The sequence below is a fragment of the Hemiscyllium ocellatum genome, chromosome 3 (assembly GCF_020745735.1).
Source record: "Hemiscyllium ocellatum isolate sHemOce1 chromosome 3, sHemOce1.pat.X.cur, whole genome shotgun sequence".
NCBI classification, from domain to species: domain Eukaryota; kingdom Metazoa; phylum Chordata; class Chondrichthyes; order Orectolobiformes; family Hemiscylliidae; genus Hemiscyllium; species Hemiscyllium ocellatum.
In genome coordinates this window covers 6443930-6501739 of record NC_083403.1, presented here as the reverse complement: position 1 = coordinate 6501739, position 57810 = coordinate 6443930, and the positions used below count along the sequence as shown (strand labels likewise).

The following is a 57810-nucleotide window of genomic DNA, read 5'->3' as shown; positions in this document are numbered from 1 at the left end:
GAATTCAGATTTCTGAACTGAATTAGAACTCCCGTTCTCTGGTGTTGCTGCCAGACCAGTAATTCAGTGTATAATTGTACAATTAGAAACAGTGATATAATGCATACAGACATGCTTAAAGGGAAACTGGATAGATTCATTAGGGAGAACAGAATAGCAGGACACAGATGAAGTAGAGAGGGTGTACAGCTGTTAAACAGTGCCATTGAGCAGAATGGCTGGTTTCTGCCCAAGTAAATAGTGTCTAAACTTAATGTAATTATGAGATGATAGCATTATGGTAAATTTTAAGGACAGAAAATTCAATTTTCCAACAGATGCCTCCTCATAGAAGCTTTGGCTTTATGCTCATGACAACAAGGGTCTTGCATGCTGGAATATAGATCAAAAGAAGCCAGTGTGTCATCACCAAGCACCTGTAGGATATTTTTATTGATTCTAAGGAACAGAAGAACTAGGATCAGGAGTAGGCAATTCAGCCCCTTGAGCCTGCTCCATTCAATACTATCACGGCTGATCTCATCTCAGCCTCAACTCCACTTTCCTACACGTTCTCCATAACCTTTCAACCCATTACTAATTAAAAATCTGTCTAACTTCCTGCTTAAATTTATTCAATTTCCCAGCACGCACCACACTCTAGTGTAGTGTAGTGAATTCAACAGAATGATGAAAGTTCGAGAGAAATAATTTCTCCTCCTCTATTCTGTAAACTACTATTCTTATTCTAAAACTATGACATATCGTTCTCAATTGCCTCACAAGAGAAAACATCTCTGAGTGTCTACTTTATCAATCCCCTTCTGCATCTTCAGGGTGACACAGCAGCTAGCACTGATGCCTCACAGCAGCATGGACCTGGGTTTGATTTCAAATTTACTTAACTATCTGTGTGGAGTTTCTCCCTGTGTCTGCATGGGTTTCCACCAGTTGCTCCAGTTTCCTCCCAGTGTCCAAAGATGTGCAGGTTAGGTGGATTGGCCATGGTAAATTGCCCAATAGTGTCCACGGATGTGTATGCTAGGTGGATTAGCCATGGTAAATGTGGGGTTGTGATGATAGGGTAGGGGAGTGAGTAAGTAAGTTTGGGTGGGATGTTCTTTGGAAGGACAAATGGCCTCTTCTCGGCACTGTATGGATTCTATGTTTCTATCTTATATAAGGATTCTGGCTGTAACAGCTGCTCCTTTTTTGAGGTGTTTTAGGTGTTGGAGGTGATTTCCTTGAATTCCAGGAGCAGCAATTACTGTTTTATATGCTGTTATTTTTTTTCCTCCAAAGTTCAAAAACAAAGTCAAAACAACAGCACTTTCAAAAAGGGAGAAGAACAGACAAAGGAAGAACATGGTGAGGTCAGTGCAGGAGAGAGAGAGAAAGAGAGAGAAAGAAACCCACATTGCTAACTGACAGAGTTAGCAGTTACTGCCTTTGCTGTTGAATTCATGTATCGCTGGACATTGGAGTGCGTCTGGCAAAATTAAAAACCAGTGAAATTCTCAACTGATCTTGGAGGAAACTTGGGAGAGGTCACAGCACAGAAACAGATCCGTGGATGTTTTAAGCGTGGCCTTAAAATAAATCTGCAGTAGTGAGCAGAGTGGGATTTTTCTTGATTGTATGTTTTATTGAGCCATGACTCTTGATTAAACTTAAAATATAAGCCATAAGTATTAATTGAACCTGGAGTAGTGTTCTGTAGAGGAATAAGACAGTGCTATTTTCTGGGTCTGTAGATTGAAAGAAGCAAAAATAGGCTTTAGTAGAGCAATATGCACTTCTTGTCGGATATGGGAGTTTAGGGAGAGTTTACGGAGGATTATATCTGCAATAAATGCCGTTGGTTGCAAATCCTATCAGATCGAATGAATCGGTTGGAGAGGCAGTTAGAGGCAATGAGGAATTTACAAGGGGATGTGATGGATGGCAGTTATGGGGGAGGTGGGGGGGGGGGTGGGGTCTCAGTCTCAGATATAGTCAGATGGGTTAACTCCAGGAAAGATAAGTGAGGTAGGCAGGTAGTGCAGGAGTCTTCTGTGGCTATACCCATTTCAAACAAGTATGCTGTTTTGGAAAATGAAAGGAGTGATGGATTCTCAGGGGAACATAGCTCAAACTGCCAAGTTTCTGGTATTCAGACTGACTATAATATAATGAGAGATACGTCGGGTTCCAAGGATCTTAGTCCGAGGTAGAGACGGACGTTTCTGTGGCCAGCAGCGAAAAATCAGAATTGTGTGTTGCTTTCCTGGTGCCAAGATCAAGGATCTCTCAGTGAGGGTGCATAAGATTCTCATGCGGGAGAGGGGCGAGCAGGAGGTCATTGTACACATTGGAACCAACGAAATAGGAAGGGAAAAGGTTGAGATTCTGAAGGGAGATTACAGAGTTAGGCAGGAATTTAAAAAGGAGGTCCTCGAGAGGGTTAAAATCTGGATTACTCCTGGTGCTACAAGGTTGTGAGGTTAGGAATAGGAGGACAGAGCAGATGAATACATGACTGAGGAGATAGTGTATGGGAGAAGGATTCACATTTTTGGATCATTGGAAGCTGTTTTCAGGTAGAAGTGACCTGTACAAGAAGGAACTGATTGCACCTAAATTGGAAGGGGTCTAGTATACTGGCAGGGAGATTTACTCGAGCTTCTCGGGAGGATTTAAACTAGTAAGGTGGGGGGGGGGGGGGGGGGGGGGGGGGGGGGGGGAACCCAGGGAGATAATGAGGAAAGATTTCAATCTGACACTGGTACAGTTGAGAACGAAGCGAGTCAGTCAGGACAGGCAGGGACAAAGCAGATAACAAGGTAGGACTGATAAATTAAACTGCATTTATTTCAATGCAAGAGGCCTAACAGGGAAGGCAGATGAAGTCAGAGCATGGTTAGGAACATGGGACTGGGATATCATTGCAATTATAGAAACATGGCTCAGGGGTGGACAGGACTGGCAGCTTAATGTTTCAGGATACAAATGCTACAGGAAGGATAGAAAGGGAGACAAGACAGGAGGGGCAGTGGCACTTTTGATAAGGGTTAGCATTACAGCTGGACTGAGGGATGATACTCCCAAGGAGACTATTTGAGTGGAACTGAGAAATAAGAAAGGGATGATCACCTTATTGGGATTGTATTATAGACCCTCTAATAGTCAGAGGGAAATGTGCAGTCAGTGTGGAGAAACAAATTTGTAAAGAGATTTCAGTTATCTGTAAGAATAATAGGGTGATTATGGTAGGGGATTTTAACTTTCCAAACATAGACTGGGACTGCCATAATGCTAAGGGTTTAGATAGAGAGGAATTTGTTAAGTGTGTACAAGAAAACTTTCTGATTCAGTACATGGATGAATTCTGATTGTACCTACTACAGAAAGTGCAAAACTTGACCTACTCTTGGGAAATAAGGCAGGGCAGGTGACTGAGGTGTCAGTGGGGGAACACTTTGGGGCCAGCGACCATAATTCTATTAGTTTTAAAATAGTGATGGAAAAGGATAGACCAGATATAAAAGTTGAAGTTCTAAACAGGAGGAAGGCCAATTTTGAAGGTATTAGGCAAGAACTTTCAAAAGTTGACTGGGTGCAGATGTTCGCAGGTAAAAGGATGGCTGGAAAATGGGAAGACTTCAGAAATGAGATACCGAGAGTCCAGAGAAAGTATATTCCTGTCAGGGTGAAAGGAAAGGCTTGTAGGTATGGGGAATGCTGAATGACTAGATAAATTGAGGTTTTGGTTAAGAAAAAGAAGGAAGCATATGTCAGGTATAGAAAGGATAGATCAAGTGAATCCTTAGAAGAGTATAAAGGCAGTAGGAGTTTACTTAAGAGAGAAATCAGGAGGGCAAAAAGGGGACATGAGATAGCTTTGGCAAATAGAGTTAATGTATTTGTAAAAACCCGATGGATTCTCCCTAAGGACAGAAAGGGTAACTAAGGAGAGAATAGGGCCCCTCAAAGATCAGTAAGGCGACCTTTTTTGAGGTGTAGTGAATAGTGAAGAGGGTTACCTCAGATTACAACAGGATCTGGACCAGATAGGCCAATGGGCTAAGAAGTGGCAGATGGAGCTTAATTCAGCAAGGTGCTGCATTTTGGGAAAGTAAATCTTAGCAGGATTTATACAATTAACGGTTGGGTCCTAGGGAGTGTTGCTGAACAAAGAGACCTTGGAGTGCAGGTAGATAGGATAGTGAAGGAGGCATTTGGTATGCTTTCCTTTATTGGTCAGAGTATTGAGTACAGGAGTTGGGATATCATGTTGCGGCGGTACAGGACATTGGTTAGGCCACTGTTGGAATATTGCGTGCAATTCTGGTCTCCTTCCGATCGAAAAAATGTTGTGAAACTTGAAAGGGTTCAGAAAAGATTTACAAGGATGTTGCCAGGGTTGGAGGATTTGAGCTACAGGCAGAGGCTAAACAGGCTGGGACTGTTTCCCCTGGAGCGTTGGAGGCTGAGGGGTGACCTTATAGAGGTTTACAAAATTATGAGAGACATGACAGGATAAATAGACAATGTCTTTTCCCTGGGGTTGGGGAGTCCAGAACTAGAGGGCATAGGCTTAGGGTGAGAGGGGAAAGATATAAAAGAGACCTAAGAGGCAACTTTTTCACGCAGAGGGTGGTACGTGTATGGAATAAGCTGCCAGAGGATGTGGTGGAGGCTGATACAATTGCAACATTTTAAAGCCATTTGGATGGGTATATGAATAGGAAGGGTTTGGAGGGATATGGGCCGGGTGCTGGCAGGTGGGACTAGATTAGGTTGGGATATCTGGTCGGCATGGACAGGTTGGACCAAAGAGTCTGTTTCCATGCTGTACATCTCTATGACTCTTTGTGTGGAGCTACAGGAGATGGTGGAGGTACAAAATGAGTAGTTTGTATCAGTATTTACTGTGGAAAAGGACATGGAAGATATAGAATGTAGGGAAATAGATGGTGACATCTTGAAAAATGTCCATATTACAGAGGAGGAAGTGCTGGATGTCTTGAAATGAATAAAAGTGGATAAATCTCCAGGACCTGATCAGGTTACCCTAGAACTACATGGGAAGCTAGGGAAGTGATTGCTGGGCCTCTTGCTGAGATTTTTATATCATCAATAGACACAGGTGAGGTGCCAGAAGACTGGAGATTGACTAATGTGGTGCTGCTGTTACAAAAGGTGGTAAGTAGAAGCCAGGCAACTATAGACCAGTAAGCCTGACGTCGGTGGTGGGCAAGTTGTTGGAGGGAATCCTGACGGACAGGACATACATGTATTTGGAAAGGCTAGGACTGATTAGGGATGGTCAACATGGTTCTGTGCATGGGGAATCGTGTCTCACAAACTTGACTGAGCTTTTTGAAGGGTAAAGTGGAGGATTAATGAGGGAAGAACGGTGGATGTGATCTATAAAAACTTCAATAAGGCATCCAACAATATTCCCAATGGGAGAGTGGTTAGCAAGGTTAGATCTCACGGAATACAGGGAGAACTAATTATTTGGATGTAAAACTTGCTCAAAGGTAGAAGACAGAGGGTTGTGGTGAAGGGTTGTTTTTCAGACTGGAGGCTTGTCACTAATGGAGTGACACAAGGATCGGTGCTGGGTCCACTAATTTTCATCATTCATATAAATGATTTGGATGTGAGCATAAAAGGTATAGTTAGTAAGTTTGCAGATGAAGGTGTAGTGGACAGCGAAGAAGGTTACCTCAGATTACAACAGGATCTCGATCAGATGGGCCAATGGGCTGAGAAGTGGCAGGTGGAGTTTAATTCAGATAAATGCGAGGTGCTGCATTTTGGGAAATCAAATCTTAGCAGGACGTATACATTTAATGACAAGGTCCTAGGGAGTGTTGATGATGAAGACACCTTGGAGTGCAGGTTCATCACTCCCGGAAAGTGGAGTCATAGGTAGATAGGATAGTGAAGAAGGCGTTTAGTATGTTTTCCTTTATTGGTCAGAGTATGGAGTACAGGAGTTGGGAGGTCATGTTGCGGCTGTACAGTACATTGGTTAGGCCACTGTTGGAATATTGTGTGCAATTCTGGTCTCCTTCCTATCGGAAAGATTTTTTTTTGCTAATTTACTAGATTACTAACAGCGTGGAAACAGGCCCTTCAGCCCAACAAGTCCACACCGATCTGCTGAATCACACCCACCCGGACTCATTCCCCTACATGTACGCCCGCACCTAACACTACGAGCAATTTAGCATGGCCAATTCACCTAACCTGCACATTTTTGGACTGTGGGAGGAAACCGGAGCACCTGGAGGAAACCGACGCAGACACGGGAGAATGTGCAAACTCCACACAGACAGTCGCTTGAGGCAGGAATTGAACCCGGGTCTCTGGTTAGCAGTGCTAACCACTGTGCTACGGTGCCGCACATGTTGTGAAACTTGAAAGGGTTCAGAAAAGATTTACAAGGATGTTGCCAGAGTTGGAGGATTTGAGCAAAGGAAGAGGCTGAACAGGCTGGGGCTGTTTTCCCTGGAGCGTCGGAGGCTGAGGGGTGACCTCATAGAGGTTCACAAAATCTTGAGGGACATGGATAGGATAAGTAGACAAAGTCTTTTCCCTGGGGTCAGGGAGTCCAGAACTATAGGTTTAGGGTGAGAGGGAAAAGATATATATAAAAAAAAAGAGAGCTAAAGGGCAACTTTTTCACGCAGAGGGTGGTACATGTATGGATGGGTTGCCAGACGAAGTGGTGGAGGCTGGTACAATTGCAACATTTAAAAGGCGCCTGGATGGGTATATGAATAGGAAGGGTTTGGAGGGATATGGGCCAGGTGCTGGCAGGTGGGACTAGACTGGGTTGGGATTTCTGGTCGGCATGGACGAGTTGGACCAAAGGGTCTGTTTCTGTGCTGTACATCTCTATTACTCTATGACTCTATAACTCAAATTATATCTTCTGTCTTTTTTTTTAAACTTCAGAGAATATGGGCCTAAACTGCTCAATCTCTTCATAAGACAAACCTCTCATCTCTGGAACCAATCTAGTGAAGCTTCACTGAACTGCCTCCAATGCAAGTGCATCCCTCCTCAAAGGAACCAAACCAATACTCCAGATGCATTTGCACCAATGCCTTCTACAATTGCAACAAGTTTTCCATACTTTTATATTTTATTCCTTTGGCTATAAATGCCAAAATTCCATTTGCATTCTTTATTTCCTGCTGTACCAGCACACGAGCTTTCTGTGGTTCATACAGGAGGACTGTTTGTCAGTTTTATCACAAGATGGTGCTGTTAATTGCCTTGAACTTTGTCTGACTTTCAACTCACTACAACATGGGGAGGAATCATTGATTCACAACAAATATTTGTTTCTTTTTAGTCCACAACAATCACACCTTAGATAAAACATAATCAGCTAGATTAAAATGAAAGAGCCGAACTACAGGGTCTATTTGCATGCAACAGGAAATTATTACTTACTAACCCCAAGAAAAATAATCAAAAGACAATATCACATGCAAGTGCAGTCATAGAGATGTACATTACAGAACCTTCGGTCTAACTCATCCATGCCGACCAGATATCCCAACCCAATCTAGTCCCACTTCCACTCTAGCACCTGGCCCATTTCCCTCCAAACCCCTTCTATTCATATACCCATCCAGATTACTTTTAAATGTTGCAATTGTACCAGCCTCCACCACATCTTCTGGCAGCTCATTCCATACACGTATCACCCTCGGCGTGAAAAAGTTGCCCCTTAGGTCTCTTTTATCTTTCCCCTCTCACCCTAAACCCTATGCCCTCTAGTTCTGGACTCCCCCAACCCAGGGAAAAGACTTTGTCTACTTACCCTTTCAAGTTTCACAACATCCTTCCTATTAGGAAGGAAACCAGAACTGCACACAATATCCCAAAAGTTGCCTAACTAATGTCCTGTACAGCCGCAACATGACCTTCTAATTCCTGTACTCAATTCTCTGACTAATAAAGGAAAGCATACCAAACGTCTTCTTCACTATCCTATCTACCTGTGACTCCACTTTCAGGGAGCGGTGAACCTGCATTCCCAGGTCTCTTCATTCAGCAACACTCCCTTGGACTTTATTATTAAGTGTTTAAATCCTGCTAAGGTTTGCTTTCCCAAAATGCAAAATATCTAAATTAAACTCCATCTGCCATTTCTCAGCCCATCTGGTCAAGATCCTGTTGTAATCAGAGGTAGCCTTCTTTGCTGTCATCCAATTTTAATGTCATCTGCAAACTAACTAAGTAATACATTTTTAAAAAGAAAAGTATCTGGTAAATGCAGAAATAGACTAATTTTGTGACAAAGGTCATTCGAGTCTTTCACGTTTTTTAATATTAAACCTGGGAAAACTCTTTAATTGTTGACACATACCTTGCAGCAATAACTAATTTTGTAGCTCTTGAGTTCTCAAACGAATGTTGCTTGTCCCAAGTTTTCACCAGACATTGACTTAAAGGTTGGGAGAAATAGTGAGGAGGTAATGTCCTTGCAAACATTAGTTTATGTGTCTTTCTCTCTTTGCTAATGAAAAGTTATCTGAAAAACAATTCCTTTGTGGATTCTGGTGTGTGACACCATCAATTTTTTTCAGTGAGATGATCTGCAAGTAACTTTCATTCGAATGTGCACCTTCCAAATGGGAATCAGTCAGGAGTTACAAATCTGAGATTCAGTGCCTTTATAATGATGTTCATTTCAGTTCAGACTCATCCAGGTTTACTGATTGTTTCACAATGGTTAGGTGGTCAAGCAAATAGCTGTTCCAGTACCACTACAATACTGGCATCTACCCAACAAAGTGGAAAATTGCCCTGATGTGTCCTGTGCACAAAAAGCAGGACAAATCCAAAAGTGACAATTACAGCCTCATCAATCTAATCTCAATCACCAGCAAAGGAACGGAAGAGAGCCCATGTTACAAATGGCATTTTTCACTGTCACTGGATCAAAGATCTTAACTTCCTCCCTAATAGTACCAACGTTGAACCTGAATCATAAGGAATGCAGCAGTTCAATAAGACAACTTACTATCACCTTTTCTGGGCAATTAGGGATGGGCAATAATAGCTAGCCTAATTGTGACACCCACATCCCATGAATGAATGTTTTAGGAACCCTATTTTAGGTCAAAGTCTGTCCTCTTTTAAAATGTCTCTTTTGGAAAGCTCTCAAGTATGAATGTTAAATGATAGAAGTTAAATCTCAATCGTCCCATGTTAACCTTGATTGCAACACTTAGCACCATGAAGAATGGATACAAAACAGGGAAGAGAACAAACTCCACAACAGACACTGATGGTGGTGGCCACTTGGGCATACCAGTGAGTTAAACACAGAATTATCCACTGGGAAAACCAAGAATTAGAACCAAGTCACACAACTAAACTGTAAAATCAAGTTTATGTAATTTTAAATAGGAATGACATATAGTATAAAATAACTGTACAAATATTGTACAAAAACACACACACATGCTGCGTTCACTCTCAGTGTCTGAACTTGCGTTTGAAAACTGCCTTTGGACTACAAACTGGACTTGTTTCCAGGGCTGCAGCACATTCCAAGGTCTTAACTCTTTACTGCCCAATTTCAAAATCAATGTTCTGGATGCATACATTTTTCCAAATATAGTTTCAAAGAGTGCGGAGTGTGTGGTAATCCAAAGTTTGCTGCTTTGCATCCTGTACGTCACTCCTATTTAAAACTACATCAACCTGATTTTACAGCTTAGATGTGTGACTAGGTTCTAATCCTGTTTTTCCAGTGAATAATTTTGTGTTTAACTCTTTGGTGTGCCCCAAATGGCCACCACCATCGGTGTCGGCTGTGGAGTTTGTTCTCTCCCCTTTCTCCTTTGTCCTGGGATTGGGTTTTCCCAAGAACAGTTTCACTTCCATGGAACATTATTGCCATTGGGTAGTTGTTCAGCTTCTGCCACATTCATCTTTAGTTGAAGTAGGCCATTCAGCCCATTGAGTTTGATCATTCACTTAAGTAATGCTGATCTGGTAGTTCCTCAACTCCATTTTCCTGCCTTAACCCTGTAATGCTTAGTTCCCTAACTGATTAAATATATTTAAGGTTGAGATATTTTCAATGATCCAATCTTGGCAAGAATTTCACAAATTCACTACCCTCAGAGAACTAACTCCTCCTTACTGTCCTGGGTGACCCCTTAATCTGATATTATACCCTTTAGTTGCAGAGGTCCCCACAGGTAGAAACAACCTTTCTGTATTTACCCTGTCAAATCCCCTTAGTTCTGAAGAAGAGTCATAGAGTCATAGGGATGTACAGCACAGAAACAGACTCTTTGGTCCAACTCATCCATGCTGACCAGATATCCTAACCTAATCTACTCCCATTTTCCAGCACTTGATGCATGTCCCTCTAAACCCTTCCAATTCATATCCCCATCCAGATGTCTTTTAAATGTTGTAATTGTACAAGCCTCCACTAATTCCTCTAGCAGCTCATTCCATACACCATCCCCTAGGTGAAAACATTGCCCCTTAGATCCTTTAAATTTTCTCCTTTAAATTATGCCGTCTAGTTCTGGACTCCCCTACCCCAGAGAAAAGATCTTGTCTATTTACCCTATCCACGTCCCTTAAGATTTTATAAACCACTATAAGTCACCCTCAGCCTCCGATGCTCCAGGGAAAACAGCCCCAGCCTATTCAACCTCTCCCCGTAGCTCAAATCGTCCAACCCTGACAACATCCTTGTAAATCTTTTCTGAACCTTTTCCAGTTTCACAACATTCTTCTGATAGGAGGGAGACTAGAATTGCACACAATATTCCAAAAGAGGCCTAACCAATATCCTGTACAGCCGCAACATGACCTCCCAACTCCTATACTCAATGCTCTGTCCAATAAAGGAAAGCATACCAAACACCTTCTTCACTATTCTATTTACCTGTGACTCTACTTTCAAGGAGCTATGAACCTGCACTCCAAGATCTTTGTTCAGCAACACTCCCCAGGACCTTACCATTAAGTGTATAAATCCTGCTCTGATTTGCCTTTCCAAAATGCAGCACCTTACATTTATCTAAACCAAGCTCCAACTGCAACTCCTCAGCCCACTGGCTCATCTCATCAAGATCCCGCTGTAGTCTGAGTAACATTCTTCACCATACCTCCAATTTTGGTGTCATCTGCAAACATACTAACTGCATCTCCTATGTTCATCAGACCAGACTCAAAATGTTAACTCTGTTTCATTCAATGCTGTTTCACTGATGCTACCAGACCTGCCAAGTTTGTCCAGCATTCCGTGCTTGTTTCTGATTTCAGACATCCGTAATATTTTGCTTTAAGTACCCTAAGAATCTTATATTTAAACAAGATTACCTCTCATTCTGCTAAACTCCAATGAGTACAAATCCAAACGATTCAAACTCCCATCATAAAACAACCCCTCCAAATCTGGAACTAACAAACTGAACCTTCTCTGAACTGCCTCCAGTGCCAATATCTGTCTGAGATAAGGGGATCAAAACTGCTCAAAGTGTTCCAGCTATGGTCAGACTAGTGCCTTGTATACTTTAAGCAAGACCTGCCTACTTGTATATTCCAATGCCTTTGAAATAAAGGCCAGTGGTCTATTTGCCTTCCCATTGCCTGCTGAACTTGTATGCCAGCTTTTATGATTCATGCACGAGGACTCAATCTCACTGCATTGCAGTTTTCTGCAGTCTTTTCCCAACTAAATAACATTCAGCTCTTATATTCCCCCTGCTAAAGTGCATAACCTCACTTTTCTCTGCATTATATTCCATCTGTCAGATTTCTGCCTATTCACTTAACCTGTCTATATCCCCTTGTAGACATGTGTCATCCACGTTACATGCCATCACATCTACTTTTGTGCAAAATTGACAGTAGAACATTTATTTGCTTGCCTCATTCAAGTCATTAATATATATTATAAATAACCATGGCCCCATCATTATGGCAATCCAATGGCAATCCACAAGTTACAGGTTACCATGTTGAAAATGTCCTCTTTATCCCAGCTCACTGTCTTCTGTTAGTTGGCTAATGCTTTATCCATGCCAATATTAGTCCCAACATCACGTGTGCTCTTACTTTATTAAGGTGCAGTTAATTACCAAATACCTTTGGAAATCCAAATACATTACATGTATTGGTTCCCCTATATCTATCTTGCTTGTTACCACCTCAGAGTTCTAATAAATTTATCAGGCATGGTTTTGATTTCATGATTACAGCTAACTTTGCTCGTTTACATTAAGTTTTTCTAAATGCTCTTTTATCACATCCTTTATAATAGATTCCAACAGTTTCCCTGTGACAGATGCTAGGCTAATTGGCCTTTAGTTACCTGTTTTTTGTCTCCCTCCTCCTGGGCAGTTTTTCAATCCTCTAGGGCATTCCCAGACTTTAATCATTCTTGGAAGATTACTATAGTACATTCAATATCTCTGTAGCTACTTCCTTTAATATACTAGAATACAACCCATCAGGCCAAGAGAAACTTTAGATTTGGTTCCCTTATATAAGGAAAAATAGTATTCGATCAGACATAGTTCAGAGAAGGTTCACTAGGATGATCCCTGTATGGAGGGATTGTCTTATGAGCAAAGGCTAATCAAGATGGGACTCTACTCACTGATGTTTGCAGGAATGGAATGTGATCTCACGAAACTTACTGGATTTTACAGGGTAAATGCTGAGAGGATGTTTCCAATCATGGGAGTGGCTAGGACTAGTGTCTCAGAATAAAATGGTGCCAATTTAAACTAAGGTTAGGAGAAACTTCTCCTCTTAGAGGATTGAGAGTCATAGAATCATAAAGATGTACAGCATGGAAACAGACCCTTTGGTCCAACCTGTCCATGCCAACCAGATATCCCAACCCAATCTAATCCCTCCTGCCAGCATCCGGCCCATATCCCTCCAAACCCTTCATATTCATATACTATCCAAATGCCTCAAACCAATCTAGTCCCACCCGGCCCATATCTCTCCAAACCCTTCCTATTCATATACCCATCCAAATGCCTCTTAAATGTTGCAATTGTACCAGCCTCCACCACTTCCTCTGGCAGCTCATTCCATACACGTACCACCATCTGTGTAAAAAAGTTGCCCCTTAGGTGTCTTTTATATCTTTCCCTTCTCATCCCAAATCTATGCCCTCTAGTTCTGGACTCCCCAACCCCAGGGAAAAGGCATTGCCTATTTATCCTATCCATGCCCTTGATAATTTTGCAGACCACTATACAGTCACCCCTCAGCCTCCGATGATCCGAAGAGGGTTACCTCAGGGCTTAAACCTGAAACGTCGATTCTCCTGTTCCTTTGATGCTGCCTGACCTGCTGTGCTTTTCCAGCAACACATTTTTAAGCTACCTCAGATTAAAACAGGATCTTGACCAGATGGGCCAATGGGCTGAGAAGTGGCAGATGGCAAGATTCTAGGGAGTGTTGCTGATAAAGAGACCTTGGAGTGCAGGTTCATAACTCCTTGAAAGTGGAGTCACAGGTAGATAGGATAGTGAAAAAGGCATTTGGTAAGCTTTCCTTTATTGGTCAGAGTAATGAGTACAGGAGTTGGGAGGTCATGTTGCATCCGTACAGGACATTGGTTAGGCCACTGTTGGAATATTGCATGCAATTCTGGTCTCTGTCCTATTGGAAAGATGTGAAACTTGAAAGGGTTCAGAAAAGATTTACAAGGATGTTGCCAGGGTTGGAGGATTTGAGTTATAGGGAGAGGCTGAATAAAAAGTCACAGCACAGTAAAGGCCGTTAGTCCATTGTGTTTTGTTATGACACAGGGTAAACCCTCCTGCTTAATTTAACACCAGCAACACAGCAAAGATTTATCCCATGCAGTAATCTGTAAAAATTCAAGTGGTCAAGAACTATTTAAAATAAAAATTAACAACTTTATTTCTTTAAGTAAAATAGAGAATAATTAACTAACAACTACTCAAAAGTCCTCTAACCTATCTTTTACATTCCCATCTATAATACTAGGCCAATAAAACTCCCAATTAAGATTTACAAAACAAAATTTCTTATCTCAAACCAGGCAGCTTTTGGTTCTTCTATTTGGATCTTACTGTATCTTCTTCTTCTCTTCTCAAGAATCTCTGCCTCACAGGTTACTAGTCAAAAAAGGTTCTTTTAAGAGAGCTATTTTTCAAGCAGTCTGTTACACACTGGGGCTTGGTAGTTCTCCTCTCAACTGTTCAAATTCCCTAGTCTTATATTCCCAAAGCATCCAATTGTGGTTAAGATGGTAAATATACTAAATTCAAACTGGATTGGAGTTTTGTATTTTTAGGAGTATAATTTAAATTGATTGGCCAGATTCAAATTTGTTTTTGTCTCCAGGCAATGAGCTAATCGAATTGTTTGACCAAGTGTTACATTGTTACCTTATTGAGAACACTTGGCGTTGTGTCCAGTAGTTCTGCTGCTTTTAACTCTCTTAAAGTACACCCACATCTTCATTACAATTTGCAGGGCTGATTAAATTGATCCACTCCAATTCCGTTGTCCAGCAACTGCTTTACAGGTTACATTGCTTCAGGTGCAGATGCAGATTCCTTTTCACTAAACAGGGCAGCAACTTGTGGACACAGTGGGAGTGAGAGGCTGCCAAGAGGATCACGTGATCTATCTTCCATGGCCAAAAATGCCCCAAACGTAGAACAGCCTCAGGTCATAGACCAACCTCAGAATTACCTCTTATCCATTCCCGAACAGACTCCAAGCGGCGATCGCAGTTGGAGACAGTGAAAGCTGCTTATACAGAGAGAGATTAACTCCTGGCGAGGATCAATTCTGCCACTGCCCACTGTCCAGGCATGGTGACATCATCAGGCCCACTGAAAAATCGCCAAAAGGCCATGGTGCTTGCGCGTGTTTGACCTCTTTTATTATATAAAAAACTTAGAAGTGCGGAATGAACACGGGAAAATCTTGGTTCGGTTAATTAACAATTTGACGACAGCGATGGGCGGTACCAAGTGCCGGTTTTAAAACAGCGGCTGGGGGGTTGGGTAGGAGAGTGGCGTCGATCTGCGGCTGCGTGTTGGCTAAAGCGGACGTGCTAGGGAGGAGGCTAACGGTCGCTGCTCGAACCGGTCCGGCACGTTCCACTGGTAACCATGGGCAACCGGGTGGCCCGCGAGGACTTCGAGTGGGTTTATACCGACCAACCCCACACCGACCGCAGGAAGGCCATCCTCGGTAAGTGGGGGGGAAAAGGGCAGAACGGACGGTAATCCTCTACCGCCTTCTGGTGGTAGTGGCTGGGCCCTGACTTCTACCGGATCGTTGCGCCGTGACTCACCGTCGAGCTTTTCGTCTAACGGTGCCCGGCCGCCTGACGTTGACGGCCAGATGAAGAAAGGGTTTTCCCCCACTTTCCCCTCCGTCCTCTAATATCACCCAGAAGGATTTAATAACTAGCCCCACACATTCCCACCCACCCCCATTTTTCTTCCCCTTCCCCCCCCATCCTGACCAACACGTCTAATAATTAACGTCCCGGGACTGCAATCAGTTCAGGAGGCGTTTTCTCTGCCCTGTTTTCTAACAACTAGGACCGATTTTAATCCGGATTAACCCCTGGCATCTCCCAGTCCACAGCCGGAGTAGGTATTGACCGATTTACAGAAGTGAGGACTGGGTTATCCAGCCTGAGACTTCACCCTCATTGCGGTTGAGAACTGCTGTGTTTCCTTCAGTCCAGTCGCACTGTCCCGGGGCGGCCGTCTGGAGTTGGCCTCTGACTGAAAACAGGAAAATATTTTCTTAACACGACTGTGTGCTGGTGAATAGTCCCACTGACCCGGCACGGTGGCTGACTAGTGCTCCTGACTATCCGCTCTGGGGACCCGGGTTCGGTTCCAGCCTCGGGCGACTCAGTGTGGAGTTTTGCACATTCTCCCTGTATCTGCCTGGGTCTCCTCCAGTTTCCGCCCATGTGCCGGTGAGGTGGGACTGGCAATGTTAAATTTCCTGTACTATGCAGGAATGTATCGGCTAGATGAATTAGTCATAGGAATTGCGGGGGGCCTACAGGGATCGGGTAGGGGCTGAGTCTGGGCGCGATGCCGTTCGAAGGGCCGAATGGTCCGCTTCCACACTCGAGAGATTCAGTGATACTGTGTCCTCTTCAAGGGGTACGCGCTTTCCCCCTGAATTTCCTTTTATATCGCGCCTTAGTGCAGCCGTAGTCACCAGTAGCGACCGGGGCTTGGCGCTCAGACTTGTGACTACCCTGATCCCGATGTCTTCAACTAGTAACTGCTGTGGATCATGTTGGAGAGGAGAGCCTGCAAATACCTAGCGGGGAGGTCTTGACGCAGAATAAAAGCCCCTCGAGATCGCTTTTGCCCTGTCAAAGACATTTTGTCTAAGATATGCTGCTGATCGCTGCAACAAGTTTTAGTTTTCCGCCTTGCCGAACCTCAGGACCGTTATCTTGGCTTGAAGGCGGCCGGACCACCGCCCTGTTAATTGGAGAAAAACACTTCGCTTCCGTTCCAATTTTTTTGCCAGCGGTTCGCCCAAGTCCTATTTAATGCGCAGCTTCTGTAAAAGCCTTAATTGTAGGTGGTTAATTGGGCTTTGATACTATAACTAACAAGCGTAGGCAGCCCGGCCCTTCGAATCTGCTCTACTAATCTGCAAGATCATGATTGACCTTATTTTAGTCTAAACTCGTTCTTTACTAATCGCCTTCCTTCAAATTGAAGGATTAAGGAAATGTTTAACCATTCAGGCTGCTAGTTTTTGAGGAGGAAGACTGCCGATTTGGAAAAAGGAAGCTTCAGCTGAGCTGAAAGCAATACGTGTCCTGGCAGGACAAGCGCCATGCTCTAGAGTTACTGAACCGAGTCCCTTTGTTGTTTTCAATATTACCTACCCATTCTCTCTTCCACTCAGCTCCCTGTCACTTGTATGGCTTTTCTTTTATCCTTGTTTATAACAATAATTCCCTTAATGTTTACCCCTTTTGCCTGTCTCTAGTGACCAGTAGCTATCCTGAGGTTCAACCCTTTTCTTTCTTGTCATCTTCAGCAGAAATCACCCCAACTGCTATCAGTTGAGTCACCATGCTTAAACATCAACTCTGCTTTCTGCCCACCGATGCTGCCAGAACAGGGTTTTGCCAGCAATTCTTTGTGTCAGATCTCTACCTTTAGAAGTCCTGTTAAGTTAAAGCATTGTGTCCAGCATAATTGAAACAAAACTGCTGATGCTGGAAGTCTAAGACTAGTGGAAAAACCCAACAGGTATTGCAGCATCTGGAGGAAAACATTAGCACTTTGGGCCCTGTGACTCTCTCAGAACCTTGTTCTATAGCTAGTATCTCTTTTGATGCATAATTAAGTACAGAAACTTGGTCATGCTTTCATAACTTAGATATGAAAGTCTGAAATTAGACAATAGTCATAGATGTACAGCATGGAAACAGACCCTTCAGTCCAACACCTATCCATGCTGACCAGATATCCCAACCCAATCTAGTCCCACCTGGCCTATATCCCTTCAAACCCTTTCTATTAATATACCCTATCCAAATGCCTCTTAAATGTTGCAATTGTACCAGTCTCCTCCACTTCCTCTGGCAGCTCATTCCATACCCATACCACCCTCTGAGAAATTTGCCCCATAGATCTTTTATCTTCCCCTCACCTTAAACCTATGCCCTCTAGTTCTGGACTCCCTGATCCCAGGGAATAGACTTTGCCTATTTACCGTAGCCATGCCCCTCATAACGTTGCAAACTTCTGTAAGGTCATCTCAGCCTCTGACACTCCAGGGAAAACAGCCTCTTGCTAGAGCTCAAATCCCCCAACCTTGGCAACATTCTTGTAAATCTTTTTCTGAACTCTTTAACTTGGTATTTGAGCCCCTGATTCCTAGTGCTATCACCCATGTGGTATGCCAGTGAAATGCTATGAAGTGGTCATTTGGCCAACCCAAATTGGCTGAATCCTCAGCTGCATTTTCCAGTTTCTCAAGACCTTGCCTTAACAATCAAATCTGATATTGTTAATATATTTAACAGGCCACCCTTCTGGGAGGGAAATTTCTCCATCTATCTTAAATGATTTTCCTCAGATGCTGTCCTACAAGATGTAACTACCTCCATCTGCACTGGCAAGCTCCCTTAAGATGGCATGCAAGGCCACTCTTATCATTGCTCCCAACCTAGTGAATTCACTTAACGTGGTGGTTCAGTGGTTAGTACTATTTCCCCTCAATGCCAGGATCCAGGCTTATTCCAGCCTTTTGACTGGAGTTTGCACATTCTCTCAATGTCTGTGGGTTTTCTCCACAGTCCAGACACCTACAGGTTAGATGGAATGGCTGTGGTGAATGCAGTGTTATGGGGATAAGGTGTTGGGAGGGAATGGGATGCTCTTGAGGGTTGATGCAAACTCAATGGGCTGAGTGGCTGTCTTTGCAGGATTCTGTCACTCAGTTAGTTTTTGTCCATAACTAATGTTAACCTAGTGATTCTTCTCTCTCAACTACTTCCAATGCCAGTATGCTGCTCTTTGGATAAGGGTGCCAAAACTTGTTATAGCATTCTAGTTGTGGTCTGACTATTGCCTTCTATCCTTTTTTTAAGGAAGACCTCTACTTTTATACTGCATCCCCTTGAAATAAAGGCTAGTATTTCATTTACCTTCTCTATTGCCCACTGAACTTTTTTAGCTTTGTGATTCATAGACGAGGATTCTCTTCCCCTGGCAGTCTTCTACACCTACATATATTCAACTATTGTTCCTGCTGCACAATCTTACAATTTACCCATGTTATATTCCACTCAATTGGTCATGTTGTTTATCCTGTAATTCCTGTTTGGGCTGTTTTGTGGGAGTGCAAATTTAAAGTTGTCTTCTAGAAGTGGGCATAGTTGCCTGCAATCAACTGAACTAAAGGCAGTATTGGTGAGGAATTTATAATTCATGTGCCATGCAAGGGTTACAGTAGAAATGAAGTCAAGTTAGGAATCTTGAGTTAGCCATTTGACTTCATTCTGTACTTTAACCTTGCTAACATTGTGCTGCATTCATCTCTAATTTGTGCACTTCAGATTGTGTAATGCTGTGGTGCATGAATGTGTATATTGGCAATCCTCTATTCCATGTACATCTAATTTATTGCTTATTTTTACTAAGCAATCTAAAAGATTAAGTAAAATTAACATGACTGGAGACTTAGATGACAAACTCTGAAGAATGTGGCTCAGGCCTGGGATATCGGAAGGAGCAAACTCTTGACACTGGTGCAATCAAGAGACCAAAGTTGATTTGCAAGTACAGCTTGATAGGGCAAGTTAGAAAAAAATTATCTACCATATTTTAGTATTAGTGTACTGAAATAAGTATGGTGGTAGATGGAAACAGTATTGGTTGAGGATAAGGTTGAGACTTGAGGATTAGTTTACAAAATTGCTACAATAACAAATTGGTTTAAGATAGGAGCTGGACAGAAGACTAATACTTCAATTTGGAAAAACCCCATTATGCTTAGACTAAGGAACTAGTTGAATATTAAATCCAGTTTCCATTAGTGAAATGGAAACCTGACAGCAGGGTCCTTCAGCCATAGTCTTAACCCATTTTAATACATTGACAGTTTAATGTTTTAATATTGCAGAAAGTATTCTGTGGAGAAATAATGACAAGCCTTTTCATAAGTATACCTGTTGTAGTCAGATTGTTAGTACCATTCAAACTTTGTCTAATAACCTACAAATTGCTTATTGTAATCTGAAGTGGAGTAGCTGTGATTTGCAGGGAGCAAGTCAAAGGTTAGTGACTTTTAAGGCATTTTGTTTCCATTGAACATTTTTATATAAGTGTAATTCTCATGCCATCTGAGTTAGGGTGAGGGGAAGAGTTGAGAAGGTTGTATGACTTGTCATTTCCACTGACGTCAGTGATTGCAGTCCTGTCTGGATTCAAGTGTATGTGCAGGCCAACATCTGCTAAAATGACGTCTGTCCCTCTTGCATAACTCAAAGCTCTGGATTGTCTTCACTGTGCCCCCACCCTGTCAGCCATCTAATCTTAGCTCTTAAGGAAACCTAAATGACATTATCCCAGCTCTACACTTTGGCAGCCTTACCTGCTGGTAGTCTAAGCATAATGGGGTTTTTCAAACTGAAGTATTAGTCTTCTGTCCAGCTCCTATCTTGAACCAATTTGGTATTGTAGCAATTTTGTAAACTAATCCTCAAGTCTCAACCTTATCCTCAACCAATACTGTTTCCATCTACCACCATACTTATTTCCATACACCAATACTAAAATATGGTAGGTTTTTTTCTAACTTGCCCTATCAAGCTGTACTTGCAAATCAACTTTGGTCTCTTGCACCAGTGTCAAGAGTTTGCTCCTTCCCCGATATCCCAGGCCTGAGCCACATTCTTCAGAGTTTGTCATCTAAGTCTCCAGTCATGTTAATTTTATCTAATCTTTTTAGATTGCTTAGTGTGGAAACAGGCCCTTCAGCCCAACAAGTCCACACTGAAGTGCAACCCACCCAGACCCATTCCCCTACATTTACCCCTGCTCCTAACACTACAGGCAATTTAGCATAACCAATTCACCTAACCTGCACACTTTGGACTCCTGGGAGGAAACCATAGCACCTGGAGGAAACCCACCCAGACACTGGGAATGTGCAAACTCAAGTTAGTCGCCGGAGGTAGGAATTGAACCTGGGTTCTGGTGCTGTGAGGCAGCAGTGCTTGCCACTGTGCTACCCATAAAGTTCCTTGGAATGCTGCTACATTCTAACAAATGGTGACTGAGTCAGCAGAATCACAGGCTCTGCTGTGACTTGAATGGATAAAAACACTTCTATTCCCAATACTATAGACTTGTAAAAACAAGCACTTGTCCAGACTTGTTGAATTTTTCCATTCTTTAAATATTTTTGTATATTAGCAGTTACCACAATGTTAACTTCTAAAATTAAAATTCAGGCCTCTAAGCATTGTTGTAAGACTTGCAGAATTGAGGCTTGCAATAATATCTTGTTGGTTAACTGACTCATCTACTGCTTTCATTGTCGACCAGTAAGTTGGTAACACTGGATAAATTGGCTTTAACACAATTGACGAATTCGGGCCATTATTTATAAAATGTAAGGAAGTTCAGTATTGGCTGTGATTCTGGCCCCATTAGTTTAAATTTGTTCAGCTATTGCATGATTTTCTTAAAGCAGGATTTACAGAGAAGACATGTTACCAGATAACTCCATATTAAATGCTGTTTTTTGGTCAAAAGGGAAGATGGACCATTTGGCTCCTGTTTGTACTGACTGAGCTCTGGTAGTCGTCTAGTGTGATCTATTGCAATTGTGGGTGTTGGGCCAAGTTGCCTTTTTAAAGATGGAATGTTTATACCGCCCCACTTTCCCAGATAGAAAATTACTCCCATTCACCTCATCTTCTGACAATTACTTTTATGCCCTTAGCTATTAGCTTCAAATTTTATTTTCCTTCATGAACAAACATCAATTATCTGTTTTTGTAAGCCACTTAGCCTTGAAAGACTGACTAATTCTCCTTTCCTAACACTTGTTCCCTCAGTGTAAACTTCATGCCTTAGGTGAGCAGTGGTGTTTTTAACTGATTTTATAGCTAACCAGTTCTCAAACAGCTGCTCTAGTGGTATTAACTTAAAAGCATTGGTTAGCTTAGTAATGGCTGTGAAACAACTGACTTGTTGAATGCTACACTAACACTGGCTGGAAAATCATCTGGAGTTCACTTTGGACCATCTCCAGACTAGTTACATCCAAACCAACTACTAGAGCAGTAAATATTCCCATGTGCAGTGGAGAGAAAGCAAGCTAATGTTTCAAGTATGGATGACTCTTCTTTTAGAGCTGAAGTGTGAAGGGGGACAGCACTTACCTTAGAATTTAAGGGGTAGTCAGGTTAGGGTGCTGGAGCAGAAAAATGCTCTTTCAGATTAAGTATGGCAATATCAGGAGATACCACTCCCTTTCCAGATTTGAAAGGACAGTAACTAGAATGAGGGCAGGGGAGAGAATGTCCATGTGTCCTCAGCATGCTGCAGTAGTCCACTGAATGATGACAAACTGGAGGAATGACCTCACTGTTAAGACTAGGCACTTTAAAGAATTCTGGACTAATACGGAGTTCAACACCTTCAATTTGTGAACCATTTCTTGACTCTGTGCTTCCACTCTTCTCCTCTTCCCCACCCCCACCACGCTGTCCATCCTTTGAAGTACATAAAACACAAAAGCTCTGTACTGGCCCTTCAGCCCTGGTTCTGAAAGTTAGCAACAATCTGAAGCCTATCTATCCTACACTATTCCATTTTCATGCATTTATCCAATGACTATAAATTCCCTTAATTGGCGTGTCTATTATTGTTGCAGGCAGTGCATTCCATGCCCCTACTGAGTAAAGAAACTCTGACATCTGTCCTACACACCCTCCACTTATAGCTGTGTCCCCCTCATGCTAGCCATCACCATCTGAGGAAAATTTTCTTTCCACCCTATCTAACCCTCTTGTATGTCCCAATTAAGTCACCTCTACTTTCTCTAACAAACAGCTTCCAGTCCCTCAGCCTTCCCTTCATACTAGGCAACATTCCAGTAAATCTCCTCTGAACCCTTTCCAAAGCTTCCAAATCCTATAATGCAGTGACCAGAACAGTACATAACACTCCAAATGTGGCCACATCAGCTTTTTGTACAGCTGCAGCATTACCTCATGTTCCAAAACTTGATTCCTGTATCAATAAAAGCTAACAAACTGTGTGCTTTAACAATCCTATCCACCTGGGTGGTAACTTTCAGGGATCTATATACATGGGCAAAGATCTCTCTGCTCACAATACTACCAAGAATCTTGCCATTAGCCCAGTACTCTGCATTGCTGTTGCTCCTTCCAAAGTGAATCACCTCACACACTTTTCTGCATTAAACTCCATTTGCCAGACCTCTGCAGCTTATCTGTCCCATCAGCACTATCCACAACTCTACTGACCTTGGTGTCGCAAACTTACTCACCTAGGTCACTTATAAAAATGACAGCAGTAGACCCAAAACAGATTTTTGTGGTACACCACTCATAACTGAACTCCAGAATGAACATTTTTCCATCAGCCACTATCCTCCATCTTCTTTCAGCTAGCTAACTTCTGATCCAAACCCTTAATCCCATGCAAAACCCTACTATGGGGGAATGTTATCAAATGCCTTACTGAAATCCATGTACACATCAACTGCTTTATCCTGATTCACCATTTGGTCACCATCTCAAACCTTGGAGTTTTGAGGGGCATGACCTACCCTTAACAAAACCATGTTGACTACCCCAATCAACTTATTGTAGATTATAAATACTATCCCTTTCCAAAATTTTATCCACATCCAAAGTAAGGCTCACCGGTCTATAATTAACAGGTTGCCTATTCCCTTTAGCAAATCTTGTTCTTCTGGCACTCATCCTGTAGTTGATGACATAAAGATCAAAGCCAAAGGCTCTGCAATCTCCTTTCTCTTCCAGAGAATCTTGCGATAAATCCCATCAGGCCCATTTCTCACTTTCCAGAATTGCTAACACCACCTCCACATGAGCTTCAATCCCATGTAATCTGGTAGCCTTTAACTCATTATTCTCCTTGACAACATTGTCATTTTCCAGTATGAATACTGAGGGAAAAGTATTCATTTTTGCACTTCCCCTATCTCGGATTCCATGCACAACTTCCCACTACTATTCCTTGATTGGCCCTAATCTGACTTGTCATTTTTCCTGATTATACTTGTGGAAAACATTAGGGTTTTCTTGATCCAACTGCCAATGACTTAAGTCTTCTCCTTTAGCTGTCTTTAGGTCTTTCCTGGCAACTTGTAATTCAAGCACTAACAGTCTTCATGTCTCATCCTAACTAAGCCATCTTTCTCTTGACAAGAGATTCAATTTCTTTAGTAAAACACAGCTCCCTCACACTTGACTACTTCCTTCCTACCTGACAGGTACATACTTATCAAGGACATGCAGTAGCTGTTCCTAGAATAAGCTCCACACTTCAATTGTGCCTCATTTCCTTCCCCACCCTAGGCATCCTAAACCTTGCCTAATCCACCATAATTCTTTCCTCCAGGAATAACTCTTGTCCTCCATGTTATACCAATCCCTTTCCAAAACAAAAGTAAATAAAACTGTGTTGTAGTTATCACCAAAGTGCTCATGACCTCCCAATCTAACACTTGGCCTGGTTCACTACCCATACTAATGCCAATGTGGCCTCTTGCCTTGTTGACTTGTCTTCATAGTCAAGAAACTATCCTGCACATGGGACAAAAACTGACCCATCAAAAGTACTCTAACTTTCCAAATATTGACTTGAAATACCATAGTTCAAGCCTGCATAACTACCCTGTTACTTTCACTCACTCCTAGACAGAATCATCTCTGCTATCCTTTCCTCTATACATCTTGAACTATAGTTGTCTAGAGAAAAATCTCATCAGGATGATCTTGTTTCTAACTCCTGCCTATACCATCTCAGCAGATGAGTCTTCAAACATCCTTTTGGCACAGTAATACTGTCATTGACTAACAATGCAACACCTCCTTCTTTTTAAACTGTATTCTCTGCTCTGACTAAAGCAGCTAAATCATGGAACCTGCAACAACCATTCCTGTCCCTGCTCTAGCCATGCCTGAAAGGTCACAAAATTGCAATCTCAGGTACCAACCCATGCTGCAAGTCCACCCATCTTATTCCAGATGCTCCTGGGTGTTGAAGTAGACACTTTAAACCACCTTCCTGCTTGCTGGTAAACTCCTGTGACCTTAACCTCATTTCTGACCTCACTACTCTCAACCTCCTGGACACAAACTAGTCTGTTCCAGTTGGAGACCATCCTGTTTGTAGAGGTCCCACCCACATCCAGAATGAGCCCCAATTACCCAGATATCTGAAACCTACCCTCCCTTCTGCACCATCCCTGTACCACTTCTCCCTCTCCCCAAATTCTCACCTGATTAGCACATGGCACAGGCAACAAACCAGAGATGACAACTCAGTTTGTTCTAGCACTAAACTTTCACTGTAGCTCCCTGAATCGCTGCCTTAAATCCCCATCTTTTTTCCTGTGGACCACCACTTGGGGCTGCTGCTTCACCCCCCCCCCCCTTCCCCATCAGTTTTTTTTAAAAAAAGACATCACAAACCTTTGCACCTAGGAGGCAACACCAACTGAGTCTCATTCCCACAGCCTCTTATCTGTCCCCCTAACTGGAGTCCCCAGTGACTAATGTTCTGCTCATCTTCCCCTTCCCTTCTGAGCAACAGGGACAGACTGTGCTAGAGACCTGTAACCCAAGTCTGCCAAGAGACACCATTGTTCTACCATTCTCATTCTGATCACTTCATCTAAAGTATCAGCATCTCTTCTGCAGCCCATACTCTCCAAACCCATGCATTAGCAAAAATGTCCCCACCAGACCTCCCTTCAGCTTTGCAGAGCCATCTAGACTAATACTAGCTTGCTGTCTGTGCATGCTGCCTGACCTGTTGTGATCTCCAGTACTCGTTGCTTTTGTTGCACATTCCACTACCTGCAGTAATTTGTTCCCACAAAATTACTGCTTCTACTCCTTAAACTACCTATTTTAAGGCTAGTGCATGGACTTTTTGCAACAAGAACTCGAGGTTGGGAAAAATCTTGATACAAAGAATTCTCCTCTTGTACCCCATAGAGTACTGTGCTTTGGTGTCCTGTGGGTGCAAAGACCATGTTTCTATCTCAGCATGGCTTGATTCCAATGCAATTCAGCAGTAATCAGCATACAATTAGTTACTTGGTTAAGTGCTTAAGTAACATTCTGTCTAGTACAGATCATCAGTGTAACATTTTGACTTGGAAAGAGATTTGGGGCTGGCTTTTAACTAGATCTAATTAGCATTTGACTGTTTGTCCTCTGACTATATAGCAACTCGAATTGCTCAGTACTAAGATTTGTTTAATGCAAAGTATTTTTTTTAAAACTGGGAGATGGGCAGGAAGCCACTACCTGCTTAGATTTACTCATCCCTAAATTGTTCCTATTAAGTACTCTTATACAGTACAGCTTACCAGTTTAAGAAAAAGTACAAAATATCTATACCTGAGCTTTACATTCTGCCATAGCTTCATTTTGAAGCTTTGATTTAACCTTTTTTTGTGGTTAACAGCTCTTGCCTAACTGAATTCAGAGCTCTTTCAAAATGCTCCATAAGGTTTTTTAATCTTGCATTTCAGGACTAGAAATCTGTTGGCTTTTTGCTTTCTGAAGTTGATTATTTAATGCAGAAACTTTCATATTAAATCTATACCTGAAATGTTATAACCAAGGTCTGATGTAACTAAGCTAGTAACTTGAGGCCCAGGTTACTGCTGTAGGGACTTTGTGCACATACCCTACTATGGTAGAATGTAAACTAAAACCTGGACTGCAGAGCCTCATTTAATGGAGCCATAAAACCACTTTTCTGAAGGAGAAAGTCAGCCTGGTTTGCATAGACCTTGGTACATGTGGTTAAGTCTGCTGAAATGTTACAATTAGATTGTCTACAGTGTGAAAACAGACCCTTCAGTCCAACTGACCCGCTGAAGAGTAACCCACCCTGACTAATGCACCTAACTATGTGCAATTTAGCACAGCCAATTCACCTAACCCCACATCTTTGGACTGGGAGGAAACCAGTGCAGACACTGGGAAAATGTGTAAACTCCACCCAATCAAATCTGGGACCCTGCTGCTGTTGGCACTGTTGCCTCGACTTAGGGCAGCACAGTGGCTCAGTTCAAGGGTGTTTGGGAGATGGGCAACAGATACTGACCTTACCTAAGACTAAAGAATTTAAAGTAATCTTTAATGGTCACTTATGGATCACCCACAGTATCTAACACTGTCCCTGTACCAGGAATATTTGGGCTGTGTCGAGGTAACTTTCCACTTCTAGTTTAAAAGAATAGATAAAGTTTTTAATCTGTTTCTAACTCTGTGCTGTCCCTGTCATGGAAGTTTTTGGTGGGGGACAATGTCAAGGGAAGCTTGCTTTCAGTTTGGAGGCAGACTTGATGTGTAGTCCTGTGCTGCTCCTGTCCTGGGGGTTAAGAGATTTGGGGACAGTGGCAAGGAATTTTTACTTTCACTTTTAAACTCTAGAGAGCAATAAACAGCTTGAGTAGCAACTTAAATTGGAGTACCAGCCTCTAGCACAAATGTGTGCAATACCATCTAACAGTGCTTTTCTTAGGGAGGTTTGCTTGCTGGAATAAATTCCTTTTCTTTCAATAGTAACATGTGACTGGCAGGGGAAAGCTGTTCAACTCATTCCCACAAAACAGCCTTTGTAATGGCAATCAGAGAGCAGCTACACCAAGTATGCAATCTGAATACACTCCTTTTATTGCTAGGCAAGTTGATAGCTATATCACAGCAACCATCTTTGAGCAAAAAAGCTGCATAACTAAAACCTTGCCAAAGCAATGATTTCTCTTGGTTTAGAGGATCGGGTGTGGCCCACAGTTTTGTTGAAGGGCTTGTGCCTGAAACATCAAATTTCCTGTTCCTTGGATGCTGCCTGACCTGCACTTTAACCAGCAACACATTTTCAGCACAGCTTTCTTGAATCTCCTTCACTAACCATTGACCTCCTGGTCTGCACCAACTAATTTGCTAAAGGTAGAAAATGTTTGTATCCAAATCATCTGGTTCAGATTTGTCCAAAATGATATCTATCACTTGGCCTGCTTGTGATTACAAACCCACAATGTGGCTGACTCCACTGCCCTCTGAACTGGCCTAAAAATATATCAAACTACACTTTTTCTAAAAGGAATGTAACCATCTAGACACCAGAAACTGCCAGTCTTTCTCCTACATTTAAAAAGCAACAAAATTGGAGTTGCCCTGTAGATTTAGCAGAGCAACTGCTTAAGTCATGTGCCCAGTCTAAGGTAAGTCTCAGATTTCACCATTGTCAAGGCTAACCTGACTGCTTTGTACTAAAAGGAAATTTCCTGGGAGCTATAAACATGACTTCTAAAAAAAAACTAAGGCCAGTATATTATTGGCTGTATCTAGCCTGATGTGCCAGAAACCTGATTACTAGTATTGATCAATAGCTTGATCACCAGTTCTTGTGAGCATGAAGTCTTACTTTTACACTGAGGATGCCCTTCACGATAGACCCTGGTATTTTTTGAACAGATCTAACACTCAGATATACAGCACAGAAACAGACCTTTGGTCCAACTCGTCCATGCTGACCAGATATCCCAACCCAATCTAGTCCCACCTCCAACACCTGGCCTATATCCCTCCACTCTTTCTATTCATACCTATCCGAATGCCTCAAATGTTGCCCTTCTATGGAAAAGGTTACCCCTTGGGTCTCATCTTCCCCTCTCCCTAAACCTATGCCCTCTAGCTCTTGCCTCCCCCCCCCCCCCCCCCCCCCAAAGTCAGAAAAGACTATTTATCCTATCCATGTCTGAATTTTATAAACCTCCTAAGGTCACCCCTTTGCCTCTGACGCTCCAGGGAAAACAGCCCTAGCCCATTCAATGTCTCCTATAGCTCAAATCCTCCAACCCTGGCAACAGGTTTCAATCTTTTCTGAACCCTTTCAAGTTTCACATCTTCCAGTAAGGAGACCAGGTTTGCATGCAGTCTTCCAACAGTGGCCTAACTAATGTCCTGTACTGCTGCAACATGACCTCCAACTCCTGTACTCATACTCTAGCCAATAAGAAGGCATTTGGTAAACTTTTCTCTATCCTATCTACCTGTGACTCCACTTTCAAGGAGCTATGAACCTGCACTCCAAGGTCTTTAAGGACAAAAGGGTAACTAGGGAGAGAATAGGGCCTCAAAGATCAGTAAGGCAGCCCTTTCTGTGGAGCCACAAATGGGAGATACTAGTGTTTTGCATCAGTATTTAATGTGGAAAAGGACATTAAAAGATATAGAATGTACAGAAATAGATGGTGACATCTTGAAGAAAAATCTCATTACAGAAGAGGTGCTGGATGTCTTAACACTAAATTTGATTAAATCCCCAGCACCTGATCAGTGTACCCTAGAACTCTGGGAAGTTAGGGAAGTGATTCTCTTGCTGAAATATTTTGTATTATACCTCAGGTGAGGTGTCTGACTAGAGGTTGGCAAACATGCCACAATTTAAAGTTGGTAAGGACAACTATAGCTGAAAATGCTGATCAAAGCACAGCAGGCCAGCAAGCATCTCAGGAATAGGGAATTTGATGTTTTGAGCATAAGCCCTTCAGCCCTTCCTGATGAAGGGCTTATGCTCAATGTCAAATTCCCTATTCCTGAGATGCTGCCTGGCCTGCTGTGCTTTGACCAGCAACACATTTTCAGCTGTGATCTCCAGCATCTGCAGACCTCACTTTTTACTAAGGACAACTATAGACCAATGAGACTGACTTCAGTGATGGGCAACATTGCCTTGTTGGAGGCAATCCTGAGTGACAGGATGTACATGTATTTAGAAAGGAAAGGACTGATTAGGAGAGTCAACATGGTTGTGTGGATGGGAAATCATATCTTTCAAACTTGATTGAAGCTTTTTGACAATATAACAGGATTGAGGGCAGAGCAGATGTGATCTATATTGACTTCAGTAAGGTGTTTGAGCTTTCCCATGGGAGACTGGTTATCAAGGTTAGATCTCATGGAATACAGGGAAAACTAGCCATTTGGATACAACTGGCTCAAAGGTGAAGACAGGGTGTGGAAGGTTGTTTTTCAGACTGGAGGCCTGTGACCAGTGGAGTGCCACAAGGATTGGTGCTAGGGCCACTAATTCACTTGGGTAAATGATTTTGATGTGGGCATAAGTCTAGTTAGTAAGCTTGCAAATGACTCCAATTGGAGCTGGAGTAGACAGTGAAGATTACCTCCAATTATAACAGGATCTTCAACAGATGGGCCAGTGGGCTGAGGAATGGTAGATGGGAGTTCAATTCAGATAGAGGTGCTACATTTTGGAAAGCAAATCTTAGCAGGACTTAATGTTAATCTTCAGCTGTGTTGACCATGACCTTCCATAAAGTTTAGAAGCTGGGATGTTTGACTAACTTCAGGTATTCGCTGTTCATGCCAAAACAATCTATTTTTCTGTAACATCCTGAAAAACATCATTTGCAGGCTGAATAGCAAGTGTACTTGTGATGCAACTATCACTTACTGATATTCAGTGGTACTGCCATGGCAGTGGTTTTCACGCTCTTGACTGATTTAATGTAGCCTCTTTGGATGGAATCCTGCATCAGTAACTGACCACCTGACTTCCCAATGGCTAGCAACAAGACCAGCTAAGTGACTGAATACTCTGCTTACCTTGATGTGGAAGGGATAAGTTTGCAGATGCCAAAGTTGGCCATATGGCTGACCAGTGAAGTTCTTGCAAGAAGTTTAGATGTGGCAGATTAATCCCCAGCTCTGAAATAGTGTGATGCACTTCTACAAGGAGCAAAACACAGTACTTTATGAAAGACAAGATGCTAGGAATCTGAGGAACAGGAATGCATCCAAAAGTGGCAGGGTGGGTCAACTATATTTGCCAAGGCAGCATACAGGATGCTTGCCTTTCACTTGTGGCTTTGAAGGGGGGGGGGGGGGGAAGGAAAGAGGAGAAATGGCATTTATTCCTTCACTAGGATAAGGGTAATACTGGCTAAGTCAGCATTTGCCCATCCCCCAATTCAACAAAGGGAAGTTGAGTCAACCACATTACTGAGAATCTGGAGTGACATGTAGGTCAGACTAGTTGACAGTGGCAGATTTCAGCCCCCCCAGTGCACAAACACTAGTGAACCAGAAGTTTATCTGAAACAACAGATTCATGGTTGTCATTAGACTGCATACATTCAGATTTTATTGAATTAAAGTTGCACCATCTGCCATGGTGGGATTGGAATCTGGGTCTTGGGATTAACAGCCCAGTGCTCATACCATGAGGCCACTGTTCAAGGGGAGGCATGGTAGTAGATGCATGGGAAACACCATCTGCAAGTTGCCTTCAGTCCAGCAAAGGAATAAATCAAAATTACAGACCAGAATTAACTTTAGTCAGCTGGGAGCTCTCTGGAAACAATATTACAAAATGAAGTAACTTTGGCACTTAAATCCTGGGTTGCCTGAGGAAAGCCAGAATGACTTGTAAACTTTCTAAGAGGAACTTTATTATAAGGGATAAAGCTTTTAGTGTAATGCTTCTGATATGTGGTACTTCAGAATATGATAGCATGTAAAAGTTTGTCTGGAATAGGTGACAGTTGCATGAATTCATTGGTTGAGCCTTTTTTAGGCTGCAGGGTAGTCTAGCGGATTGTGGGGGCTTCTTTCGGTCTAATTTTTAAGCACCTTGAAGTAGGGAACAGATCTCTCGGTGCAGAGATGGGGGTGCATTCTATTGGAAAAAGTGAGACATGAATGTAACTGAATACCCTCCCCAAGGGAATTATCTGGGTAAATGGGAATGCAGAAGTCAGCTGACATATTGTCATTTGATGTTATGCCCAATTTAAGGTCAGTCAAATGACTTTGCTCTGTATATGGAGGAGGTACACATGTAGGTCAGTAACTGACTTGAGTGACTGAGGGGACAGTAAAACATCTCTAACAGGGTGGGTGCAAAAATAAAGTTCTTATATTGAACAAGACAATCTGGACTCTCCTGGAATGAAACTTCAATTTTGGACTTTATTGGTGGGGTAGGGGAAGAAATACCAAGCCAAGGGGAATGCAGAGCTGGGTCATGAAAATGGCACTAGTTTAGATTCCAGCAGTTGGTTTAAGCAATGGCTCCAGTAATTCCTACATGAACAATTTTTATCCAACTTTCCTGTTTTTTAAATTTTATAGGTATTTTTATTGAATTTGTAAAACATTTTTACAAAATAGTACAAAAGCATAAACACATACTATTAAATAAAAGGAAATAACCAAAACGCATGAAGAAAACTCAGCTAACTGTTGGTCTATCCTACAAACAACCAAAGGCTAAAATAAGATATCTTACATTACTAGTAAGAAATAACATAATTAATTAATTCCATTTTGAGTATGTACTTAATGTAAAATTGTCATAAAACCCATATTTCCCCCCCCCACCAGCCAGAACCACTACCACAGCTCAACAAAAGCCCTTGACAATATGGCTGGCTGAAATGTCTCTAGTTCAGAAAAGGTTGTCATATTTTAGAATTTTTTTGGTGCACCATATTTGAGGAAGTAGAGGATATACTCCATAATTTAACCTGTGCCACTTCAAAAGTCCTAGAGTGCCCTCAGCTACCCAATTGTCTAAGATTTTTCCTTGCACAGAAAGAGAATGGAGAATAGTTTCTTCCTGTGCACATCCAGGGAGGGCAGATTTGAAAAGCCCAGGAGAAGACACTGGATCCAATTCAATCTGTTCCCAAGATTTGTCAGAGCACTTGCTACTGTCCCAGTATTTGTGGATCTTGTCACATGTCCATAAACAGTGCTTGAGTGACCACTTCTATTTTGGGACACATTTGGATGTTCCTACCCTAAATTTTGCCATTTGTTTCCGTGCTGAGTCCTATGGAGTATTTTTAATTGAATAGCTTGAGTTAATACAAAGATCTTCCTGGCATTTTCCCAGATGTCCTCCCACATTTCTGAAGGGATTTCTAAAACATGGAACCAGGAATTGGGGTTAAACAGTCATTTCATGTCTTTTGATACCTCCTTACATAGAGTACTGACCAAGGGTGGACCCATTGGCCATAGCACTCTTCTCACTCTATCTGATTTTGTAGGGATTGTCTAATGTGGTCATCTCTTGTATGTAACTTTATTTTGGAAATGACAAAATGTCTCCATTAGAGTCTAAGCTTTGGAGCAGCTGCACCAGTTATCATCAGACATCTCTGGACCTCCAGGTTTTAAATGTAGCATCTGTCAGCCCTTGCTGAACTCCATTATCCCATAAGACTCTGGTATGGCCACATCTGGAGTATTGTGTGCAGTTTTGGTCGCCATACTAAAGGAAGGATGTGGAGGCACTGGAACAGGTGCAGAGGAGGTTTACCAGGAGGTTGTCTGGTATGGTAGGAAGATCATATGAGGGAAGGCTGAGGCACTTGGGGCTGTTTTCATTGGAGAAAAGGAGGTTTAGGGGTGACTTGATAGAGGTGTACAAGATGATTAGGGGTTTAGATAGGGTTGACCATGAGAACCTTTTTCCACGTATGGAGTCAGATATTATGAGGGGGCATAGCTTTAAATTAAGGGGTGGGAGGTATAAGACAGATGTTAGGAGTAGATTCTTGACTCAGAGTCGTGAGTTCATGGAATGACCTGCCAGTAGCAGTGGTGGACTCTCCCTCTTTATGGGCATTTAAACCGGCTTTGGATAGGCATATGGAGTAAAGTGAGCTAGTGTGAGCTTGGATCAGTGTAACACCGAGGGCCGAAGGGCCTGGACTGCACTGTATTTTTCTATCTTCTATAAGAGGTTTTTGTAAGTTACCCTCCTCTTGCTGCATTATCCTCCAGGCTTTAATTGTATTTACTGCAATAGGGTTTTTACAATAGTCCATAATGGCTCATCTTATAAATCAAAGATTGAGGGGACACTTTGGGAGGTCTTGATGTCTAACCAAATTGGGTCTCTTGTGACCCACAGTCAGTTACATAGCCTAACAGCTCAACGGATATCACCAAGTCTGGAAAATCCAGTCCTCCCTTGTGGAAGGTGCAGCTTTTCTAATTTTGAAAAGGGTCTGTTTGTTTGATTCCAAATAAAGGAACCAAGCCAGCCGTGTAGTTTACATAACGCCAGTCTCGGGAACATCAAAGGGAGCATTCTCATAGGATATAAGAGACAAGGCAGAATATTAACTTTAGCTAGAGCTACTCTGCCTAACCAGGATATTGGGAGATCTCTCCAGCATTGAAGGACCTGCCTTATTTTCTCTAGGTGCATAAAATTGGCTTTATACAGCTGACCAAATACTGGGGTGATTAAAAATAAGTATAGAAAACCCTCCAGTGACCACAAAGGGAAAACCAGATCCATCTGATTAAATTGGATATACTAGTGAGACCATCCAATGGCATGACCTCAGATTTCATAAATTGATTTTATAGCCTGAACATACTAAATAGATTAATTACTTGAATTAAGTGGAACACAGATATCAAAGAATTACTTGGAGGACATCATCTGCATTGTGATTTTGTTTACTTGAACCAATCTTCTGAGCCAGTTAGACTTGGTTCGTGTGACTACTGCTAGTGGTTCAATTGTTAGTGTGAATAATGTTGAGAAGACATCCCTGATGACAGCCCCTACACACACTGAAGCTATCTGAACCTAAACCATTGGTAATCACAGCTGCTTTGGGGTTGTTCTATAATAGACCTGCTTAGAAATAACTTTCCAGTGTGGGGGGAAAAAAATGACCAATCAAATGTTTCTCTGCATCCAAGGAGACAGATCTCTGGTATTCTTGCCTGTTGACAGGCTTGGATCATATTGAAGACCTTTTTTTTTCTAATGTTAGATGATCTATGGTCCTTGATAAACCCCATCTGGTCCTCTTTTATGATATATGGCAAGACCCTCTCCAATCTCTTCCTAACATTTTAGGAAGATTTTTAATCTATATTTAGCAAGGATATTTTTGTCTATATGATCAATCTTGGTCTTAAGAATGAGAAATATTTGCTTCTCAAGGCTGGAGGCAGCCCTGACTAACTGTCTTCAAGTGGATCAGCCAGTTCTCCTCTGAATTCCTTAATTCAACCTGGAATCGGTCTGGTCCAGGTGCTTTGCTATTCTGAAGCTGTTTAATTGCATCGAGTACTACCTGGGTTGTCGGGGGAGCATTTGGGATCAACACCTGCTGAGGTTAAATCCAGAAAGGCCAAGTTTTTAGAGGGACTCCATCTTAGTTCTATCATAGACCTGCAATTTAAAGTTCAAAATAAGACTTCAAAAGGATCACTACAGCTTTTATAATCACAAGTCAGAGTACCAGCACTTTCCCTAATGGGCATGATAGCTTGAGCCTCCTTCCTAGCAAGATACACTAGGTATCTGTCAGGCTTTCTGGCAATTAATATTAACTGTTTTTGTGAATAATATTTCCTCCTTTATTTGGGCAAGTGCAGTATTCAGGGCTATTATCCTTTTTCAGCTTAGTAACAGAGGGCCTATCAACATAAGCTGTCTCAGACTTCAAGCAAGCCTTGAGCAGGCATTGTTCTCCCTTTGGCCTTTCCTGGGCCACAGAATGAGATGATCAAACCTCATAAGCCTTAATGGTCTCCCACCTCGATGGGATTACTGGCTGTACCTGAATTTTTCCAAAATTTTGAATTATTGAGAAAAATCTTAAGTTTTCTGTCCTTAAGAAGGAATCCATATGCCCATGTCAGGGCCGGTCTTATCATCCCTAGTCTTAACTTCAGTATATACTGTAGCATGATCAGAGATTGCTATTACCTATTTTGCAGGACATATGGAAATCAAAAGGGTTGAGGGAGCAGAAAAATGTCAATTTTACCACCACACTTATGTGGGTTAGAGTAGAAGGTAGTCTCACCCTAGGGGTGAAGACACCTCCACATCTACTAACTAGCTTATTGTTCAGATCTGCCATTTATCTGGATCTGAGATATACTCATAGTACTCTTGGGTATCCTATCGGAGTCCATAATACAATTAAAATCTCCTCTAATTGTATGGCAGGGCCCCAAAAGCCATTAACTTGGAGAATGTTTGTTTAAAAATTTGAAGGTGTGCCAAGGGCAGTAAAGATTCAAAATCCCATGCTCCTCTCCATATATTAGGGCATTGATCAGCATATACTGTCCAGATTAACCTTATCTGGTTTAAGACTTTAGAAGATTCTTCCAAATGAGAATGACTACTCCCCTACTTTGAGCTAAAACATGAGAAAAAGGTCCAGTCAAATCCACCCTGTTGTAATTTTTAAGTGCTTTGTCAAGTAGATGTCTCCTGTAAAAGCTATATCAACCCCTTGAGGCTTGATATCTTTTTTTTTGGTGAATTATTCCCTTTGACATTCCAGGTGCACCACCTAAGCAAATAGCTAGCCATGATTGTCCAAGCAAGCCTGAGACTCCCTAGGAGGAAGAACCCCACCCAAAACATACTGAGTGAAGAGCATGAAAATTCACAAAAGCAATTCTTAGACATTTACACAAATACAATTTAAAAACTATATATTCCTAAGTCTTTTTTTTAAAAAAGACTACTATCAAAGATGTACCCCTTTGCTCCTGGGGGCATAACTACCTATCGATAACCCCACCAAACCTCTCCCTAACTAGTGCCCTGCCCTCAGCCCAGGCATTATAAAATAGAATAGACAAATTGGTTTATAGAACACTAAAGTTAAGTGAGTAACCACCCCAACACCTAGATGTATTTAGCAAGCATAATATAAAATATAAATCTACAAAGTTACATTCCTAGCAATTAGAAAACTAAGATGACAGAAGGGAACCCTGCTCTTAATTATCAAAACACATTTTTTTTTTTCCCCCTACCCCCATATAAATCAAATAAGCCATATGGCCTAGTCTTTTAAAGACAACACTGAATTTTAAAAAAAACCTCCCTGCTTCCACCCTCTGAGAAGGTATTGAACAAAGGATGGAGAAGGAAAGCAAAATCCATATGGTTTGAATCTTAGTCCAAAAATTCTTTAACCTTCTCCAGTGATCCAAAGTTGTATACGGATCCTTCATGTTTGAAGCACAGCATTGCTGGGTAACACGAAATATTGGATATTTAGGTCTCTTGGGTGTTCTTTCACCTCATCGAATGTCTTCCTCTTGTGAACCACAGCTGGAAAAAAAATCTTGGAATAACATAATCCTGGAATCCTGTGTCACAGCCTGTGGATCCTTTCCCAGGACTTTGGAGGCTTCCAGGAGCATCTGCTTCTCTTCACAGCATTGGAGCCAGAACAGAACCAGGTGGGGGTGCTAGTCCAACCTGGGCCTGCATATTGCAACCCAGTGAGCCCACTCCACCTGGTCTGATCTTAACTCCATTAATATTTTGAGGGAGCCATTGCTCTGAAAACACTGCAAGCTGGCCTTCCCCTTCCCGTTCAGGAAGGCCCAGCAACCAAATATTTTATTGACCCCAATTTATCAGGTCATCAATGTGCTCTTCCAAGGTCCAGACTCACTGCCCAAGAGCCAAGCCAAGCCCAGCCCACAGCCGATTTGGCAGCAGCTTCTGAGGTCGTGGCCTTCTGCTCTGCCCCTCAATGTTCAAGTTTTTCAATTTCTGTCATGCTTCTGTAGAACAACTCCCACCTGGTCCTGGCCTTCTCAATGAAGGCATCAATCCTCTCCTGCAGCTTGTTGATCAGGCTCACCTCTTCAGGTAAGTTCCCTGAGGTGGACTTCTCTGCTGGTGGAGGGGTCCCTGCCTGTTGCAAACGTTAGGAAGTTTTGCCTGTAGTCATTTTAAGAACAACACTAAACTCCAGTTTGATGCAAAATGACTAAGTATGCTAGGCAAAAGCTGTTAAATGAATTTAAAGGTGTGGTGAAAGCAGGTGCCCTACTCTGCAGAGCACTAAAGGCTCAGACTTGCTGGGTTGCTGCCATCTTGAATCTCCCTAACTCTCCAAATATTCAAACAATGCACACTTCTAATGAGCTCTTATGCCACATCCTTGAATATCATATGATTGGAAATCTAAAATCTGTAGTCTTTTTTATTTGAATGAGACTACTTAGTCAGTCAATGACCAACCAGACTATCTCCCTTCAATAACTTGTATTTTAAAGTCTACCCCTCAGCCTTGAACATAACCCACACTCCACAGTAAAGAATTTGATTCACCACTATCTGAAATCCCTCCCTCTAATGGGTGAGTAGTGTTTCCAAATTATGCTCTCCTTTCACTAGAACCCAGGATGGAAAACAATCTTCACATCTAATATTTTAGGACTTTGGGATTAGTGAAACAATGACCAGGTCAGCCAGAACAATTCCTTTTCAATACTTGCCTAATGAACCTACTGTGGACTGCTTCCAGTGTCCATATACCTTCCATTCAGTAAGAGGCCCAAAACTCTTCCCCATATCCCAGTGTGGTGTAACTAGTGCATTGTGCAGTTCCAGCCAAATCCTTCCTAATCTGTACTTCATTCTTAACATGAAGTTGCTATTCAATTTACCTTTGCATTACTTGCTGAATTAGGTGCTCGTTTTTGATTCTCACTGGGTCCCCAAATTCCTTCAGTGCAGATTTTTTCTACTTTTTAAATCTCTTCCTGCCAAGTACATAATCTCCATTTTTCTCAGTTTTTCATCTGTCACCTACCCAACTGGCCTAAATTCTCTAGATGGTTATCTTCACAATTGTCTTTTTCGACCTATTTTTGGGCAAACCTGGCTGTGGTACACTCCCTTTCCTCACTAACATTAGAAATTATGCCCCAGCATGCTCACCCCTATGGTTTCAGGTTTACTATCTTGAAAATGCCTGTTGTTCCAATTTCTCACTTTACTAATCCTCTATCCATGCTAGTACACTATCTTCAACACATGGACTTGAGTAGCACCTTCCCCTGCCACCACAGGAATCACACAACCTGTGCCCACACCACCTCCCTCACCTCCATCCAAGGCCCTAAAGGAGCCTTCCACATCCATCAAAGCTTTACCTGCACATCCACAATATCATTTATTGTATCCGTTGCTCCCGATGCAGTCTCCTCCACACTGGGGAGACTGGACACCTTTATCACAGTGCTTTTTAGGGAACATCTCCAGGACACCTGACCAATCAACCACACCGCCCCATGGCCCAACATTTCAACACCCTCTCCCACTCTGCTGAGGACATGGAGGTCCTGGGCCTCCTTTGCCACTCCCTCACCACCTGATACCTGGAGGCAGAACACCATTTTCTGCCTCTGAACACTTCAACCCCAGGGCATCAATGTGAACTTCAATAGTTTCCTCACTTTCCCTCTTTCTTCCCCCCCCCCCCCCCCCCCCCCCCAACACCTCAACCTCCAGCTCAGCACTGTCCCCATGACTTGTCCTACCTGCCTATCTCTTCCACCTATCCACTCTACCCTTGTCCCTGACCTGTCACCTTCATCCTCACCCCCATTCACCTATTGTACTTATGCTACTCACTTATCTCTCCACCCTTCAGGCACTCTCTGAAGAGCTTTTACTTGAAATTTTTTTACTGCTCCTTGGATGCTGCCTGAACTGCTGTGCTTTTCCAGCACCACTCTAATCCAGAATTAAGTAGCATTCTTTTCAAGCAGCTTAATATGAATTGCATCCATTTCTTCCCTTTATCTATACTTTGATCTCCAAGAATCCTAGTAAATGTTTCAAACATGATTTTGCCCTTCATGAATTCAGAAGTGTGGGCCAGTTAGATTTGCTATGATAAATGCAGGTTATGGGGTGGAATCTTCATCACAAGGTTGGTGCAGATTTGGTCACCAAATGGCCACCTCTGCACAGTGATTCTGACTTTAATTGTTTATTTCCTGTTTTGCTACTTCCCCTCTCCTCCCTTGAGGATGAGACTGTGGAATTAATTAACTATGTTTTACTTTAGCTCCTCAGCTAGAATCTGTTCACTTATCTGTCTTAGCTGGTTTGCTCACTTGGAAGGGCAGGAATAGAAACCAATTGTCTGGCCTCATGGAATGTGTACCACTTTTACTTTGAACTATAGATTTTACAGGTAATACTGTAAGTTGTGATAACCCAGTTTGATTTGGAAAGGATCATAATGTAATCAGTCAAAATGGGTTTTAATGCACTTGAAAATGATGCTGATTTTGTATAATAGAACTATCTTCCCAAATGTACTATTCCATTGCTGGTGGCTTTGCCACCTGTAACAAACCAGCTTAATAGCTTTTCACAAGGGAATTTTCAACACTTTTTTTTACTGTGCCAGCAATCAATCCCATGTTGGATTTTGAGCTTCCTGTTGTCAAACAAACATGCCAGGGAAGCAAAAGGCTTTTTAAATTGAGTAGATCTCCTGTCCTCTGTTCAATGAACTGCTTTAATTGTACTGATACTCAAATCAAACTATTGACCAGGTTGTCAAAGCTAAAATACTATAAAGTTCAGTCCCTGATTATAACAGCAGTCTGTAAATATTTTTTAACTTTAATTTGTAAGCCACTTCTTTCCAACCACCAGCAAACAAATGAGTTGTCATTGGAACACCCTTAAGCCTTGCATTATTGTGCAGAACAAACCCTTTTATAGGAGGGTTATGTACTACAGTTCATTGGATTTGTTGAGGTCACCCTCTATCCTTTCTCTATTTCCAGGTTCTTTGCACCAGATATGGGGCAGTAGGCACTATCTGGTTACAGGCAACAGCTGTTACACTCCCACTAATTATTCTTTCTTGGATGAGAATACACTTGGTTAGTAAGTTTGCAGATGATATTGTTGCCATAGTGGACAATGAAGAATGTTCTAAGATTACAAAATATTGATCAGGTCAGTGGGCAGAAGGCATTTGATTTGATAAATAGACTTTGCTCTTTGGTAAGACCATAAGACAAGAGTGGAAGTAAGGCTATTCGGCCCATCGAGTCCACTCCACCATTGAATCATGGCTGGGCATTTCAACTCTTACCTGCATTCTCCCCATAGCCCTTAATTCTTTAACATCAAGAATTTATCAATCTCTGCCTTGAAGACACTTAGCATCCCAGCCTCCATTGCACTCTGTGGCAATGAATTCCACAGGCCCACCACACTCTGGCTGAAGAAATGTCTCTGCATTTTCTGTTCTGAATTGACCCCCTCTAATCCCAAGGCTGTGTCCACAGGTCCTAGTCTCCTCTCCTGAAGGAAACCACTTCCTAGCGTCCACCCTTTCCAAGCCATGTATCATCTTCTAAGTTTCTATTAGATCTCCCCTTAATCTTCTAAACTCCAATAATACAATCCCAGGATCCTCTGCCATTCCTCATATGCTAGACCTACCATTCCAGGGATCATCCATGTGAGTCTCCGCTGGACACACTCCAGTGCCAGTATGTCCTTCCTGAGGTGTGGGGACCAAAACTGGACACAGTACTCCAAATGGGGCCTAACCAGAGCTTTATAAAGTCTCAGTAGCACAATGGTGTTTTTATATTCCAACCCTCTTGAGATAAATGATGACATTGCATTCACTTTCTTAATCACAGACTCAACTTGCATGTTACCTTTAGAGAATCCTCAACTAGCACTCCCAGATCCCTTTGTACTTTGGCTTTAGGAATTTTCTCACTGTTTAGAAAGTAGTCCATGCTTGTATTTTTTTTTCCCCAAAGTGCAAGACCTCTCGTTTGCTCACATTTAAATTTAATCAGCCATTTCCTGGACCACTCTCCCAAACTGTCTAGATCCTTCTGCAGCTTCCCCACTTCCTCAGTACTACCTGCCTGTCCACCTAACTTCGTAGCATCAGCAAACTTCGCTAGAATGCCCCCAGTCCCTTCGTCCAGATCATAATATATAACGTGAACAGCTGTGGCTGCAACACTGAACCCTGCAGGACACCGCTAGTCACCAGTTGCCATTCCAAAACTCTTTGATCCCAACTCTCTGCCTTCTGTCAGACAGCCAATCCTCAATCCATACCAGTAGCCCACCTTGAACACCATGGGCCTTCACCTTGCTCAGCAGCCTCCCATGTGGCACCTTATCAAAGGCCTTTTGGAAGTCTAGATAGACCACATCCACTGGGTTTCCCTGGTCTAACCTACTTGTCACCTCTTCAAAGAATTCCAGCATGTTTGTCAAGCACGACCTCCCCTTACTAAATCCATATTGACTTGTTCTAATCTGACTCTGCTCTTCCAAGAATTTAGAAACCTCATCCTTAATGATGGATTCTAGAATTTTACCAACAACTGAGGTTAGGCTAATTGACCTATAATTTTCCATCTTTTGTCTTGATCCTTTCTTGAACAAGGGGGTTACAACAATGATCTTCCAATCATCTAGGACTTTCCCTGACTCCAGTGATGTTTGAAAGATCTCGACCAATGCCGCCTCTATTTCCTCAGCCACCTCCCTCAGAACTCTAGGATGTAGCCCATGAGGGCCAGGAGATTTATCAATTGACCTTTTTAGCTTTTCTAGCGCTTTCTTTCTGTAATGGCAACCATACTCAGCCCCAACTCCCTTTTTAATTGTTGGGATATTACTCATGTCTTCCACTGTGAAGACGGATGCAAAGTACTTAAATTCTCCTGCTATTCCCTTATCTCCCATCACTAGGCTTCCAGCATTCTTTTGAAATGGCCGAATGTCTACTTTTGCCTGTTTGTTTCTTGTGTATTGAAAGACTTTTACTATCACTTCTAATATTACTGGCTAGCCTACCTTCATATTTGATCCTCTCCTTCCTTATTTCTTTGTTATCCTCTGTTTTTGTAGCCTTCCCAATCTTCTGACTTCCCACTGTTCTTGGCCACTTCATAGATCTTTTTTCTCTCTCATACATTTCCTGACTTCCTTTGTCAGCCATGGCTGTCTAATCCCTCCCTGGAAAACCACCTTTTTGGGGGATGAATCTATGTACAGTGTCCTCAATTATACCCACAAACTCCTGCCATTTTTGCTCTACTGTCTTCCCTGCTAGGCTCTTTCCAGTCTATTTCAGTTCCTCTCATGCCCTCAATACCTTTTTTTGTTTAACTGTAACACCATTGCATCTGACTTTTGCCTTCTCCTTCAAACTGCAGACTGAACTCTACCATATTATGATTGCTGCTTCCTTAGGGTTCCCTTACTTTAAGATCTTTTATAAAGTCTGGTTCATGACATAGCACTGTCCAGAATAGCCTGCTCTCTTGTGGGCTCCATGACAAGCTGTTCCAAAAAGCCATCCTGTAAGCATTCCATGAATTCCCTTTCTTTGGATCCACTGGCAACATTATTTATCCAGTCCACCTGCATATTGAGGTCTCCCATGATCACCGTGACCTTGCCTTTCTGACATGCCTTCTCTATTTCCTGGTACATGTTACTCCCCTGGTCCTGACCACTGTTAGGTCTGTACATAACTCCCATTATGGTTTTTTTGCCTTTGTGGTTCCTTGATTCCACCCACACAGACTCCACATCTGATCCTATGTCATTGAGTGCCATAGATTTAATTTTGTTCTTAACTAACAATGCAACCCTCCCCCTCTGCCCACCTCTGTCTTTTTGCTAAGTTGAAAATCCTTGGAGGTTTAACTGCCAGTCCTGACCCCCCCGTAACCATGTCTCTGCCTACCACATCATTCACAATGATCTGTGCCATTAGTTCATCTGCTTTGTCACGAATGCTACGAGCATTCAAGTAAAGTGCCTTAATGCTAACTTATTTGAGATATTGGAAGTCATAAGATGTCCCAAGTTATCCATCCTTTTTGCTGCATTCCCAGTGTGCCTCAAGTTTAAATCCGCCTGCACATATGCTATCCTGTTGCTTATCTTTCCATTTAACTCCATACTCTGTTGCTTTCACTTTCCCTCTTCCACCCCCCCCCTCCCCCAACCAGCTCAAGTTTAAAGTGCTACTGACCACTCTATTTATCCTCTTCGCTAGAACATTGGTACCTGATCGGTTCAGGTGGAGACCGTCCCAATAGTACAGATCCCCTCCCCTGTTCCAAAACTGATGCCAATGCCCCATGAAGTGGAATCCCTCTTTCCCACACCAATCCCTTAGCCACATGTTTACTTCCCTAATTTTCTTATTCCCTATGCCAATTGGCACATGGCTTGGGCAGTAATCCAGAGATTATGATTCTTGAGGACCTGTACTTCAATTTCCTTCCTAGTGCTTGATAATTCCCCAAACAGGTGAATCTAGGGTGGAGGACCTATGTTAGTCCCAATGTGGACCACAACTAGATCCTCCCCTTCCTGCTCCAATATCCATTCAAGCCAGTTGGAGATGTCCCACACCCTGGAACCAGGCAGGCAACACACCATGCGAGACTCCTGATCCAGCTTGAATAGGATACTATTTGTCCCCCTAATTATAGAATCCCCTATAACAATGTTTTCTCTCTTTTTCCCCCCCCCCCATGGCTTTCTGCACCATGGTGCTGTGGTCAGCTGGCTCATCCTGGCCTCATCCATGCAGGGAGCAAGAATCTCATACCTGTTGGACAAGGTCCAGGGCTGAGGCTCCTGAACTCAGGTTCCCCCTACCTGCCTCACTTCATCATATTCTGTCCCTGATCACTGAATGTGAATTACTTAATCCCCCAGGTGTGACTGCCTCCTGAAACAAAGCATCCAGGTAATTCTTTCCCCTCCCAGATGTGCAGCAGTGTTTGAAGCTCAGATTCCAGACCATCAACTCTGATCTGGAGTTCTTCCAGCAACCAGCACTTGCTGCAGATGTGGTCACTGCCGATCACAATGGGATCAGCCAGCTCCCACAACATACAGCTACAGCACATCACCTGCCCAGCCATCTCTGCTTAGTTAATTACTTTATTTTGTACAAGGGCAGAACTTTAACACCTAATGGTAGGGCCCTGGGGAGTGTTAAACAAATCTAGGGATTCAAGAACATTTCTTTGAAATTTTACATCACATGTAGACAAATGGTTAAGGCATTTAGCAAACTTTGCTCACTCCATTTGACTATAGGATTTGAAACATGTTGAGGTTGTACATGACACCTGGTGAGGCCTCCTCTTGATTAGTGCTGTTCTAACCAACCTGTTTTAAGAAGGCTATTTAAACCAGTGTTTTGAAGAAACTTACCAGTATGTTGCCAGGAATGGAGTTTGAGTTAGAGGCTGGGACTTTCCTACTAGAGTGGAGGACACTGGGTGACTTGGTACTGCTGAATAGTAAGAGTCTTTTCCCTTGAGTTAAAATCTGTCCTGGTTTTGAAGTAGGGGACCTTCAAAAGTAATGAAGGGCATCTTTGGGTATCTTGTGTAGAATTAACTTTCAGAGGAAGTGATAGATGTAGGTACAATTACATTTTAAAGACTTTGAGAAGCATGCAAGGCTTGGAGGCTTAGGCCAAATATAAGCAAGTGGGAATGGTTTGACAAGTCTATTTCCACAGTATTCCTCTGCAGGTCAGAAACCGTGGTTTTTCCTTTTATTGTGAGCATAAATGTAGTCCTGCTCCAATCTGTTACCATACTACTGACTGTCCAGTTAGTCCTGATTGCACAAACCACTTGGCAAGCTTATCCATTTTTGGGTCCACTCATTAGAAAAATGAAATTTTACATACTACCAACAATGGTGGGTGTAAAGGTCTAGCACCCTCACCCTCAACTGAGGTTTTCTAGAGTCCACTTTGAAACTGTCTTGAAAAGTTGGGCCAGTTTGGATAAATTTTTTGCAACCATTTAAGTCCTGGCTAGTTATAGGTTAACTTTAGACTCAAGTAATCAGTTGATGACATAGTAAACTGCAACAAATTAAATTGTTACACTCATCTGCAATATAATTTTATTTTAACAGCATTGTAATAGATGGGTTATCTCTTCAACCTGTGCCAGTGATTGCCTACGGAGTAGTGTTTCACCCTGGGAGGTGGTGGGGGGGTGTCATCAAGTAATGACCCTGTGATTTATGATTTATGTTCTGAATCCTTGATCTTTATTTATCCAGTCCCTGATGAAGCATAAATGTTGCTTTTTTAAAACTTAATCAGACTAGTATTGAGTGGGAGGTAAGAGGCTCGAGTTTTAAATAGCTGCTGGTTGTCTCTAGACTTAAAGCTGTTAATGTTTAACTTTAGTGGCTTTTTGGGATAGTTCTGTCCCTCCAAATTTTAAATTATAGTACAGGGTGCATCTTGTGTTACTGGTTTAAATTAGCAGAGGGGTTTACCCCAGTCATAACATGTTAGGTTTTATTGGTAGAAGGGTTGAGTTTGAGTCATGAGGTTAGCTGCAGCTGTACAAAAATCTGCAGCCAAGTTTGGAATATTGCTTACAGTTCTGGTCACTGCCATATAGGGACAATATGGCAGGTTTGGAAAGCATTCAGAGGTGACTTAGAATGTTGCCTGGTAAGGGACTTGAGGCTCTTTTTGTAAAAGAAGGTTGAGAGGTGACTTGAGACATGTAAGATAATCAGGTAGGGTGGACAGTGAGCCTTTTTTCATCAGATGATGGCTAGCACAAGGGGACATATCTGATCACTCCTCAATTTAAAGCTATGGAATAGACGTCAGAGGTCATTTCTTTGCTCAATAGTAGTGCTGTGGAAAGCACTGCTTGCAACAGTAGTAGACTCCAACTTTAGGGCATTTAAATGGTCATTTGGATTAACATCCATGAAAACAATGATAGGTGGCTTCAGATAAGTTTCACAGATCAGCACAACATCAAAGGCCAAATGGCCTCTACTCCAGTGTCTTGGTTAAAACTGGCAAATCTGTTGCAGATGTACAGCATTGAAACAATTCTTCAGTTTAACTTGTCCACTTTAACTAGATATCCTAAACTAATGTAGTCCCATTTGCCAGTGTTTTGCCCTCTATAGGAACCCTATCCCTCTAAACCTTCCTATTCATGTCCCTATCCAGATGACTTTTAAAGATGCTGGAATTGTACCAGCCTCCTCCACTTTGGCATCTCATTCCATACACACCACCCTCTGCATGCCCTTGGGTAATCTTTTTTAATCTTTCCTCACCCTAAACCAAGGCCTTCTAGTTTGGATTTGCACCCTCCATGCAAGATCTATGCCCTTCAGATTTTATAAACATCTAAGATCACCCCTCTATTTCTGAGACACCAGGGAAAACAGCCCCAGCCTATTCAGTCTCCCCCTGTAGCTCAAACAGTCTGATCCTTGTGTTTTTTTTAAAAAAAAAACTTTGGATCCCTTTCAAGCTTCACAGCATCCTTCCAGTAGCAGGGAGACCAGAATTGTACATGGCCACTTTTTTTTTTTGGCCCAACCAACACTTTTGTACAGCAGCAACATGACCTCCACTCCTATACTCAATACACTGACAAAGGAAAGTATAATAAACATTCTAGCTACCTGCAACTCCAACGCAGCAGTGACTCAGTGATTAGCACTGCTGTCTCAGCACCAGGGATCCAGGTTCCATTCCAGCCTCGAGTGACTGTTAGTTTGGAGTTTGCACATTCTCCCAATGTCTGCATGGGTTTCCTCAGTGCAGTGATATAGAATCCACTGCCAGAGGAAGTGGTGGGAGAAAGTACAATTGCAACATTTAAAACCCATCTGGATGGGTATGTGAATAGGAAGGGTTGGGAGCAATATGGGCTGGGTGGTGGGTGGGATGAGATTGGGTTGGACCAAAGTTTGTGGTGTTCATCTGACTCTGCAGGTTAGGTGAATTAGCTGAGCCAAATTGCCTATAGGTTCAGGGATGTGTAGTTACTGCATTAGTCAGGGGTATATGGGGAGCGGGTGTGGTAGGGTTGTTCTTCAGGGGGTCAGTGTAGACTTGTTGGGCTGAAGGTCCTGTTTCCACAGCTGTAGGAACTCTAATTCCACTTTGCAGGAGCTATGGACACTCAGCAACACTCCCCAGGACATTGACATTTTAAGTGAGTCCTGCCAAGAGTTGCCTTTTCAAAATGCAGCATTTCATTTATCTAAAATTAAACTCCATCCTCTGCACTGCCTATTGGCCCATCTGATCAAGATCCCATTGTATAGAGATTGCCTTCACTGTCATACACTTAATTTTGGTATCACCTACAAACTAACTGTACTTCCTATGTTTGCATCCTAATCCTTTATATCAATAATGAAAAGCAGTGGACCCATAGATCCTTGTGGCACTCCACTGGTCACAGGCCTCCAGCTTGAAAAGGAATCCTTCACCACTGTCTTGAAGGGTTTTTGCCTGAAATGTCTATTATCCTACTCCTTGGATGCTGCCTGAACTGCTGTGCTTTTCCAGCACCACTGTACTCCAGCATCTGCAGTCAGGTTTTTACCCTGTCTTCTATCTTTTTTTTTCAAGCCCCTTCTGTATCCAAATGGTTATCCTTCCTGTATTCCATGTGGTCTAACCTTGCTAACCAGTCTGAGGAACCTTGTCAAACACCTCACTGAAGACCATTGATTATGGCCACTGCTCGGCCTTCAATATCTCATTACTTCAAAAAAAAGTTCAAGACATAATTTCCCAAGCACAAAGCCATGTTAACTATCCCTATTCAGTCCTTGCCTTTTCCAAATGAAATCCTGTCCTTCAGGATTCCCTCCAACTTGCCCACCACTCCCATCTGCTGGTCTATAGTTCCCTGGCTTTTCCTTGCCACATTTCTTAAATAGTGGCACCACATTAGCCAACCTCCAGAGTTCTGGCACTTCACCTGTGACTATAGATAATCCAAATGTCAGCAAGATGCCCAGCAATCACTTCCCAGAGTTCTAGGGTACATCTGATTTTTAGGTCCTAGGGATTCGTCCACTCTCTGCATTTTAAAGCATCTAGCACCACCACCTCTAATGGTGACATTTTTCAGGATGTCAAATCTGTTTCCCCACATTCTGTAATCTTCCATGTCCTTCTCCACAGTAAACACCTCCAAGTCCTGACTATATGTTCTGCCTTCTGAAAGGAAGTGGCAACAGAGATGATGGATTCACAGGTTATAGTTCCAAACTTTCACTAGAAAAGTTCCAGTGGATTTGAAACATAACACCTACAAAAAAGGCAAAATGTTGGAAAGGTAAAATAGAATATCAGCAGAAATTTTTAGAATCAATTAGGGAAATAAAACTTTCTGATCAGCATAGTCTTATGAAAAGTAATTATTTGATTTAATGTTGATTTTTGTCCATGCTGCTTGTGATATCTGTAGATGCATTATGCCTGGATTTCCAAACAAGCCATAGGATTAGGGTAATTCTCTTGAACAGATGTTTTCACAGACTGGAGGCCTGTGACCCAGTGGAGTGCCAGAAGGATTGGTGCTGGATCCTCTACTTTTTTTATTTATCTAAAATGATTTAGATGCGAGCATAAGAGGTAGTTAGTAAATTTGCAGATGACACCAAAATTGGAGATGTAGTGGACAGCAAAGAGGGTTACCTCAGATTACAACAGGATCTGGACCAGATGTGCCAATGGGCTGAGAAGTGGCAGATGGGGTCTAATTCAGATAAATGCAAGGTGTTGCATTTTGGGAAAGCAAATCTTAGCAGGACTTATACACTTAATGGTAAGGTCCTAGGGAGTGTTGCTGAACAAAGGTTCATAGCTCCTTAAGTGGAGTCATGGGTAGATGGGATAGTGAAGGTGTTTGGTATGCTTTCCTTTATTGGTCACTATGAAGTACAGAAGTTGGGAGGTCATGTTGTGACTACAGGACATTGGTTAGGTCACTGTTGGAATATTGCATGCAATTCTGGTCTCCTTTCTATCGGAAGGATGTGAAACTTGAAAGGGTTCAGAAAAGATTTACAAGGATGTTGCCAGGTTGGAGGATTTGAGCTATAGGGAGAAGTTGTACAGACTGGGACTGTTTTCCTTGGAGCATTGGAGACTGAGGGATGACCTTGTAGAGGCTGACAAAATAGGCAAGTCTTTTCCCTGGGATAAGGGAGTCCAGAACTAGAGGGCATAGGTTTGGGTTAGGGGAAAGATCTAAAAGGGACCTGAGGGGCAACCTTTTTGAGAGGGTGGTACAGCTCTAGAATGAGCTGCCAGAGGAAGTGGTGGAGGCTGGTCCAATTGCACCATTTAAGACCCATTTGGATGGGTATATGAATAGGAAAGGTTTGGCAGGATATGGGCTGGGTGCTGGTAGGTGGGACTAGATTGGGTTGGGATATCTGATCAGCATAGACTGGTTGGACTGAAGGGTCTGATTCCGTGCTGTACATCTGACTCTAGCTAAATCAACAAAGCTGAGTTGGGATAAATGGATCTCCAGCTGTAAGATGCAGCTATTGGGATACCAGAGTTCATTCAGATCTACAGCATGTACCTGCCCACTTTCACAACTAAACTAATCCCATTTGCTTGCATTTTGTCCATATCCCTTCATACCTATCCCATCCATGTACATACTTTGCCACTACTGGCAGCCCTTCAGTTCTCTCTACCCTCTAGCTCTGACTTCTTTCAATCTGTTAATGATATGGGGATAGAAAACAGATACAGATACCAGACACTAAAAGTAAACAATAAAGTGGCAATGGATAGGTAAGTTAAATTGTCAAATTTTGATTTATTCAATGTTAGGTTATTCACTTCCTTTAAAAGGCTAATATAACTGACTCTTTGGTTTTTTTTTGCTAAGGGAATAGACTAAAGTAGAGAATCTTGTATCTTTACAAGGCATTTAGCGAGGCCATATCGGGAGTATAGTTTACAATTTTGGTCCCCTTGAGGGATGTCTTTGCATTGGAGGCAAGTCAGGAGATTTGCTGATCCTGGAGATAAGTTTGTTCTCCAGAACCATTTTGGCTTGTAACCTGTGGAGCTCAAAATGAGCATCTAATCAAAGTATAGATGCTAAAAGGGATTTACAAAGATGCAGAAAGGATGTTTTCTTGGGCAGTCTGGAACAAGGCTCATCCTTAATTTGCTGCATCTGTTTCTAAAACAAGAAAAGGAATTCTTTCAAAGGATCACAAATGTGAAAATCATTACTCCAGAGTGTAGTAATGGGACACTGAATAAATTTGAAGGAAAAGGTTTTTAAATGATCAAAGGGTTAGTGGGCAGAAAAGTGGAGACCAAAAGATGTGCCATGATTTTGGTGGCCTAGGCTTGGCTGAATAGTCATCTAGTATCTACACCTAGAGTAGAATAGCTAAATTGCTGCTCTTTTGGTCCAAATAGTACAGCCCAGCTGACTGTAGTAAACAATGTTGAGGCTGAGGGGAGAAAAACTTGACCTATGGGACAACTTTTTTGAGGGTGGGGTGAATGGAATGAGCTGCCAGAGGAAGTGGTGGAACCTGGTATAACTGCAGCCTTTAAAAACATCTGGATGGGTATATGAATAGAAAGGGTTTAGAGGCAAGTGCTGGCAAATGGGACTAGATTCATTTTAGGATATGGACTAGAGGGTGCATTTGTGCTGTACATCTGACTCTTGAACCCTGATTTGGCAGCTTCTATGGAGACAAACATTTAATAGTCTAGACTCTGGAGGATTTGTGAAGACAGACTCTACATAATTGTTTCCTTTCCATGATGCTGCCAGACCTCTTTGTTTCTTAACAAATGCTCCCTTCCAGAATCTGATACTTTGCCTCTTAGTCTAGCAAACGGCAACTAGAAGAGCCAGGTTACATTCCAGATTTGGGTTAATGGTTTTCATGACTTTTTTTTCTTGGATCAGTGTGGCAACTAACTTTTTTTGATTTCTCAAATAACTTGATTTTGTCTTTCCTTTCAACATCAAATACTGCATCACTTTTTAAGTTCAGCAAATATCAGACTGGTTAAGGAAATAGCTTCTAATGTGTAGTGGAAATCCCATTTGTTTTCCTGCAGGTTTTTCCTTGCAAGATAAGTGTCAATCTTTGTACATTCTCATAAAGTTGAGGGAAAGAAATGGAGTCTCCCATTAATCTTGCATTTAATACCTATTGTGCAATACTAAATTCCTTGGCTAATTGCAGAATCATAATAAGAGCAGGAGGAAGCAATTGGCCCTTTTTTTTATTTGAGCCTGCTCCACCATTCATCATGACTGGTTGATCATCCAACTCTAGTCACTCACCCAACTGTCTCGTCACCTTCTGAATACATGCAATATCTTTGCATTAAATACTTCCTATGGTAAGTACCTCACTTAGACAATTTTAAGTCACCACAAAATGGAAGATGGATTTGAAACTGACTGACATTCATTGCTTCAACTAACTGGCCTCTTTTGTCTTTCAGCTAAATACCCTGAGATTAAGTTGCTGATGGGTCCAGATCCCAACCTAAAATGGATCGTCTCAATGATGGTAGCAATTCAGCTTTTGGCCTTTTACCTCGTGAAGGACTTAGACTGGAAATGGGTGATTTTCTGGGCCTATGTGTTTGGTGGATGTGTTAACCATTCCATAACACTGGCTATCCACGAAATTTCTCACAATGCTGCCTTTGGAAACAAGTATGCCCTGTTGAACCGTTACTTTGGCATGTTTGCAAACCTCCCTGTTGGTCTACCATATTCAATCTCCTTCAAGAGGTATCACATGGATCATCACCGCTACATGGGTGGAGATGGTATTGACGTTGACATTCCCACTGACTTTGAGGGATGGTTTTTCTGCACCAGATTCAGGAAGCTGTTTTGGGTCATCTTGCAGCCACTCTTCTATGCTATTCGCCCACTCTGCATCAACCCCAAACCCATCACTTACCTGGAAATCACCAATCTGATTGTTCAGCTAACCTTTAACCTGCTGATTTATTATTTTTTGGGAGTGAAATCCATTGTGTACATGCTATCAGGATCTCTCCTTGGTATGGGTCTGCATCCTATCTCTGGGCACTTCATTGCTGAACATTATATGTTTTTGAAAGGTCATGAAACCTACTCCTACTATGGGCCCCTTAATATGATCACCTTCAATGTAGGATATCACAATGAACACCATGACTTCCCTAGTGTTCCAGGGTGTCGGCTTCCTCAAGTGAGTATGTTTAAACTTTTTTAAAACCTAGATCTGACCTCTTTAAGGAAGCTATCTGTAGTTTAAAGGTTTAATTGGAAAAAGTCTCAGCATTCTGTTAAATTTTTTTTATTGTTTTGCTTCTGATCAAGCAGTCTAGTTCTTAGTAAACTTGAGTCACGAATATTCTTTACACACGATCCTTGTTCAGCAAGTCCACTTTGTAATCAGCACAACTGTTCAAATCTATTGGAGCACTATTAAAGTTGTAGCTTTGTTCCCAACTGACCCAGTCTTCACACTGGTATTGTTCTGGAAGCTTTCTAGTCATTAAAACACTGCATTTCTTGAAATGTTTGAGACCAGGTGAGCCTCTCCTATTGTAGGAAAAGGGTTTTGGAAACCAGCAGCAATTTTTGGAGATGGGGCAACATTGTTTTGTCAAGGGCAGGTCATGTCTCTCAAACCTGAGGTTTTTTGTTTCTCTTTTTTTGAGAAGGTGACTGTGGATGAGGGTAGGGCTGTTGATGTGGTGTACATTGACTTCAGTCAAGCCTTTTAAAAGTTCCACATGGTAGACTGGAGAAGATGCAAAGGCATGGGATTGAAGATGTAGCAGTTTGGATTAGAAACTTTTTTGTAAGAAGAGTGGTAGCTATGAGAAATGTTCAGCCCAGATTCCATTTAGTGGTGTGCCACAAGGATCTGTTTTGGGACCAATGTTTGTCTTTTTTTAATGTTTGGCATAGGTGGATGGTTTAGTAAATTTGCAAATGGCACTAAAACTGGAGTGCTAGGCAGTGGAAGGGTGTTACAGGGGGATTTGGACAAACTGCAGAATTGGGCTGAGGTGACCAAGGGAATTCAATGCAGATAATTGAGGTGGTTCACTTTGGGAAGAATAACAGGAAGGCAGAATACTGGGTCTTGGTGTCCATGTACATAGACTGCTGGAAGTTGCCACCAGGTTGATAGTGCCATTAAGGCATATGGTGTTGAGTTCCAGAGCTGTGGTGTCATGTTGCAGCTATACAAGTGTGGTCTCACTTGGAACATTGTGTAAAGTTCTGGTCACCCCATTACATGTAGGATGCAGAAGCATTGGAAAGGTGCAGAAGAGATGTTGCTCTGGAGGGAAGGTCTTAAAGGTCTTAGAGGGATTTGAGTCTCTCTTCATTGGAGAGAAGCAGGGTAACAGGTCTCCACTAAATCCTATCAGAGGATTAGATAGGGTGGACAGTTTTTCATCCCTTGGGATGATTACATCAGCTTTTGAGGGGGCATGGCTGCAAATGAGGGGTGATGGATTTTAGCCAGATATCAGACAGGTTCTTTACTCTGGCAGACAGGGCATTCCATGCTTTTACCACAATGTAGTTAACACAGCCACATTGGGAGCTTTTAAACAGTCTGTCCTTGAATGAGCATATGGATAATGGGATAGTGTGTGGGGCTAAAATTAATTCACAGGTCAGCACAACATGGAGGGCCTGTTCTATGTGGTTCTGTTCTAATTGTTGGCAGTTTAGATGTGGCTAATGAAAGGATGCTATCCCTTTCAGTATTAGCCATGTAGGAAGAACACTAGTTGGATACTGAAGACATCTGGTTGGTTATCTCAGATCAAAATATTCTCATTGGGAGTTGAAACTGGTTATTTCTCATGCTGAGTCAGATGTACAGCACAAACAGACCCTTAGTCCAACATCCATGTGACCAGATATCTTAAATTAATCTAGTCCCACTTCCCAACATTTTGGTCCATATCCCCCTCAACCCTTCCTATTCATATACCCACTCAGATGCCTTTTTTATAATGCTGTAATTGTACCACCACTTCCTCTGGCATCTCATTCGCTCATACACCACCCTCCATGAAAAAGTTGCCCTGTAAGCTCCCTCTAAATTCTGGAGCACAGGGCTTTAATAATATCAATGTTATCAGGGTCCACAGACTTGTCAGTATCCAATGCCTCACTGTTTTGGAGTGAATCTATTTGGCTGAAGACTGGTTTCTGTACTAGGACTACCAGATTGATATTGATCATCCCTGTTTGCACTTTGGCTGAAGATTTGTGGCAAATGTTTCAGCCTTGTCTTTCACAATGTAATCGACAGTCAACACTCCAGATATTCTCAGTGTTGCCTTGATTGATTGCCTTGTTTGACTGAATGTCAGCACTGCAGATCGGAGTTCTCCTCTGTTGGCAGTGGGATTGCTTGCTCTATCACTCATTTGACAGAAGTCATCCCGTAACTTCAGATTGACAATCTTTTAGATGTGCTGTATAATGGGCTTCACTTGTGCTGTTTTAATCAGTTGAGATTAATCCACTTGAGATGAGTTTTAACCTGGGCCTTTAAATTTGTTAGCAGCTGCAACTAACTATAAACAAAGTTGAGTAATCACTGATTTTGTTTTAACCATTTCAAAAGTTAATGCACTCATTTCCACTCCATCTGTTGGTGCAGGTTTGATCTAAGCTGATTTTTGGTTCAATTCATACACTTAATACTAGACTCAGATTCTAATTAAACTTCATCTATTGGCTGTACTTGTACCTGTCTAATCCCTATCTCCCATGTGTACTGGTGAGCAGTATATGCTGCTTTTAATCAATGTTATCTCCTTGGAATGTTCAAATACTGCCAAACAGTATCACACTTTGAGGTTTGCATTCTCCATCATGGGATTACTGCAGGGTAAATGGTAGCTGCTTCTAAACAGTGACTGTTCAAAATGGAATCTGCAGCCTTTGTCAGACCAAGAATTTTATTCACAAGAGGAATAAAGTAGAGAATCATGTGCAGTCTAGTTTTTAAAGCCAAACTGGAAATGTCAGCTTGTTTAATGTTGGTATTTGCAACCCACCCCACCATCTCCATGAATTCAGCTGTATCCTCGACTTCAAAGGAGATGGGCCTGTGCCACTTTCTGCTTGGTTTTTTTGCCAGATGTCTTCAAGGAGAGCAATGATGCCAGTATTCTGACTAATACTGTTGCTTCAAAGTGGTTATTCTCCAAGTATTGCATTCTACATTTTTTTAGTACTGTACTTCATTGTTTATATAACTGTCTTGGTACTCCTTAGGTGAAGAAAATTGCTGCTGATTATTATGACAACTTGCCACAATATTCGTCCTGGGTGAAAGTGCTGTATGACTTCATCATGGATGATACCATCAGCCCCTACTCTCGGATTAAGAGGAGTGTGAAAGATGCCAAACAAGACTAAAATGGATCTGAGAACTGATGCAATAAGCTAGCTTGCCTGCTAGAACAATTGATGCTTTTGTACAGATCTTGTATTTTAAGAACAAAGTTTGTAGAAAACAATACAATGTGCACTAGCAAAAATTCTAAAGTGGTTTGTCTGTCTGCTTGTTCTACCCTTTTTTACTCCAGTTCAAATAAAACTAAAACTTGTTTCATTTTGAAGGTATGAAACATTTTTTAACTGCTTACACTTCTTTGCTTCTGAACTGATTTTTCACTTGCTCTCCCACTTTTTTTTTCCCCCCTCCCAGTACCAGAACTTTCAGCGTGATGGGAGGCAAACTTTCACATCAGGTTCTGATTTGCAAGTGCCTAACTGAGATCAGGGTGGGTCTGTATTGGTAAGCTTCCTTTTTAGAAGTGACAGCTTCCTGATCTTGCAGGAGATAGATTACAGGATTTCTGTCAGTATTAAACTGTAGTTCAGCCCAATTGAAATGGGGGCCCTATTGCCTAACCAGCTCACTGTCATTACTAAATCTGTTTTAACTGCTCCTGATTCCTTTTTTGCATTTTGAGGATCAGTTCTAACTTAAGTAAAGGATTACTTGTGTATTGTGAAGCTATCTATGGCTACTGTTTACCATTGTCAAATTGTTCAACATTGTGCAGTTAATAAAGATTTGAAATGTGAAACATATCTGCAGTCTGGATCCATCACTATATGTTAACTGTTTGCTTCAGTTTGTGTTCCTTAACACTTTTTTTTAAAGTCCTTTTTTTAAATAAAATCCATCTTGGGTCTGCTGTAATCCCTCCTTCCTAGAAAAGAAATTCATAAGGATACAGGAGTAGTTAGGCTATTAGCCCAGAGTCTGATCTGCCATTTGATCATGCTGGTCTGCTCCTCACTCCCATTTTCTTGCCTTTCCTATATCCCTTCAACTCATTACCAGTTTTTTTAAAAAATCTGTCACTCCTCCCAGCATCCACTGCATTCCAAGGTAGCAAGTTCCACTGATTCAATCCCTTTTTTTTGGGAGAAGTAGTTTCCCAATGGTTTTAAAATTTGCTACCCCTTTAGACCTAAAGAGGAGGCATCAGCCCCATCTTTTATCCATACCTCTCTTCTTGAAAACCTGAATTTGATCTCCAATTTTGAGTTTTTAGGCCTAAAATGGTCAATCCCTCTATCCCAAACCCTTCAGGTCTGGGATCAATTCAGAGAAGCTCCTCTGAACTACCTCCAGTGCCACTATCACCTCTTCTTTTTTATTCTCCCCCTCCCAGGGGACCAAAACTGAACACTACTACAGGTTGCAACAATACATCCTTCTTAGCTATAACTGCCAACATTCACTTTGCTTATCTGTTGTACTTACAATTTGTAAGATTCTTGTTTCCTGTCACTTATTTGCCTTCTCCAAATTTGGCTATAGAGCTTCCTCTCCCTGCATAACCAGTCATTAATGTAGATTGTCTGGGGGTCCTTAGCCCCCAGCTATTTAATTAACCTCTAATTTTCATCTTTTTGAACTGGATCCCTTCTCTTAATTTTAGTCTGCATAAAACAATTACAGAACATTGGTTAGTCAGACTGACAATTTTTTTTAAAGATATTTTTATTAGAAATTTAATATTTTGACAGATTTACAAAAATAAACAGAACTTTCAAGCACAAACATTAATATAAAAATAGATCTTAAATATATAATCATCAAAATTCAAAGGAATGATACTAAAGAAGAAAGAAAAACAATGAAACTCAGTTAACTACTAATCTAATCCACAATTATCCAGAGTGTATAGTTGAGTCACTTACATCCTTCAAACAAGAAAAAAGTTCTCTAATACACTCATAACAGTATAATAAAAAGGAAACTATTTCCAAACAATAAGAACAAA

The 57810-nt window shown here is 42.0% G+C and overlaps 1 protein-coding gene across 1 annotated transcript; it reads left to right on the top strand.

The window, feature by feature from the left end:
* The first annotated feature begins 15020 nt into the window (after positions 1-15020).
* degs1 (delta(4)-desaturase, sphingolipid 1) lies at positions 15021-56592 on the top strand. The gene is made up of 3 exons (XM_060848028.1): positions 15021-15219; positions 51967-52709; positions 55781-56592. Exons 1-3 carry the CDS (start codon positions 15138-15140, stop codon positions 55922-55924), a joined length of 969 nt encoding a protein of 322 aa, XP_060704011.1. The 5' UTR covers positions 15021-15137; the 3' UTR covers positions 55925-56592.
* Positions 56593-57810: the final 1218 nt, after the last annotated feature.

Excerpts from the sequence above, each read along its gene's own strand:
- degs1 (XM_060848028.1), top strand. The coding sequence starts at position 15,138 with ATGGGCAACCGGGTGGCCCGCGAGGACTTCGAGTGGGTTTATACCGAC. Across the intron at positions 15,220-51,966 it reads CCGCAGGAAGGCCATCCTCG|CTAAATACCCTGAGATTAAG; the intron begins GTAAGTGGGGGG and ends TTTGTCTTTCAG. Across the intron at positions 52,710-55,780 it reads CAGGGTGTCGGCTTCCTCAA|GTGAAGAAAATTGCTGCTGA; the intron begins GTGAGTATGTTT and ends GGTACTCCTTAG.